Consider the following 72089-nt stretch of genomic DNA (forward strand, 5'->3'; position numbering starts at 1 on the left):
TAATTCTTTCACCTCTGTGGAACAGTGGAGAGCTGAGTTAGTCGAGACAGCCTGATGATGACTGTGGCCTTGTCCTTTGAATCAGACGGGCACAGCTGGTGTGGTGTCCAGCCAGAGTACACAAACACATGCACACAGTACACATAACTAGTCACTCCCTACACAGAATGCATGCACACGCATGAACATATACACACAACTGGAACAGCAATGACAGCAGCACATCGTAAGCTTGCTGGCCATTTCAGTGACTGCTCCCTCATGCCACCCTCAACCAGTATTTTTAGAGGAGCTCCTAGTCGTCTGTACACAGCACCCACCACCAAGCAATTAAGGTGCTTCTCGATGGTCTCCACTGGGGCTCGGATATTACGTTTGCTGCTGTGATCGCGATCCAGTACCTCTAGCTGGGCGGGAAATGGAGACCCAAATGCCTATAGAATTTGTCAGCCGTGGTGGACTAGAAAGGCCTTGGCAGCAGAGAGCCAAGTGTTCCGCAGTTTTGTCTGCTTGCCCACACATTCAGCATAGCGTGCTCTCCACTGTTTGATGAAATCGGCTCCATGGAAGGTAAGGGCAGCCTGTCGGTAGCCTTGTGAAGGCCGTAGCGGATTTTAGCGAACATCTCCACTCCGAGACACCGGAACTATAAACTCTGGGTGAAGGTCTAATTTTCCAAGGTTAATTCTTTATTCATCGTGTTGGTTCCAGTCAGAAACCAGTCTTCTTGGAACTGAGCCGTGGGTTCAGACGAGTAACCATATTCTGGCAGTTGTTTAGCAGAAATTGCAAATACCTGGGGGGTATTCCACAGGCAGTACTAGATCGTCCGCGAAGGCTTTACCCAGCAGTCAGTGGTCGTTATCCATGCCAGCTGAGGCGGAAACCATCTGCGACCTAGCAGCTCTCGCTCGATGCTCGCCATATAGAATATACAAGTGGCTACAACAGCCACCCTTAGTGCCGACCTTTCTTCACGGCGATGGGGCCGATGGAGGACCCGAAGTGCGCGACGACCGTATTTTCCTTACAGAGACGCAGAATGTCGGCCAGCAGAAGCTCCAGAGGCCCCAGGTCCGAGTCCAACAGGGAGGTAAAAACATGGGTAAAAGCACGGCATGGGGTATGCTGTCGTGTACGCTTGCTCGACATCGAGTATCTCCACATGGGTGTACTAAATGCCTTCGAGCCGACGGTCTGGACGAAATTCGTTCATGTGTGTGGACTCTGCCTCAAGCCATGGACGCCGCATTGCCTGAACTCATTCGTTTTAAACACATTTCAGCTAAACATAAGAACAAAACCTAAGAGTTGTATTATTATAGGTGAGTATTTAAAATGTAACTGAATATTCTAAAAGTTTATGTCGATTGTATGCGCCTTTTTGTTTAAATATGTTGTCACGTGGTTGTGACGTACTTCCGTGCGTTTCAACAGAGAACTAGCCCTCCTACCTTGCTGTTGCAACGCGTGTGTCACCAGGTGCGGAATTTTCACAAATGCTTCGTAATATGAAGTGTAAGGGGTAGAGATATCAAATTTTTGGGTTGTCCTTCTTTGCCCTGATCGTGATGCTGTAAGCAAGGTACACGGTAGAAGAAGCCCGAACACGCATTACGTAGTTTTTAATTTACGAACATGCTAGTTGCAGCAAGCCGTTTCTGTTTCGATTCATTGTTGTCAGGTTTTTTGCATGACGTCATATGCTGGCAGTTGCAAGTGACCTGTTGACGTAGGTGCACACTATTGTAACCTCAACGGGTAGGCGCGTCGTCTGCTTTTCCTGAAAGCCATGTGCTACTCGTAAACAAGGACAGACAGACAACACGCAAGCAACATGACACGATGTCGCCGAGGGCGTGGGACTCGGAATTCCAAGAAAGATTGTAATTTTATGTTTGGCCCAAAGCAGATTATGAGAACGATGCGGAAGATGCCACAGTTCGAAACACAGGCAATTTTCTTTTCGACGCGCTGGCCAACGATTCCGAAGAAGGAGGCATACAAAGCCTGAGGCAGTTCTGAATGAGCCAGCAGGTGCAGAGCGCAGAGGCCCTAACTAGAGAGAGAGAGAGCCCTAACAGGTAGGTTGTGTGGTTAAGGTAAACTTCGCTACTGCTCTTAGAGAATTATTTTCATTGTTCGCAACATTAGGGTGTCCCAGCAATCATGTCAGATCTTTTTTTTTCCGCTATATGTCAACTACCGCCAATGCAACATCATGACATACGGCTACTGACATACGGCAACATCATGACATCAACACTATTGACCCGTATATACTCGCATAGGTGCGATCTAAGCATTTTGTGCATGTGAGTTGTGTACTTTTATAGTACACTACAGCACACACCATGCCGTTATTTGCAAACACCATGTTGCCTCTCCCTAAATCATCTGTACATTCTCGCGCATGTAGTGCCGCGGCCATTTGCTGTTCGCTTAGTTGTAGTGGCATAATTTTGCCACTATAGCACACATCACGTCACACACACACTTCTTGGCTCTTCGACCGTATCCTTTCTTTCCACTGTTCTCGCGCTTATCGCCACATGTTATCTTACACACAAATACGCGTTCAGTGCCTATGTACAAAAAGCGGTTTGATTAAATCATCTTCGGCTGTGGGTGCAAAAGAGGATTTGAGTAGCAGTTTTGCGAGACACGATGGGAAGAATACGAAACCGTGCATACGATCGTAGATGTTGGGCCACTGCTAGGCCATTCGCACCGAGCTGGCGTCAGACTCCGAAGAAATCTCGAAAGTGCATACCCACAGGCAAGGAAACACGGAATGCATTACAGGCAATCCAATCTTTGTAATTTGGGGTCTGAATTAACATACATGGACTAAAATGTGTACTACTTTGCGCTGTTGAAGGACAGACCAGCCCTTGTCGACGCACTGGAAATCCACTGGATACTGCTTGACACTATGCATGGACGCTGGGCTGTGCCATGCATCCGAGCACCCTAGGTGCAGTGCAATATTAAGGCGAAAGCCTTTCATGCCTCATACTGTCGTTAGCAGCGGTGGCTGCAGATCTGTCGGCGTTTCAGCGTCAATACTTAAAAAAACTGCGTCGAGGCTGGGAATCTAACCAGGGCCTTTAGCAGTTGAAGCGGAGACGCTACCACTTCGCCACGAAGGCTCAAGGTTTGAGCTTGAATAAATGCGCATCTAGTGAATGCTTAGGTTTCATAAATAAAATAAAAGGAATAAAAATAAAGAAAAAAAAACAAAAATAAGAAAAGAAACAAAAATAAAAAAATTAATAATAAAATAAATTATGAAAAATAAAATAAAAAAGACAATAAGAATAAGGAAAGAAACAAAAATAAAAATGAAATATGAAAAAGAAATAAATAAACAAAAACTTCGTCAGGAAACGCTTTCGCCCTGCAGCACTTTTGAGAGCCAAAGTTCCCTCTGAATTTTTTGGTCTCTGGTTTGTGGGTGCTTGACGTCCCAAAGCGGCTCAGGCTATGAGGGACGCCATAGTAAAGGGCCTGGAAATTTCGACCACCTGGTGTTCTTTAACAAGCACTGACATATCACATAGTACACGGGCAAAGTGTCATGCTTGCATTTATATATCCTACATTTAACCCAATGGTTCCCACTTACACTTTAAAGCTGTAGGCTGGTTGCTGTTTTGCTGGGAAAAAATACTACAGTTCGAATGAACGCTGCATCATTTCAAATGAGTTTTCAAATTTTAGCCAGGTTGCTACAATCGTGGCACTCCTGCCAGCAAAGCTAAAAGTATTGATAATGTAGCGTCTAACACAACTTCGCCACACACTCTCTTCCTCTGTTCATGTGGTTATAGTATTGCTTACGCCAAATCTGCCACCTCAGTAGCTGGCACCTACCAATAATTTTGAAAAACTGATGTTAGAGTAGATTCACTGTTGTGTCAAACTAGCAAGGTTCTTCTGAGTTCTACCCATCAGTGCCACACCATAGCCCAGACCATAGTTTTCTTTTGCGGTCATCAAAGGTACACTGCATACCACAATTTGCCCGCCAGATTTGGCGTTGCCTCGGCAAGAGAAACCGTAAGGTTCTGCCGAGCTGTGTGGTGGGTGAAATCGGTAACACATTGTCTGCGCAACAACACTGCGTCTTCCACTATGCAGAGAAGTACCCATGTCTGTCATAAACAGATCTGTGGCATAGAAACGTAATTGACTGTACAATGATTTATTTCACATCAAAATGCAGAGCAGCCAAAAGAACTGCAGCTCAGTATAAAAAAAAAGTTTGACACATTTGCAATATCACATGTTCAGGCACCACACAGGACTAGTCTTACGTTTATCGTACAGTCGAGTCTTGAACAAAAGTATACGGCCCCCACATTGTAGTTAAGCCGTATGGTGGAGCATTCCTAGCACCACTGAACACCAAAGGCCCTTGACACGTAAGCACAAAGGTTCTTCTCGCCTCACAAAAATTTACAGATTAATGGCCGCTTGAATCCTCCACTACCGGGCTAAAAGCAAACCCTGTAGCGTGGAGACATTTCATGGGGGTGTACATGCGGAATGGTGCTTTAAATAATACGGCTGCCTGAATTTCATGCTGCAGAACAGGTTGTGTATGTTTCTTAAAATACAAGACCATTCTGTAACGACCATATATGAGAACATGCATTTGAACATGCAACAGTGCAAAAGGCAAACCAGATATTTTTACAATAAGCACCTTGCTTGAAGACAGTGACCTTGTGCCAAGCCAATTTGCCTGGTGCACACCATGCTGGCACAAAATGGGCAATGTAGGGTAAGCAGATGGGGCTCATACACGTGAGCCACTGTACTACTGTCTGATACAACTCAAAGACAAAGCGGCTTTTCCCCGTCAAAGGACTGACTTCCATCCAATGGTGGCCAATTCTCATGACCTTGCAGCGTGACAATGCAGAGAGAGGAAGGGGATAGTCCCTTTCCTGCACTGTCACGCTAGCACAGTCTTAAGAACCGATCGACGCCATTGGCTGGAAAGGGGTCCTTTGATGGGGAAAAGCTGCTTCCTTGAGTTGTATACTATAGCAGCACAACACACACTTTTACCTAATATGCACAGATCTGGCAAGTTTGGGCATATTGTAAGCAGGTGTGGGAATGGTCGTTGAAGCATCAGCTGCTCGACACTGATGGCCTCCTCAGGGATTCTCAGCAGCAGTATTAGCAATGATTCTTTCTGGAGAGTCTCCACTACGTAAATGGACAGCTCAAAATGAATGAGTCATAACATGAACTTCAAGCTCAGTAGCAACTTACTAAAATATTTACATGCATAAACTTGGCAACTGGCAAAAGCAGCCTGAAATTAAACAAACACATTCACAATTAACGACATAAAATGTATTCTCCTTTTCGGAAAATGCAGTTTTACTCTGCATTCTGTTTCCTTGTATGTGTCTCATGTTAGCAATCTAAATATTAATCTAAACGTCAATCAGTGCATTGTAGCAACTATAGTGCTCATGTGACGGTTATCACACCTCGGCTGCTGACCCGAAAGACGCGGGTTCGATCCCGGCCGCGGCGGCTAGAATTTCTTTGGAGGAGAAATTCTAGAGGCCCGTGTACTGTGCGATGTCAGTGCACGTTAAAGATCCCCAGGTGGTCGAAATTTCCGATGCCCTCCACTACGGTGTCTCTCATAGCCTGAGTCGCTTTGGGACGTTAAACCCCATAAACCAAACCAAACGATTATCACGTAACTGGAGTCTTGAATTCTTTCTTGCCGTTGAAGCCAGTATTTATGACATATGCAAATAATTCAACACAGTAAAAGGCTACAGCAAATGACTGTAGTTGCATTCACCACAATAGAGGTAAGCTCATACAAAAAGTCTTCGACAACTTTTCTGATATGGCAGAATGGATTTGAAAATTACCAGGGAAAACTGTTCTGTACAAGTGAAGGAACAGCTCTTGGGGTGCCAGCTCCACATGAAGTACCCAGCGGAATAAACAAGATCAAGGTAAAACTACAATGCATGCAACAAAATGGCACTCAGCTCCTAAAGGGTCGAAAGCATCCCACATTGCTGCCAGCTCCATAAGTTCCTTGAAAGCAAGCTTCTGAGTTTACAAGCCCGTCGGTGGAACAATTTATGACCAGCCTCTGAATTCATAAAAAAATACATCTGACAATGGCTTCTACTACAGCCAACTAGGAACATGATTCCCAATCCTACACTTCCTTAGGCATGCCCTGCATTGCTGCCATGTCGAGTACAAAAGTCCACTTGTGTAGAGAGTAACCAAATTACATACAATACCTAACTTGCAATAGTGATTCAGCACCTGAAAGAAGATGAAACCTCAGTGAGTGCAGGTGAAGGTTTCTGGAAATAACCTTTCTGGGAGAGATTACAGACAACACAACCACTGAGGAAACAGCACTACAAGAAACATAAGCAAAGTAATGCATGCTAGTCCTGAAGCAAATCTAAGATCAGGGTTCTTGGCTACCTAGACACATACGGTAAATTACTCTAAAAGCAGGCAAGTGAAACAAAACTGCCAAGTTGAACTCAGTAGACAAAGCTGGTTTGACAACAACCAGCACACATATTTGTCGTCTAAAGGAGAATTCTACAGGCAGGTGAAAGAAACACCAAGGGGAGCCTCCAACTCTGTTGCTATGGCAAATCTAGCTATGGAACACACCGAGGAACAAGTTCTCAACTCACTTCAGCCACAGCCAAAGGCTTTCCTCAGGCATGTCGATGACAGTTTCTCAATCATCAAGAGATTCGAAATTCAACACTTCCTCTCATTTAAATTCCTAAGCAGCGGGTATTCAGTTCACACTAGAAGCGGGAAAAGGAAACTTCGTTTCGTTTTTGGATGCCCTCGTAACCCGAAAACACAGCTCCCTTTAGTTCTCCGTCCACTGCAAACCAACCCATTCAGGCCTATATCTGCACTTCACTTCAAACCATCAGACAATACATAAGACATCATTTGGGAACACATGATTACGAAGAGTTGAAACAAACTGCAGTATAGAACCCAACAAAACAAAACATGACATTCAAGGACCTCCGCATAAACGGGTACCCAAGAAATTTTATTCAGAGAACCATTCGCCTCCAAAAACCCAACATGTGCCAAGAAATCAACCAATACCAATTAACCCCACCACAAAATACGTCACTTTTCCTTATGTCTGAATGTGCCAGCGAAACTATCACCTGTATTCTGAAAAAGGTGGGCACCGAGTAGCGCACATGCCTACGAACACGGTGGCGCTTTCCCCACCTGCTCCCACAGACTGGCCATGGAAAGAGCTCGAGCACTGCTTACAAGATTCTTTGCGCCGACTGCGACGCAAGTTATGTAGACAAAAAAAAACAACCCTAAATAAAGAATTCGACAACAAAAAAACGAAGTATGCAACTTCGCAAGAGAATGCAGCCCAGTAGCCGGACATTCCGAATATGCCGACCCTAGAATAAGGTTTCAAGAAACCATCGCAGTTGAAGCCAAAAAAGAAATGAACGAAAAAAGGCTCTTATTCGAACTTACGCATATTCAAACTACCCAAAACAATATCAACGGCACAAAGGGCAACCTATCCTCCTGTGAAAGCGCTGACTTTGCTCTGCAGCTCACCGAAAAAGAAAATATGCTGGCAGCTATCCCCACACTGATTGGCACTATTACAGCCGTAGACCGTAGCAGAGCCTGTGTCAAAGCATCCTCGCCCTCTCCCACACCCGTCACAACACCGCAGTACTTATTTTCTGCCCGCCATGTACTTAATGACACAAGCCCAAAGCCCCTCCGGCACATCCTAGCCAGAAGAAGGAGCCGAGCTGGCGCCAAAATGTCGGCATTTTGAAATAAAAAAGTTTCGGTTGGCGATGTGTCACAGTTTACCACAAGTTATCAAGCCCAACCAGACAGGCAACTCTATCAAAACATTTAGTTTTACGATGTTGAACAACAATAAATTCACAGCAGTCAACAACCGATGCCACTATGCGCACCGGAATACTTTAATGCTCAACCATCCCCTCAGTGCCGAAAAAGCAGCACTTCCTTAGGCAGCTGACAAGGAGAAATCCTAACCAGTGTAAATGCCTTGCCTGTAGTGCATGTTACCAAGCGAACACAGATGTCTTCTGAAAAACGGCACTCGCACAATGAGAGCACGCATACATAATGAGTTGTAGATCATCAGGCTCGATCACACACCGATTACCCACAGGCCACCAGCATCGTTCCTCCCTATAAAGCACGCCAATGCTATCAGTCTACACTTCAGCCAATCGGCGAATGCTACCATACGATTTCACCGTTGGGCCCACATAAACAACACAGACATAGTGTCAGAGAGGACACTGCACTGCTTGGTGAAAAGCCTGCGAAAATCATTACACAGTGTGCACCTTCGATGGTTGAATCTAATATAAGCAAGCCGTGCTGCAGACTAAATCGGCTGCACTCATCATGTGCTGCTATGTGATGACATTGCCCAACACGCAGAAACCCAACGCAGTAGTCCAGCTGGTCAAGGTACTGTCCCTGTGATCTGTGCAGTTGCTTTGATTCCTGGTTGTGGTGGCCACAATGCAATGGAGGCCAAATGAATTCATTGCCCATGTGCTGCGCACTGACAGTGCATGTTTAAGAGCCCCAAACAATTGCAATCATTCTACAGCCCTCTAGTGCGGCGTCTGTGATAGCCCACCTACAGCTGTGGGAAGTTAAGCACCACATGCCATGTCATACACTTGCATCGTATAATGTCAACCCATGTTAAAGAAGCCCAAGTAATGAAAATTATTCCAGCTTTCTCCACTACAGCGCACCACAGAGCTAACATGCACTTCAGTACATCCAAGCAACAACACACAGGAACTAGCACCGAAAGCCGTCAAATATGCACAGACACCAAGACAATTGTGCAGGGACTCTTGCTCACACAATCCAGATCTTCAGTTTGCTCCACCACACAGAAGCACACCATTGCTGCTGACTGCGATGAATTGTGCTGACCAGGCCACTAGAGCCATCTTCATGTGGGCTTGCACAGGTTGTCCCTTGCTGACTGGCTCAAAGCGGCTTGACAGGGATGGTGTAGCTGATGGCAGCGTACTCGCCTGGCACTGCCACAGCTGCCACTCTCCACGAGCTCGTCAACGATGCTGGGGAGCTGGCTGACGTAGCCTGCATTCCATAGAAGCAAACAGAAAAGAACCCATGAAAAAAATATAATCATAAGAAACACTGCAAATAACTGGCAATTGAGGATCTCTATACCCCCCCCCCCCAAAAAAAAAAATCAGGGCTTGGAGCCCTGAACTTGACCACTGCAGGTGCCACATTCTTTCGGGTAACCTCCGCTAATTTAAGGCGGCGGTACCACGCTAGCGGCGGTCAGCAGCCGTTTTTTATCATGTTTCTGTGAGTGGTGTGGCTCATCCGTTTGTGCTAGAAAAATTATATTTAGCGCATTGTAAAGATAATCGTATCTTCCTTGCGGTGGTATGTGTCGCTAAAAGCTATTCACGTTAGTCTGATAGCAGTCAGCAAAAGAGCGAGGGGCATAAAACAATATTTTGCTCGACTTGCCTGCGTTTGACCGGATTTTTACGAAAACTGCTGCTCCGAAAAGAAAACTGCTTCTGCAGCTTTTAGATGAAGTGTGACTCGAGACCTTTACAAGCGAGTTATTGAGCTATATTGGGCATTTATTTAGAACTGGTGCTATAAATAAGTGTGAAGTTTGAACAAATGGCACATTAATAACTCCTAGTCCAATTCATAAATCACAAACATATTTAGCAGGGTTGTAGATAGTACCCATTTTGTTAATTCTTGAAAATTTCATTGAGCTACATGTCAATTTTTTAGTTTTCATTGTTCCAATTTGGTCATAACCCAGAAACTGCGCTTGTTTCAAGCGAATTTTAGAAGCAAGTATATGTAGTATAGGGAACAAATTCGGCACACGAAATATTTAGGAAATATTCCAGACCCTCTCAACGCGGAATTTCGCTATGACAAACAGAACGGTAGTACTGCGTCATTAAATTGCGCCATTTTTTGTGTGCCGTAACCTCCGCAAAATACATCCAGCGCGAAAGATCACTGTTCCAGGCTTTTTTCACAGGAACTGCAGTCGCTGGTCTTAATACTACCAGTGATGTAAATTTGGGTATGATAAACGACTCACGTTAGCTCGCGCTCGCCCCTTTGTTGGTCGACTGGGCTGCTGCATTTGAATCTCACGAGCGTTTTGACTCAACAATGGAGTTCCGCCGGTCAACCACAGTGGCGCTGTCAAACATTTTGAAGCAAGTGAGAGGGGGAGCTTGCGGAGCGGGAGAGCGTAGTGTGTGTGTGTGTGTGTGAGAGAGAGAGAGAGCGCTCGCCCTCTACCGAAGTGCGCGCCTCATGTGTCAGGTCGCCGGCAACGCGAGGCTGCTGGAACTTTTCGCGGTCCTCCGCACTGGCTATATCGCCTCGCGTAATGGAAATACAAGCAGGTGGGAAGGTATTCCCTCCTCTTCCCCTCTATCTCTAGCCTTTGTTTTCCCCCTCACTGTCATCTCGCTTTCCATTTCCTTCCCCCAGCCCCAGCTCAGGTGCTTCTAAACATGATAGCAGGTGCCGGGGCTGGCAAGAATCCTTTTACCTTCCTTTTCATTTTCAATAAAAGCCACTTACTACTACTACTCAGGACAGTTCCGTGAACACGAGGGGCTGAGAGCTTCCGGTGAAATTTCTTGGAAACCTGTGTGAAGTCCTTTGGCTGCGTGGTCTGTAGATGACATTGATGAAAATATTTCGTCTAATAGCTATTTTTCAGCCGGTTTCGAAGCCCTCTCACCAACGCCATCAAGGACTTCAGGATAACCCAGCAAGGTTATGTGGGAAGCAGGTTTTACATGGCAAATTGTTTTTGACTTGGTTTACAAAGCGGGGAACATAAAATGACGTTAGTGTCGATCCGTATTCACAAATTAGAAGAAAGACTATAAATATTTTCAAAATGGTGCTTGTCTACCTGATAAACATTTACGGCCAGATTTTCATTAGCGTGGTTATAAAAAAAACCTAATTGGAAGGGGCCGGAACTCTACATTTCACCAGATCTGACGAACGCTTCAGCCTCTTGCTCAGGACGGTTCCTCATGCTTGTTTATAAAAAAGCATACAGCAGCAGCATGCTTGCATTGTCTTCGCATTCCGGCCTTGAAATAGCATTTGCCACAGCGGTTGCTTTTGTTTGCATGATCATGAAACGTGAAAAAAATTTGCCATCATTTACACAGACATCTATTTTCCTCAATATTTCATAAAATTCTAAGATATTACGGGACTAGGCATTGCTCTGGCTGAATGTAACTTCTAACTCAAAATATTTGCTTGCACATGAATGGCTCTGCAAATAGTGTTCTCGCATGCGCGGCAATCTCTTCAGCTTCACATATCTGTTTAGAAGCACTTTATTTTATGCTCACATCAAGATTGTGTTTATTATTAGCACAAAACTTAACAGAACCCCATTGTATTGGCCTCGAATTTCAAGTTGATTCACTTAGGACACACACTTCCCCATTGAGGTAACACCGTTTTCATTGTCAATCTGCTCCACTGAGTGCACGTGATCAATTAGCAATTGTCGCTCCTTCAAGTTGGCCGAAAAAAAATGTTTTCACTATTTTGTGAGCTAGACATCTTAGGCTCTACATTTTTCTCACCTGAAAAAGGAAAAAAAACGCGACTGCGCATACAGATTTGCAGGCAGGCCAACAAGTGCAAAGAAAACTGGCTTCCTTCAAGACAGGACGAAGCGCCATCCTGTCTTGTTACCTTCGCTTCGTCCTGTTACCTTCCTATGCGTCTCGTCTGTTTTTTGCGCCTAAAATTCCTTCAAGACCTAGCCCACAACCCTAGCAGCTACTCAGTAGACCTACCAGGACAATTATTAGGCACCGGCCGGAAAGGCGCTTTTCACTGGCGCCTGGAGCGCGCTCCTGCCATGCTGCAGCCTTTACCCCGGCCTAATCCTGCCATGCTGCAGCCTTTACCCCGGCCTAAGTCATTCAGCGCAAGCGTTTCCCTTCTTCTTTCCTGTGAGGGCCGGCGAGGCGTCTCGAATCGAGGTAGAAAGGCGGGGAAGGAGCCCTCGGAGCCAACAACACCGGCTCAGAACGAAAAGTTGTCAATTTTGCCCACCGGGCCACAACTTTTGGACGTCACGCTGCTTACAATAGGGAGGGGTTTCACAGTTCTGCGAAGCTGATGTTTTGCGAAGGCGATTGAAATGCGGCCGTCCGAATCCAAGCTTCTACTGCAGCCAAGGCCAGGCTAGAAAAAGGAGACAGTCCTGTGTGCCTCTGCTGCGGGAAGTGGGTAGAAGTTGTCAGGGCGCACCCACCATGGGTGCGCGGGTTTGTTATAAAAATCTTTAGCGCGGCACCCAACCCTTGCTCTCACCGTCGTGGTGAAGCGGTGCGTTGCGCGTTTCTTTCCCGGAACGACGCTTGTTCGGTCAACAACTGCGGGGGGGGGGGGGGGGGGGGGGAATGTGCACTGCCAGTAGCCTTTAGGCGCTCGCAGTTACATGCGTGGTCCTGACAGTCCCCAGACTCAAGCGACAAGACGCGGTCAGGTTCGCCAGCATAGCCTTGTAAGTGCAGCGGGGAAGGCGTGTCCACAGATGACTCACCCCTTTCATTTCTGGCTATTGAAGCCAGCACTGCCCGTTACTGCTCTGGAGACCACCTGCACCCACAATTACAAATGCATTTTCGCAGAAAATATTCAAGGGCGTTCAGGCAACCCTGCAAACGCGTTTCTGAAGAGCGGCAAATTGGGCTACTTGGAGTTGATACATAGGGGTTGAGTGGACTTGATCTATAGTGGTTCAACAGCACTGCCAGACACTGACAGGGAAAAAGATGAGACACACAGAAGGAGCCTCCTTGTACGTCGTCTTTTTCTCTGTGAGTGTACGGTATCGCTGTTGAACCACTAACATAAAACGTGCTCCGCCTGGCGGCCGCTAGGAGGGTAGGCTAATGGAAAACTTGGCATAATGCAGTACAGTAAGCCGTTAGTACAGGCTCGAGTATCCGAACTGCTGACATGATAGTACCAACACAGCAGCTTTTTCTTTTTTTTCTCTGCGCTGTTAGCCTCCCCGGTATGCCTGCTCATGGATGCAGCTGCGGACTTATACAAAAGACGAAAATAGCTGCACACACACAAATACGCGAGGCCTTGCGAGCCTTGCGCGAGTGCGTTTGTTGAGTCAATGTTGAGAAAGAAAACAAAGCAGTGTGCAGGTGCGTTATTGTTCATTTCCCCTATCCCCCTAGCTGACAGGGTCCCATTATCTAAAAGCGACCGTCCACCCGGAAAGACGTTTAGTCCATTTTTTTTTTCTGCAGCAGTGAAGAGAAATGAGGGCTGAGAGCCTACCTGTTGCGCCGCCGGGGGGGGGGGGGGGGGGGGGGGGGGGTCTGTGTGCGCTCAGGAAATCCAGAAATCTGAGTTTACCGTAGGAACTTCTTCCAGCATACTTGTATATACGTGACGATAAAAAGTAATTTAACAACAGTTTTAAACCCTAATTTCTGAAAATGAAGTGGCATCATGTTTGAGTACTAATTGCTAAATTTTGATAGTTTTAAAATGCAATTTAGTAACTTTTCAAAAATGGTTCACCGTGTATGATCATACACGGCAAAGCTATTTTTGAAACCGTACCATTTTCCGTGTTTGAACGTGTTTGTGCGCGTGCGTGGGCGGATTTATACCCCTGTCACACGGGCAACTTTAGTGATACTTTCACGAAGTGCACTCCCCATTAACGAATGGTACTTTCATTGCGCTGTCACATGGCAAAAAGAGGTGCTATTTGGAAATCATGATAGTGACGATGGGTGTTGCAGGTAGTGACGATCGGTGCTGCAGCACATTGTGAAAATTAGTTTGTTTTCGCAAATACTTAGAGAATATTTCATAGCAGATGTAACTGCTTTCGCGTCTGATCGCATGCTGTTATCTAAGAAAGCATCACGAGCTGAGATTAGCAATATCTCTGCTACACGGGCGTTTCGAATACCGTCCAACCGAGTGTCATTCGAGTTGAATGTCGCCTTGTGCAGCTGCACGAACTATTCAACGAGATTCGGCTGACATACATTCAAGTCAACGGAGCTCCGCGAAGGCATTAGAGATTTTGGAATGCCTTCGAATCACGAACACGGCCCGCACTGACGTCGCCATCCGTTCGCCCCCTAATAACACAGGGCGACTGCACACAAGTACTCCTGTTTACAGCGCTGTATACAAACAGCTATGTTTGTTCGCGTGAGGTAAAACGAGAGCTACGCTTTTGTTTTATTAATCCTATTTGTGTACCGGTTGTTCCTTTGCTTGTTTATGCAGCGCGACAACTTTGTAGAAACCGCCGATGTGCTCGCGCGCCTCGGAAACATTCGGTAGCCGGATTGCTGACATCGCGTAGGACCGACGCTTCTAATTCTCCCTGCTTTCTCCGATGTGATATTCAAATTTGAATCGCTTTATCCTGAAGTACGTTCGATGGTTAAATAAAACGTCCTTATTCCTAATCCACAAGCGACGCCGGTGACTGCTGCTGGCTGCCCAAGAGCGCGGCAGTTTGGGTCCGACCAGAGCTTTCCTTTCATTGTATATGCATCTGCCAGTCTTGGCCTTGGAGGAAAGCTATACAAATGGATTGCGCATTATTTGAAAGAACGGCAAATTTTTATGACCACTCCAAACGGTCCAATACGCTTTCACGCAGTAGAGAGGGGCGTACCACAGGGAGCGGTGCTCAGTTCAATATTGCCCTTATACACATAAGAAGAAACCTTCCGCGAGGGGTCCGTATAACAATTTATGCTGATGATATCTGCATCTGGACCGCATCACGCTCGCGCTATATCACACAGCAACGTCTACAGAGAGCGCTATTGCACATTTCGATGTACCTGGCTTCCAGAGGTCTTCGTCTCTCGCCAGAAAAGAGTGTTGCAATGGCTTTTACAAGAAAAACGATGACCCGATATCCGCTGCTCCTAGGCGGACGATCGCTACCATATGTACGATCTCAGCGATTCCTGGGTGTTGTAATCGACTATAATCTGTCATGGACACCTCGGATAAAAAAATTCCGCGAGAGGATCACTGCAGCATCGCAAGTGTTTAGGTTCATGGCGGGAACAAGGTGGGGTAGCAACTGCCGATCAATGCTTCTGCTTGAAAAAGCCTATGTTGAAGGAACCTTGCGCTACTGTCTACCAGTGTTTCAAAGATTATCTCCATCAAGCAATAAGTCTCTCGTTGCCGCAAGGAACAACTGCCTGCGAATATGCCTTGGCCTCCCAAAGGGTTCCTCTGCATCAGGAACAGTAGCGGAGGCAGGATGTCTCCCACTAGAGGTGATTACCGCCCAGGAAACTATGCGTACCCATCTCCGTCATGTTCTTCAAGGGAAGAAGCACTTCCTGCACCGTGTCCACCTAACTCACAGCAACCCTAGCTTTGGCCAGGCAGTGCAGCTCCTGCCCATCCCTACTATTAATCAGCCACAGAAACTACTACCTCTGGCCTTTCCTCCATGGACACTCTCTCCTCTAAAGGTGAAGTTTGTTCCAGGTGTGAATGCAAAGAGCCGCATGCCACAGGCAGCGCTTCTGCAAACTACTCTCGCCTACTTATCGGAGGAATATAGGCAGCACACCCATATCTTCACCGATGGTTCAACTACTAAAGAAACCTCTTCATGTGGCCTTTATGTGCCCTCAACAGGCCATGCCCTTTCTTACCGGCTGCAGCGGAGGACATCCTCTACGACAGCTGAGCTTCACGGCATTAAGGAAGCTGTTTCTTACATCCTGCGCCGAACCGCCGGCCGTTGGGTTATCTTCACCGATTCGAAAGCATCTCTCCAGATCCTGGCCAACCTGCTGAAGAAAACGAATCACCAGCCAGTTTCCCTGGACATCGGATATCTACATCATTTAGCTATTGCCGGAGGCCACTGCATAACATTTCAGTGGGTGCCTGCTCACTGTGGCATTCAGGCTAATGAAAAAGCAGATGAAGCGGCCCGTAAGGGCCATCAACATCGGAGATACATTAGAACTTTTTTTACGAAATCTGATGCGTCCCAGGTGGCCAAAAGTTTTGCTTCCGAAGAAATGTATCGGCTTTGGAGTTTGCCGACATATCAGTACCAATTTCTTCACTCAATCGACCCACATCTTAGATCAAGACTCTCACCCAGAATTCCTCGACATCTGGAAGCACTTTATCATCGACTTCGTCTTAATGCAGCATATACAAACGGCTTACGATACCGTTTTAGACAAATGGACAGTCCGCACTGTGACAACTGTGCCGCGATAGAAACCGTGGAGCATATCTTGCTTGAGTGCCCTGCATATGCTAACGAGCGTGCGTACTATGAACATTGCATGCAGAAGCTCTGCTCAGTGCCCCTTACAATGGACACAGTTTTAGGTCCCTTAGCCTGCCTTAGGCAACAGAGACTTGCAATGACTTTTCTATTCACATATTTAAAAGACATTGGACATCTCGATAAGCTTTAAATTCACTTGCACGTCACCTTCATGCATTCTTCATGCAGTGAACTTCGTCAACCCATTTGACGGACTATGCACTCCATCACTCCATAGGTTACATCAATACTCGCCATTGCATCCTTAGTACCCATTTCATGGCCGCATTTTATCTTCGTTTTTTTTTTACCTCTTCCACTCTGCTCTCCTTCTGTCTTTATCTCCCAAATTCCCCTCCCTACAAAGAGTAGCATGCCAGCGATTTTTAAACGCCGGCTAAATTCTCTGCTCTTCATTAAAGAGTCTCTCTCTCTCTCTCTGCACTGTGAAAATAGTCGATATTAGGTCACCATTGTGAAAACTACATTTGTTGGCCATTTGCATTCCCCAAAGCTCGTGAATTCGCGTTCGACGGTTGCGGAAATTGCACACACGAAACCTGCGGAATCGTTAGGCCTATCGCGGAAAGGAGTCGTCGGCACTGGAAGAGCGAGAGTAGCTCTATTCAGGTATGTACATTACATTTTGTTGCTCATGACCAAAAAAAAGTTCGCACTAAGAGCCAGAATAAAAAATAAAACTTTATTTACAGCGGAGCATGGCTGCTGAGACTACACACTCGCCTTGCCGGACCAAGTGTAGTGTGTTTTCCAAACTCACTGCTGGGAAAGTGCGTTTTGGTACGAAGCTTTCTGGCACGGGGTTTTTGTCACACGAGGTTTATGTAGCACGGGACATACACTGCAAGGGTGTTTGTCACGCAGGGCTAACAAGGCAGAGCTTTGGAAACGGGTGTTCTGCACTCGAATCAATCATGCTACATCAGCAAGAGGTATGCTGCAATTTACAATTAGCGGCTTGGAAGACGTACTTCTAGTACGAGTGCAAAGCGTGTCATAAGCATGATGGAGATGCGCGATTGTTGTCAGTGCACCACCTCGTACCTGCCCCCAGAATAGGCCACGCCACCTCAGTGAAGGCGCTTTAGCTCTGCAGGGTACGTAACCGGCTTTTGGATTCTTGCAGATTCACTAAGAAGGTTTTTGTCTGATGTTTTATCATCCTCCTTTATAAAAAACGCAGCCAGCCCTGCCTGAAAGAGGAAAGCAGAAGTACAGTTGTGATTAGAATTACATTAGCACCAGTGACGTTTTTCTCTCGCAACGACAAAAGCAGCGCACGAGTTCACACAATCGTAACAGGATGGAGAGAACCGCGTAGGACATTTCGAAAAACCTGACATTTATTCTTTATCGTAAGCGTCGCTCACAACGTTTCCCGAACGGAATGTACAAGCTGGGCAGCGCTCGCGTCATGTGCGGCGAGGTAGCTTAGTTTGCGGCTTTTCCTCTACTACAGTTGTGGAATTGCATGAAAATTGGTTACTGTTCCTAAAAACGCTTCCGGCAACCTTCGCAGCTGCAGGACAACCAGCTCTGTCAAAGCGCGCTGCATGCCCATGCACAGTGCGTGGACATCCAGCCTCCGGCATAATCGTCAGATATTCCGGGAGGCGAGGACCCGGTGCAGCTGTGCTGGCCAGCTGAGTCGGACAGCTAACGAATACTTGGGAACAAAGATGGTTAACATGTTGAGTCGAGGAAGCGATACCCAGCAAACGTGTGAGGTCATAAAAATGCTACGCGTTCACATAACGAATAGTATGGCAGAATGGACCATTGTACGGAAAAAGAAAATGAACTGAAAAGGACAGGGGACGCTGGTAGAATGAACAGCAAGGAGTAGGCGGTGTTATGCCCTGCCTGATGCGTGGTATACTGAAACCTCCAAGTAAGGCAGCGAAGCACCCATGTACGTTTTTCTTTTTTGCGGTGCGTGGCTAGATGGGCTCAGCATGGTTGCAAATTTTTGTAAGCCTGCAGACCCAGTTATCAGTGCAGCGATTCGTTATGATTGTACAATACCCAACATGATAAGTATGAGCCAATGAAGTCAATGAAGTTAGCTTTTATACCCGGCGTCAAACGTTTTGTGAAGCCTATAGTTAACCGGTTCCGATGCGCTTGAGTTGCGCAGTTTCCATAGCTGTTCTAAAAGATGTTTTTTTTCTTTTCAGCGAGAGAGCTACCGGGCGCTCCATATTAGAAGGAGCACATGGAACGCTGTGAGTAGCGAGAGAGGAGGCGGCCAGAGATGATTATCCTAGGGCGAAGACACGTTATTGCACCCCTGCCTCGCTCTATGGCTTATCGGTTGAGAAGCGCTGTCCTGAAAAGTCGCCAAATATTTGAATCGGCTCCTGCACAATGCAGACCACTGGGAGGCCAGATCTGCGAATTTCCGCTACCTATCGCCGAAATTCATTGTGCATTGTGCAAGGATCGATTCGCCCCAGACCTCAGCGTGAGCACAAAATGTTTTCTTATGCTAGAGCAAACATAACGAAACAGAGCAGCAGAAGCGATTTCAGTTGAAAAGTGACGTGAAAGCAAAAGTCCACTGATTTTGCGGACATCAGCTAGAGGACTACCACGGTGCGTATAGCTCTGACTTCCCGCATTCCCCGGAATGGAAAAAAATGAGCCTTTTACTATACAAATTTACTGCACAAACAGTGTCAGTACAAAAAAGATGTGGGGGGGGGGGTAGTGCAATATCCACATTCGATCGCTTATTTTCTAGACAGATGCTGCCGCACGCTTACATCCGTGTTCACAAGACAGCAGGGAATCAGAACTGTTGGAATTATGACAATTTCGTGCTGATCACTAACAATACCAGAAAAGCAGGAACGTTGCCTCGTGTGGCAACAAAATGCAGTTCCAATGAATGGATGGAAATGCTATGCTAAGGCCACAGTAGGGAGAAACTCGACGCGATTGTAATGAGTACTTATAGCTCTTGCCAGCTATGTCCCGCAGTCTCCAGTCGAAGTTTCGCAGCCAGTGTTTCCTTTTCGTTTTTCGAACCTTGGTGGTGGTAGTGGTTTATCTGACAATAAAAAGTGAACGAAAAGAATGTTGCCGGCTGCGGCCGGAAGCGCTTTCGGGATCTTTGTTATCATGCATGGATACGCGGGCGGCAAAAAAAAATTCAGCATTACTTGGAACGCATCTCTACATCACAGACTGAAGCACAAAAGAGTTTACCTCTCCCAGGCTATTATCGGGAACGGGTGGGAGATGAAGGGGGCTAACACATTGTGATATTGCTTTCTTTTCCTCTCCGCAGCTACTGACCCAACAACATTAGTACTTGAACGCAATATGTTTGTACCATTCTGATAGGCCTTATTCTGCCCATTTTCTCTTATTTACTGTTACCATATCAGCTTTCTCTTAGAATTCTACATAGCACTGGCAGTGTGTGAGTAAACAATAAAAACACTCGCCATGCTTTGAAATCTCGGGTTGATGTTTCACTGCAGGTATTTTTCCTAGAATTGCGAAATAAACGTTTGAATGGCGAACGAGAATCAATAGCACACAAGTCTTACGCGACACCCGCAGCTGCGTAGCGTCACGCGCCTTTGACGGCAGAAAAGGCTGTGACAACACACATGGCAACCGCCCTTTGAAACCAAGAGGTCATCTACTATTCCGCTGCATACATATCGACATCATCCATATTGTTTTACGAAGGCCATAGATCATAGATGTCTTGTGGCGCTTTGTTATAGATGCCAGTGGAACCTACGAAGCTTTATTTTGTAATATTGCCTGTTGTGGCTGCCGCTGATCAAAATATTGTTCAGGGTCGTGAGAAAAGAATAACTATAAACAACGTGTACAACTCTGAAAAAAATGGAAACAAAATATGATTTCTGTAAATGTCAAAGATATAGAGACTTTCCACATTCGAAATAGTACCTCCTAAAAAAGAATCGCCAGGCACCATGGCAGGGCCGCAAAGGGGTGCGTAGGGGCGAAAGAAGCAGTAAGAGTGTGCCAAACACGTTCGAGCGCGGTCGTCATTGTCGGGGCGTTTATCCCCCCTCCGTGATTAACCGCCTCCTTCTGCCACAATGCGAGGGAGAGGAGGTCAAGGTAACGCAGAGAGGAGGACCAGACCGTCTCGGAGGAGCGCTTTTTCGCTTGGAGCCGCCCTGGTGGTTGAACTAACGTCTTGTCCAATCCTTTTCATCGCGCTTTAACCTGAGTGGTAATGAAAAGTATATACTCCGTTTCATACATCATGTGCAACGCTGTGAAGGCTACGGAAGTAGTTCGCAGAAAAAAATAAAGAGAAATGTATCACTCCGCGCTGTTTTGTGGCCGTGCGGTCTAACGCGTCGCTCCGGGGAGTCGACAGGCAGTGGGGGTGCGTGGGTTCAAATCCCGGGTGGTAGACCTTTGTTTTTTCGCGCATTTTTTTTTCATCGCAAGTTGAATTTCGCGTAACTTGAATGAGAAAACTCGTTTTGTTCAGAATCGCTTGAATATTATGGCGTGTTCTGAAATGAATTGCATGCATCTGTTCATTTGATGCATACCGAGTTAATGTGAGCTGTCCGAAATTCGTTGTCAGTGAGCTCGCACCGGCTTTTGGTCACTAGTAGCGGTTTTCTTCCCGATTCTGCAGCATTGCGACTACACTTTTTAGATGCAAGCTAGAGGTTTGTGCGAAAGATGACGTTCATTCGTCGGGTTTAATTAATTAGCACAGTGCTGAGTGCTCCGCCGTGGCCCGATTAACAAGTGGCCGTCAGTAACTTTCAGGTAAAATTATTTTTACACACACCACCTCGATATGGCCTGTTTTCCCGTGCAGTCAGGTAAAAAGAGTTCCAAGCTGTGGGAGCGTCAAGTAAGAATGCTGAAAAAGTTGTACAACGCGTTTGCGAGAAATGGTTTATTCTTGAAACAGCCAGTGGTGCTTTTTCAAGAGCCACGCTATGATATGGAGCATTGCCCATGACGACAATGCTATTGGCCGGAATGTTTGGCAAAAACTTGTCGGTGAACCACTTCTCAAAGTAGTTGCCATCAATCTCAGAGTGGTAGTCAGCGTGGTTTCCCTTTTTTGCTCTGAAGAAGTCAGCAGTGTCTTCCACGAATCTTGTTGCACTGCTCCCACTATGTACAAGAATCAAACAGGCCCATTTTCCCGAAGGCGCAGACAATCCTGTTGCTAAACCTTTCAGGAAGGCATCCTGAGATGACTTTACAGTCTGGTCCTGCCAGACGTATTCTTTTGTGTGCCCTGCGTTGACCCAGGTTTCATCTAGGTAGACGATGCACCTGTAAATGCAAAACAACCGAGTACATGAGTCAATGCTTGTAAGTAAACAAACACGCTGCAGCATGTAAGTAGGCAATGCACTGCAACAAACGCACTGCTGACCCCTGTCTCACAAACAGCCGCTCAAAGACTCTCGAGAAAAAGAATTATCTCAGCTTAATTGCTCCCTTGTTCGGGCTTATATTTCACGCCCAGGCGGCATTTGGTAGCTTGCTTATATTCACTGTATGTTTGTATGGGGTACTTGACTAATTCGGCAACGTTTGAAATCTCTTCACTCGCGGCGACTGCGAACAAAAATTGCCAACGTACGCAGCAGTAGCGCCAGTAACTCGCACCACCGGAGCAACTGGCAGTGCACAGTGGGTGTCCATTCGTTCCTACTGCGACGACGAGATGGCACTACCCATTGCAGTGCTACATTTTTGGCAGTTTTGCTGTTTTTGCTTGCCGCACCAATTGGAATTTAGCGATTTAATCTGACCCATGCAGACACGTGCCCCACCGAAACGTAGTGCATAACTGGTAGTGAAACATCACCACTACGCAAAAGGTCGGCAACAGCAACGTGGTTAAGACAATTTCTTCTAAACGTGTTATCCTGAAGCAACACTCACTGTTCCGACTACGACGTTGCAAAGCTAACATCAAGCTCTATGTGAAGCCAATCTAAACGTGCTCCGTAAGAAAATAAGCAAGGAACGACCCGTACCTGCCCTGTCCTCGGAATTCCTTGATCGCCCGCAGGTATCTGCGACGCCAGGCAATGATGTCACTTCGCTCGGTCAGTGCAAGATTCCGTTTCCTTTGATGAAATGTGAATCCGATGTCCTTCATCAACCTCCACAATGTGGTTTTCTTGAAGTTCGGCAGGTCGTCGTCCTCATTCCCACCCTTTAGCACACTGCCCAGTGTTGGGACTTCCCTCTTCGCGTACATACTGTGCAGTTTCAGACGGATGGCATGGACTGTGAAGCTGTCATTCTTGACTATTCGCGAGCTTGAAATCTTCACGTCGCGAGGTCTTTTCTTCGGAGACGTCACAGACCCGCACAGACGCTCCGCCTTGATTTTGGCAACGCTACGGGGAGATACTTCGGTGTCCTCGCTCACAGCACTCAGTACTTCCCGAACAGACTTCTCCGGAAAACGGATCCTGGTGCGGCCGAACACATTCGCAATTACTAGCTTGGCGTGCAAGAACCTTCGGGAAAATGCGTACAAGAGAGCTGGCCGCGGCCGCTCAGCTGGACGCCATTTTCTAAAAAGTGAAAGGGAGGCGGACGGAAAGAGTAAACACGGCGGCCAGCGGGGACAGCGAAAACGTGAAATGGAAAAAGACGACAAACGCAAAATACTAAATCACAGATCTCGACTGATTCGCTCGCAATAACATCGTTTTTTGTCACGCTGATGACAAATGTATTATCTACGAAGCCTATCGGCAATGCATTTCTTAATTTTCGCTCACCACAAGCAACGCACTATTTTCTGTCACGGATGCAGGCTGCGCAAAAAAGAGCGCTAGCTTTGACAGCGCTGCACCTGATGTATGAAACGGAGTGTAGTGTCGCCCTATAATGTTTCACGAACGACTCTTGCGTCTTTTTGCTTCGACCGAGGTAAAAGCCTGACGAAAAGAAATGCGAACAGTGGAGCGCCGAGGCTTCGTTCTGTTCACGTTTCTTTCCATCGGCCCTGTACGTGAGAGTCGGATTTTTGCGTTGCGGTCTTTGCTTTGCTTGCGTACGTAGCGCTGACAACATGGCGTTGCCCTGCCCGCTCTCTTTACAGCGATAACAGCTTCGTCGCTTATCCCTCGATGCGATATCCCCATTTAAAATGTTGTATTCGCCTTCATTTTTCCCATTCTTGCTCTCGCATAAAGTTTCAAGTGATAAATATATTTTGTTTTTCAGATAGAACGGCTATTTCCCAGCTGTTAAGCCTTGACGAAAACGCGTTTGTCGTCGTCTTGGCAAGGCTATACTGCCTAACAATGCAACGACGCAGCTGGACTGGCTTGGTTTTGACTCGTCTTGTATAAGAGTGGCTACAGCAGCGTCTGTATCTGTTTGTAGGCGGCGCTAGGGAACAACGCGCGGCATGCGTCGCGTACGTGTAACTATAAGGGTTACAAAGGGGATGCGCTTTGACTACGTAGAGTTCTCACGTTTGCGCACATGAAGTCTGTACGTACGTGAAACTAAAACTGCCTAATATCGTGCGCGCATCTGCGTACGGGTACTTGGTTTGGTTTATGGTTAATGGGGTTCAACGTCCAGAAGCGACTCAGGCTATGAGGGACGCCGTAGTTAAGGGCTCCGGAAATTTCGACCACCTGGGATTCTTCAAGTTGCCCTGGCATTGCACAGTACACAAGCCTCTAGTTTTTCGCCTCCATCGTAATTCGACCGCCGCGGCCGGGATCGAACCCGTGTCTTTCGGGTCAGCAGCCGAACGCCATAATCACCGCGGCGTCTTCCTGTGTGTGTGTGCGGGGAACCAAAAAAAGAGTTTGCTTTGTGCATCTTCCCGAACGTCCGTTTTCGGGCTCTCATAGGGCGAGATGTGATTTCTGACGTAGAACTAGAAAGTTTTTCCGTGTGAGATGCGTCAAGTCGTCCCCTACTTTGTACGCTCACCGTGTTAGCGGCTGACTTATTTCACCCAATTCTTGTACAATTCTACGTTCTACAGGTTGGTATTGTCGAGGTATCGAGGTCCTTCCGTGCCCCCACCGTTGTCTCCCATTGGCGCCGGCGCGGCAGCGACGGCAGTGCCATTCACCTCCGGTTGCGGTGGCCAGCAACCTCGTCAAGGCGGCAAGGAGCCACCCACTCAGTCTTTATCCCACCTTGGAACACAGCTGTACCGGCGAGGGGATCGGCCCCAGTGGCTCAGTGGTTATGGTACTTGGCTACTAACCCGAATGACGCGGGCGCGATCCCGGCCTCGTCGTTCGAATTTCGATGGCGGGGAAATTCTATAGCGGCGGCAGGCGCTAGCAGTGAGACCGGTAAAGAAGACTTTCTGCGCTGCTATTAGCTCTCGTCAGTTGCTCTTCCGGTCTCACCGGGTGCCACAAGAAAATATCTGGTGGGCCCCGTTCAGCGGCATGCGAGCGTATATTTTCGGCGCCATGCATCGAGTGCGAACGTAGGGCTATAATTGCTGGCCTGTAGTCATTGTTTTGATGGCATAATCTGGGACTCTGATTCCCTGCAGTATCTTGGGGTTACCTTTATGAGGTCTGGATTAATGGGTCTTACTGGGAGTCACAAACTTTCTCCGTGAGCCGCCAAACGCAGGCATGAATGGCTCGGGAGATCTTGAGTTTTGTTCGGGCACAAGTTTGCAACATATTGGTTGCAAAGCTTGTCTATGCGTTGCAAGAGATGCACTCTGCAAGGAAGAAGCTACAAGCACTGCACAGACTTTTCGAGACCTTTATTGTATAGCGCTCTCCGTGGGAGCCGATGCGTGGAGGCAATTCGTGTCTTTCTCTCGGGTCTGGAGGTGTTGGCCTTGTTCACTTGTTTGTGCAGGAGCTCGTTTCACAGTTTTTCTTCTTCAAAGCTGCAAGCCAACTCTTCCTGCTAGCGATGCTCAGAAGGCGACTGAGTTTTCGTCAACCTTATCTGTTTGCTTCGACTGGTCATGGCCGTGAGGCAGCTTTGTGGGGCATCCTGCGGGCGGTTGCTGATACCTTTGATTTCCTGAGTGTTCGCTACCCGTTGCAATATTTATTTCACCAGTCAAGAAGGCAGATGACAAAAGTACTAACTGAATCTCTGTTCTATGTGCTCGTGTATTTGAAGCCTACCTTGGCTTTATGGATTCCTTTGCATTGAAGCAAGTTCAGCGAATGCATATTCAATCAGTTGCAAAAGCCTTTTTTTTCTTAAACGCCATACTTCGACTCTATCCGTCAAGCCCTCGCTTCGCCCCAAGGCGACGTTTGTGCCGTGGTCGAGGAAATGCCGCCTCTGCAGTCAACAAGAGACGAACGATCGTTGCTTTGCGTGGTGGTGTTATGGATTGTTATTCCGGGACAAACTTCAGGGGACAATCTAGAGGGAGATTGAGATATCCCCTTACACTATAAGGTTCTTGGCTGTCCTGAGAGACTCCAGAATTAAGTGTGATCTGTTAATGCTGATTAGACTTAAGAACCGTCTCGTTCATCTACGTCTTTGTTCGTTGAACAATGCGCCCTGGTGCGGGGAGTTTATGCGGCGCAGGACCGGCCGCCTGAATGGTTGGTGGTCCTTGACACAAGTGTATGTCTCCCACAGTTATGATGTGCAGATGGAGTGCAGTGTACGAAGACATGTGAATGTGCGTCTGCATTTCGGAATAGTATGTGCGTTTTTAAGCATTTGCTAGCTCGGCGGGAATGGTTTCTGTTGCAATAAAAAAAAAAGGCAATGGTTTCCGTGGCACTAACGAAAGAAAAGTGTCAGCGTTGTGTAATGGTTGGCGCGGTGAGATTGGGAGTTGAAGGTGAGCGGGTCGAATCGTCTGGCGTCTTGGAAATTATGTTTTTTTCTTTTTTGCTTCTGCTTTACTTTATTTATTTGGGCTCTTACTAGGCACTACTGATCCCAATATTTGCGTTGGTTTTTGCAACGGGCAGTGCCACATCACAGAGTCAAGAACAGTCGTCAAAAAAAAGAAACATTCACACAAGGACACAGAAAACACACAAGAACCACGGTGGCAAATTTGTTTCAGAAAGCCACTCGGAATGCATCAGGGAAATCTACCAGAAAGTCATGAGAAAGGCATATGAGCCTAATATAGAAAGTCATTTGAGTTTCTAAAAACAGCCATTAGATGTCTTGTTAAGGGTGTGCCTCCACAGCCGCTGAAAAAAGTGACCAACACAGTGCTGGTCGAGTTCAACGACCGACGTCACGCTCGAATCGCAAATGTGGCAGACAAATGCATCGCAAGAGCTAGTATGTTTCGTCCGCATGTGGGACGCCATACTGAAAACCGTGTCGGCCGGCCAAAAATCGCGGCAGCGAGAAAAAATTTTTTAACCGAAATAAAATATTCGTAATAAACTATTGACGATCTCATGAAGTAGAACCGCGAAAATTCAACCCTCGGGCTCAAGGGAGCTCAAGCCTTGCAGGGTTGCAGGGGGCAAGCCTCCTACCCAGAAACCCGGTGCCGCAGTTTTGGGAAGTTGCCAGGACTAACCAGCGAACTGTAGATGAGCAGGGTCCTACCTTATCAATGTGAGTGCTATGGACGTAGGAAAAAATTACCGACGATTACGTTACTTCCTAATGCGAAATTTGAGCGCAGCAAATAAGCTGTTTCACCTTTTCGATAGATTGAGGCAAAGAAATCGAGCAACACATGTATGCGCTATCACAGAATTTTTTTTTTATTTTTCACACGTATTCGCAATTTCGGCTCGGGTGGTGCACATATACAGATCCGCCGCCACCGATCTGGCTCTCTGATTGCCACCGCACAGGGGTTGCATTGGAGGAGGAGCGAAGAAAGGAATTAAGTTCGAGCCGGCGCTTTGACAACCGGAGACTAGCAGGAAGAGGGGGGAGGGGGGCGGCGTGTACACCCAGCGGCAAACGATGGGGGCAGAAGCGCGCGCAGCAAGCGGACAACACGATAAAGGGAGGAGGGAAGAGATAGCAGCGACTGACTGATGCCGCTGACGCCGATAGCGCTGGGGGGATGAAAGGGGGGCGGAGCTGGTTACGAGGCCGACGCCGACGACGACGCGAAACCCAGGAACGGAAGCCAAATAGCTGCGCTCTAAAAGCAAGTATCGGAGGTTGTGTACTCAGCCGGCGGACACCTGCCCCGATACCTCAGGGCCCATACGACCCGTGGTGTTAATGGGGCGAGTGTGGGCTAGTCCTAAACTAGCTTTTCTTTTTCAAGCCCATTTACAGTGACAGCAGTCTGCGCCCTTCCGATCACAACATTGATTTCAACAATGTTTTGAAGCATCGAAGACAGCGTGTCTACTATGTGTATCGAAATCACTTCCAGAATTGTGTTTTGCATCGAAATGTGTCTTGCGAATGTGTCTTGCATTTTCAGGCTATTGGGTGTCGGTATTGAACGTACTTTTTTTGAAGTACCGTGTCCATCCTTGGTCAATGTGGACTTCAATGTCGAATGACGCGGCGCTCTGGTTGCTTATCCAACTCGCGCGTCTGTGGCTGTTTTTTGAGCGCACGCTCCCGCCGTCTCGTCGTTCGTTGCTTCGTTTCGCTTCGTAACATGGCGTGGTCGCTGTATATTGAGATAAATATATTGAGATAAAAGACGATATGAGATAAATAAAGAGGCGCACTTACAGCTGTGCTTGTTGCCACGTGTCATCAAAAATGTGTGTTTTGTTTTGTGTAGTAAATACTTAAGCAGGCGGGAAATCCAACGCGCCCTGATTTTTATTTCTCGCTCCGGGCATCCACGAAAATAGTAGTCCGAGATTCTGGCATTCTACTCTAAACAGAAGACGTCCTCCTATGTGAGCTCGAAAGCGCCATGAAGTTATACATTCGGGATGCATGCCAACGTCTTCAGGCAGCCATTCATGCCCCCGCCGCTCTTATCAGTGGTCGCAGTGTGTCGGGAACAGCAGGACGCGACACGTGATCGCTGGCATGGAATGCATTCGCTCGTCTAACAATCGTAGCCACGGGAACCACGCGCTTGACTTCACTCGCATCGCACTCTAGGCGGCGCTGTTTGTAGGGCGACTCAGGTTCCTGTGTCCACAGTCGTGTCTTATGACTGCGCTATCTAATGATAGCGACCGGCGAGAAACGCAATGCTGCTGCTTTCAATGCAACATTGGCTAAATAACACCATTTTACGTCAAACATCAATAGGCCTGATGCCCTTTGAGCTGTAAATCCATTTTTATTGGTGAGTGGTGAATGCATGAACTTGACTTTTTGATTTGGTTATTGGCTGCAGGCTAATTTCACGGGAAGAGCTAATAAGCAACTGTTTGTCCAATGCTTATCTTAAATATCATGACTACACTTGATGATGCTCCAATTTTTGCTGCACCTGTGTTGATGTATCGCAAGAAGGCTGGAATTGTGATATTGTGTGCTTGTTACAACCAGAACACCACAATTACCCAGGAAATCTAACGATGCAATATTAATTTATTTGTTATGTGCATTGCAAGAAAGGAGGGTACTTATGCATCATGAAGTCCACACATGGGAAGTAAAGTTACCAGCGATTTAATTTTTAGTAGGTAAGAAATCAGGCTGATTGTGTTTCGATGTATTTGATCTGCCCACCCACTCAACGCAACCCTCGAACCACATTCCTACCCCTTCTGCACCCTCCAAAAGCTCCACTCGCCACTCATATAACCACCTCCGCCCATTTTCACTCTGCAGAAGGATTCTCTCGTGTGTGTGAAGCCTCGGCTTAGAGTAAGCATTGATAAGAGCAAAAGCATCAAAGTAACCATGGGGGGAAAATCCAACAGCTTTCTAATTGTCGCATCACATGTCGGGTCATGCCACATTTTTTTATCCTTTTTTTCTCGTGTTGGCCACAGTGACAAAAGACAGTGACTCCAGTCAAATTTTGCAAATAATCTTTGATCAATCTATTGCTACCAGCTTAATTCCGGACGACTGGAAGCTAAGTCGAGTAGTACCAGTTTTTAAAGCAGGCAACCGTCATGATCCGTCCAACTACCGTCCAATTTCTTTAACCTGCATTGCATGCAAACTATTAGAGCATATTATATATTCACAAACCGCATCTCACCTTGATTCTAACTCTTTCTTTTTTTCCAATCAGCACGGCTTCCGATCCGGTTACTCATGCGAAACCCAACTATTCGAATTCACTACCGACCTTAACCTAAACTTAGATTCTTCATTCCAGACAGACGTCATTTACCTTGATTTTTCAAAAGCATTTGATCGTGTACCCCACCAACGCCTTTTAGCTAAACTTTCATGCTTATGCCTCGATCCCCTGATATTAAAATGGATTCGCTGCTTCCTAACTGATCGCTCTCAATTCACTGCTATCGATAATGACAATTCTCCCACAACAAAAGTTTTCTCTGGTGTGCCTCAGGGCTCGGTGCTCGGCCCACTTTTATTTTTAATCTTCATCAATGATCTTCCTTCCGACATTTCATCGACAATTCGTCTTTTCGCAGATGACTGCGTCCTGTACCGCCGTATAACTACTAACAATGATCAGGAATTGCTCCAAAGCGACCTAAACAGGATTGAAAGCTGGTGTTCCACATGGCTAATGACGCTCAACGTAACGAAATGCAAATACATGCAGGTATCACGCAAGCGCACTAATATCGACTACGCTTATTCACTCAGTTCAACCATCCTTACTAAAGCCGAATCATACCGGTATCTTGGCATCCATATCACGAGCAACCTCACTTGGTCCGAGCACATCACGAAGATTGCTGCTGATGCATCTAAAACACTCGGCTTTATCAGACGCAACCTCAGTTTCTCCCCTTCTTCCATTCGCAGCCTAGCCTACAAAACTTTCGTCCGTAGCAAACTTGAATTTGCATCCCCAATATGGAACCCACATCAAGCCTACTTAATAGCCAGCCTAGAAGCCGTCCAAAACCGTGCAGCCCGCTTTATTTCCTCCAACTATGACACCCGCTCTAGCATTACCAAAATAAAATTATCTGCCGACATCGAGCCTCTCGCGCATAGGCGTATAATTGCCCGTTTATCATTATTCCATAAATTGTACTATTGTTTTCCCTCACTTCGACACTCCCTTCTGCTCCCTCCCCTCCGAACATCACGCCGTCTTTTCAACTCCATGAGCATCCTAAGACTTCATGGCTCCTCAAACGCATTTAACAAATCATTTCTGCCTCTTGCCATTAATGAATGGAATTCACTACCCGAATTAATTGTCACTGAACGCGATGCTCTGAAATTCCGCCAAATGCTGTCATTGCACTTGAAATCCCAATGTGGGTAACTGTTGCCTTTGCGTTTTATTTTTATGTTATGATTGTTTGATATACTACTGCACCTGTCTGCCTGATTTATAAACGTGTTTTTCTTTTTTTTTCTCTTCCCCAAGCAACGATTGTTTCACTGTATACTTTTTCTTCACTGTATACTTTTTTTCAGTTTTTTTTTTCACTGTTTTACTGTACTTTTTTGTATATGTATTTTTTTTGACCTAATAATGTCATTACTTGCTTCGATGTTCGCCCCCCCCCTTATGTAATACCCCGCCAGGGGTCTTTAAGGGCCATTAAATGATGATGATGATGATGTCTGCAAACATTTACATAATTTTACAGAAAGTACAAGTAAATACAACCACAAGCTGCCGGTGGCTTCCAAACCCAAGGCCTCCGTAAGTCCCGTACACACTAATCGCAACCACCAGTAATACACTAAAAGGAAAAAGCACGTTCCCCTATGGTTTCCTTAGTTTGTATGACTTTTGGCTTCCATATCTGCGATATGACGAGCCCCTTGTTCCCCTAAGCATTTCTGCTCACTGGCACTTTTAGGCTCTCGATTCTGATAGTATTGGTGCCTGTCTTCACAGGTGTAGCATGAGATGGCCCTCACGCAGGTGCCCCCTAGTGATGGTTCATTCGTTGTATATTCTCACTTTTTCAAGGTGATTTGCAGTGCAAATGTGTGCCTAAAGGGAAACGGCCCAAACGAAATAGCAGTTCATGGTAATCATTGCTGTGCTTGTTCCATTTCCTTCCCTTCTGAAGTGAATTATGAGTAAATAAAGCCTGTACTTGACTTTAAACAACTTCTTTAAACAGGTAACCTTAGGAGCCGATGGCGGCAACAGCAAAAGATGTCTTTATTGGTGAAACCGTTTGATTTATTAAGAAACAACATTTTTTTGGGCCCCTAGATAAAACACGTGATGTAAAAAGAAAACTCTGTGATCGCAGTTTCCAAGCCTACGGAGAGTATGCGCGAGCCTCAGAAGTCAGCATTTAATTTTTTTTCTATAATCGCCATTTGTTTCTGAGAAGGGCCGCTGACGACGATACCAGTAGTAAACGTACAGTAAGGTACCTTAATTTCAGGACTACAGTCCGCGGACTATACATGTTTAAAAGGTTAAATTTTGCGTCACCGGTGCGGACTATGGTCTGGAAATTACGGTACTTTGTGCTCGCCCACCGAGCTCAATTAGAGAAGCTTCTTTATTTCCTTTTTAGTCCATTATACGAGGGGGTACCCAAAAGAAACCGGACTAAATTTTTTGGTTGGCAAGGCTTCTGTGGAACCGCGTTTTGCCACTAGGAGCGCATAGAACGAACATTCCAGAGTCAGTAAGCCTAGTGCCGTCGTCGAAGGAGGTCAGACTAGTTTAGGCAGAGTTTTAGAGTGACGACTGTTTTGTGTGAATGTCGTTTTTGCAATGACTGATTTTCGTGAACAGCGTGCGCCGGTGAAATTCTGATTTTTGCTCGGAAAAAGTTGAATTGGAAACTCTTGAAATATTAAGAAAGACGTACAAGGGCGATGCTATGGGGACAACTCAAGAGTTCTTGAATCGAATCCTGAATCAAAGCAAAAACAATCATGCCAATGTAAAACTTCAAATTCACCTCGCCTCAAGAAAGCTCGTCATGTGAAACCAAACTTCAAAACAATGCTGATTTGTTTTTCGACGTAAGAGGAGAATTTGTTCCGCAGGGTCAGACAGTTAGCCAGGCTTTCTACTTGGATGTTTTGAAAAGATTGGGCAACAGTGTGTGGTGGAAGCGGCCAGATTTGTGGCGGTCGGGTGTCTGGTTTTTCCATCATGGCAATGCCCCTGCTCACACAGCCCTGTCTCTGCGACAGTTCTGGGCCAAAAATGGCATGACCCCTATTACTCAACCCTCATACTCTCTCGACCTTGCCCCGTGCTACTTTCTTAGTTTCCTAGAATTAAAAAATAGGTGAATGGAAAGCGTTTCGCCGATGTTGCTGAGGTGAAGAAAAAAAACGACGAAGGCACTGTCAAGCATCACAAAAGATGAATTTAAACAATGTTTTGAAAAATGGAATGAAAGATTCGACAAGCGTATCATTGCAAGTGGGGAATACTTTGAAGGAGTTTGAAGGTCTGTGCTTAAAATGTGAACAAATAAGTTCAAACAAAAATAAGCACGGTTTCTTTTGGGTACGTCCTCGTATCCTCTTCTTGGATAAAATCTCCGCTATTAAATAACCTTCGCAAACAACGTTCGCCAATCGGGTCCATGGTTCACTCCACGGGATGATACTGACCCCCCTCCGTCAATATTGCTCCTTGCTCTAGGCGTTGACCAGAAATATCGTAGCCAGACGCATTTTGTCACTGTCACATCTAACGCGACTCCTTTGAAGTGAGCCAAGCGTTCTCCAGCAAGCGCTACAGTTTAAACGGAATTCGTCAAAAGTTTCCCCTTATCTTGCGCGACCGCTTATGGTTCCTGTACGACCGCTAAGTGCGAGCTGAAGAAACAAATGGTCGACGGTTGAGTCCGCCGCTTGGTTCTTGATCTATATCCGACTATACTTTAAGATCATCCAGGTCTGCAGCCGATGTTTCAATTCTCTTGTTCACGTTTCATTCATCGGTGATAGGACGTTACAGAACCCCAAGTAGCCGAAATATATCTTTAACCCTGCACTTCGAAGCGTTTCTCTCTTCTTTCATTCTCTCCTTGATTGCAGCCCTCACATAGCGGTTGAGGTGGCCACCGAACGCTTTGTGCTTAGTCCCAGCTTCTAAGCTGGGAAAGGAAAGACGCACAACTGCCTCAGGTTGTAGGTGGACGGCACTGCCTACTCGCAGGGTAATTCTGGTGTCCACTGATTGGATTGGATTGGAGGAACTTTATTTATCTCAAAGATCAATGGGGTGGGATTAATGGCCCCCTAACGGAGGGCGACCTTTCTCACCCAGTCGGCAAGTTTGGCTTGCGGGTTCCTGTCACGCTCCCTCAAGAGCCTAAGCCAGGCATCCCGGGAGGGAGCCGGCAGAAGGTCTTTTGGAGGTGGATTTTCCTTACAGTGACATAGGATGCATTCGTCTGTTGCTATGTTGCCGCAATGCAAGCAGTTTGGATCGATGGGTTGTGTGGTAATTTTGGACAGAAGATGGGAGTCGTGACTGTACTAGCTTGAGCTCTGCGTAAGTTTTTGGCCAGTTGTCTGGTAAGGCCCAGGTGAGGTGCAGGGTAAAGTTTCCGCGCCTCACGGAACTGATTGGTGATTTCGGGGTAAGTGAAAGATTGGTTGATGTGGGACTCCGAGACACTCCCCGATCCCTCCTGGTTTGCTAGAGTTCGGGCATATCGGTTCTTTTCCCCGTTTCCTGCATTTCCCTCGTGAGCAGGGACCCAAATATTTTCTACAAGGCTTATCCTTTGGCTGTATTTGATCAGTCCGTCGGCTGCAGAGCAAATCAGGCCTTTGTTATAATTTTTGATCGCAATCCTAGAGTCGCTAATTATTGTGCCTGCACTGTCGTCCCTGAGAGCTAATGCAATGGCTATCTTTTTGGCCTCTGTTGCTGAAGTTACTACTGATCCACTCATCCAGTTACGCTCCCTAATCAGACGCTTCGCACAGACGGACACCGCTGAAAACCGAGGAGTGTGGCTAGATGTCCTATCGCACTAAAAGTTTAGCGCCTGGAGGGGAAAGAGAGGCGTCGGTTATTAACACTTGCAAAAGCGCTCTTCACTCCTTGGATACGAAAATGGACCGGTCTAGAATTTTTCCTGCCTAGTGCAGCTTTCCAGTTTGTTTCGGTTGTCTTGACCGTGCTTGACGCTGACAGTGCGTTAAAGCGCCCTTGGTAATCGGAATTGATCCTGAGCTCTGCACTACGGCGCGCTTATCTCTTCGCTCATTCCTTCCTTCACTGCGGTTGAGGTGTCCACCGAACGCTTTGTGCTGAGCCCTGACCACTGCTCATACGCCGTGGATCTTCGCGACAAGATCAAGGGATCAAAAGTCAAATATTTTGTACTTCGAAACGCTTTGTACGGTCTGCACTCAAGATATCTTTTTGTTGATAACTGCTGAATAATCTACTTTCATACGACGTTGTAAACCATACTAGTAAAATTAGCGGATGAGTTTTTGGGCACTTAATAAGCTAATTAATGAGGAGCACTGAAAGCACGTAAACAAAAATTGTTTGCGCTTCCCTGCTTGACGATTCACTTCTAGGTTCCATCAAACTGTTGAATTATTACATTCTTATGTCTAGAATTACAGCACAAGAACGACCTTTTTTGTTCAACAATGACTGACCACACTCAACAAGGGGCACTCTTTTCAAAACCGACTATGAATCTCCTATGACCGGCTACAAATGCAAACTTAGAGCCCTCCATCCCATTGGAACAGAAGCGCTGAATTTCTCGAATAAATGTAACCCATTCAACACGCGGAAATTTATTCTTTGTTCTTCCTACATTGCTCCAGCGCTGCGATTAGCAATGTTGAGCACTGAACAGACAAATGCTATCATGCCGCAGCAGCGGAGACGTGTTTACGTGCACAAAAACAACTGCACTTTATAATAGGCGCCTTCACGGCCTTAAAGGTTCTAATGGGAATGAAGGCATGCTGAAAACACTAGCGGGGAGTTCGACCTCTGTGTCGAAGTTAGGAGAGTCGTAAGTTTGATTCTGCGTTCTTTCGCAGATGTCTACTCTATTCGCAGGAGATAAGCTTTCCGATTGCCCGTGGCTCCCATAGCACCCGCAGCCACGGAAATCACATTCTAAATAAGAAAAAAAAATAGTTATCATGGTCCCTCTGTTTTAGAGGTGAGCTGCTAATTAGAGTATTGAACAACATGATACAACTTCGGAGTGCCAGTGGTGAAGGCGCGAGTGGGGTGTTTTGAACTGTCCTAAACAGGCACTTTAGATATGCGGCTGTCTTTTAATTATTAATTTATTTTCAGTACCTCAGATGGCCCCGTGCCGGGGTTTTACATGAAGGGTGGGCATTGACGACGAGAGATTAGTTTTCAATGAAACGTTTGAAGCGTAGCTTGGTAGCTTAGTAGATGTGTGAATTGCCTGTGATGGAATTAAGGTTCCCTACTTGTGCTCTATGCATAAAGTGTCTAACGTTCTTGCGATTTTTCCTCCGAAACTCCAAACTTATATGGCATGCACGAGTAATCGTCTAGAATGTTTGTGTACTTCGCATCGATTAACACATGGTACTGTACTACTACATGCCCCTGATCCACCTTAATCCCCTACTATACCAATTTAAAGGGCAACAGCAGCGTTTTTTCTACCTCCTCTGATCTTACTGAAACTTTTTCAGTCCGTTGTACGCAGTTTTCTGGTAATTTGTGCCGAATTTCGCGGCGGGGAGAAAAAATTTCCAAGTTTCTTGCTTCGTGGCCTCAATCGTGGAGATTTGCGGGCAATCTTGTGTGTGACATCCCTGGATGCATATGCTGGACAGAATTTCATGCTGGTTTTTAGTCATTTCAGTCAACTAGTGATCCATGCTGTCACCTAGATTCGCCAGTTTGGCCAATCAACGCGAATACGACAGGGTCAGTGGCAGTATCCGTGACGTTCATTGGTGGTTAGTCGTGACACAATCGTTTGGTGGAAACCCAGTTTCGGTTTCGGATTCCTGGTGTTTCTTGGATTCCTGGTGTTCCTGGTTAACACTCCTACCTGGCAGTTTGAGAAACGATTTTCTCCACCGGAATGAGGGCACTATATGGAATGGGCTGTGATTATCAACTCAAATTATTAAAAAAAATGGAGTTGACTTTTAATCTATTTTGTAGGGTTAGCCGACTTGAATGGAATTTACAAGTTCGGCTGTGCCCTGTGATTATTATTGTATCTGTTAATGATGTCACGACCCTCGATTGCAATCATGAAACGCAGGGAGTCCTCATACCACTGCTTGCGCGGTGGTGCAGCGGTTAAGCGATGCGCCAGTGCCCGGCAGGCGGGTGCTTCAAACAGAGCTGCAGGCGGAGCTGGAGAGACTCAGGTTTCTCTTCCCAGGCTCCCGCACGGCTCATGCACAGGCCACATGAGCATTAGCCAATTGCATCGAATTTATTTCAATTTACTTCACAGCCACGTACCACGGGTGGCAGGCAACTGACAAGCCAGTAGGTAGTGCCCGTGGCATAGTGGCCAGGTGTGGATTACGTCACAAGGTCACGTGACCTCTCACGACGAGCCAGAGAATATCGAGACAGAGAAGCCGTAACTTCTTTGCGAGATGAGAACGTAAATCCAGTTGCATTAAGAGTGCCGAATGTTAAAAGATTTTTAGACCTTACCCGTCGTATTCTGTTGTTTGCCCAGCAGCTTCAGTGCGCACATGTCACAGTCAGTCAACCACCTTTCTTAGAGACCGAATGATGACATCATTGAAGCGCTGTGTGTGGATGGACAAGTGGTTAACGATGATAAGATGCACTAAATGAAAATAAAATACATCACGTAAAACGGATTACACACGGTCTGAAGCGAATGATCACCTGCACAAGCGTGCGCTCAAAAGTGGCATTGCACCCATCGGGGAAATGTCTATGGATTGCATGGCCTTAGCTTCCCAAATGGAGTCGGGCTGTGTGGACGCTGTAGTGAAGGGCTCCGGAAATTGCTATCACCGTAACATGCACTGACATCGCACAATACACGGGTCTCTGGAATATCGCCTCCACCGAAATTCAAACACCGCGCCTGGGATCGAACCTGCGTGTTTCGGGTCCACAGCTGAGCGCCATATCCACTTCGCAACTGCGGCGGCCTCAACTGGAAACCCCCGCGGCTAAGGCAATCGGCCCAATATTGGAGATATATTGGCAAAGACCGGTCCCGAATAGGACTCGAGTGACAACATCAATTTTCAATAGCGGCCCGATTACGTTGCATCTGGGAATGTACTTTTCACTTGGGAATGCACTTGGGAAGAATGTAACGTCGTATAGTACAGGGAACGTCAGAAGGGCGTGTAGGACCCGAAAGGGAAGGTCCGCAACCTGCGGTTCTAGCACAAGTAAAAGGAGGTTGATGTGCGTCCAATACGCACGGCCTATTCTCGGTCTTCAGAGCTTCTTGCCCGTTCCGAGTCAGGCTAACAGGGATTGCACTTGCGCATGTGCATCCAGAGTTTCCTGTATCTGTCAGTTGGGGTTCTGAAATGAAAGATGTTCAATATCTACCGTGTCTGAAGGAGCAGCTGATGCTGCATGGCGAAGAGCGTTGCCGTCGCCTACTATGTTGCGATGACGAGAAGCCCAGAAGAGTGTTATTCAGTCTCTTCCAATAGGTATAGCCAATTCAGTTGACTTAATTTGATTACATAAGCCGAGGCAACGCTGGAAGGCATGAAAAAAGCACTTCGCGTTTCGTTTATTTCCTTGCATTGTGTCTGAATATCCTTTAGTTTTCATGTGTATTTGAGTGTTGAAACTTGGTGCGGTACGCGGTGGTGCGCAGGCGAGTCGTGCCGAGAAGGGCAAGGATCTCAGCAAAGGCAGATGACTTGAACTGCATGTCGAGGTCCCTGATGATTGTGGATAGACATTCAATAAGGGCCACCCAGGTAGAAAGGAAAAGCAGATGCGACGGTGGAGGCAGCAATACCGTGGAGTGGTGTAGCTTCTGGCCTGCGGATGTACCTACGCAGGCAAGTAACAGTGTCCTTGCAGGGCGCAAGTGGTCCGAGTAGATAGATGTGCACCATATCAAGGCGTGCGCCGAGTGTAAGAAAAGTTGTTTTTTTATTCTGATCTCGAAGCTACCTTTTCGCTGTATTTTTCACTCAAATTTATTTAGTTATGCTTAATTTTAAAATATTTTATTTTACCCTCACCTTTCTCTTTACTCAATTTTCATTCCAATCCCCCCAAAATTCTTCCATTTTTATTTATGAGGCGCTTGAGACAAACCTGGATAAATTTTTATCCTGTTTGGATCTGCATTCAACCCCGGCCAACACTCCACCATGGGTATACGCCATGGCTGCAAATGCAACATGAACAACAACCCGAAGCCCCAGCCTTGCTTCCACGCACCTCGTGACGCTTCCTCTTCATCGCGCGCTCCCATCGTCCAAAGGTGGCGCTGCTACAGAAAATTCTGGGCCGCTGCTTGGCTGCTGTGGTCAGGACGAGGAGACGACCGGAGAGCGCATCCTGACTCACCTCGAGGAGCTGCGCATCTTGCACCGGCTGCTGGCGGAAGCCCGGGGCATGCAAATGCCCATCTCACGGCTTGGGGCAGTGTGGCACGACGCGGCGGGCCTCGTGTTCGGCCACCTGTCGGTGCTGCTCTCTCTGCTGCAGTCCGTGGAGCTCCCAGACCACCGGGTGAGCGACGGCTGCCTGGCCTACCCGTACACCGCCCTCCACAACTTCGAGTTTGGGAGACCCTTAGACAAAGGAAAGTTCGGAAACGTATACCTGGCGCGAGAGAAGAAAAGTAAATACGTCATGGCATTGAAGATTACGTACAAGTTCCACTTGAAGAGCAAGAATGGCGAGCACCAGCTTCGAAGAGAGATCAAAATTCGGTCACACATCAGTCATCCTCAAATCCTGAGGCTGTATGGTTACTTCCACGATGAGACTTGGGTTTATCTTATTTTAGATTGCGCACCCAAAAGAGACCTATGCAAGGAGCTCACCAAAGCAAGGATGCTTCACAGCAAAAAATTCGCGACTTACATCCACCAAGTTTGCAAGGCACTCCAGTACTGCCACTGCAAGAAAGTCATAGACGGTGACATAAAACCAGAGAATATCCTGATAGCTTACAACGGTGTGCTCAAGATAGCAGACTATGGCTGGTCCGTCCATGCTCCGTCCTCATGGCGTGAAACCTTCTGCGGTACAAAGTATTACTTGCCACCCGAAATGGTTGAAGACGGCGTCTACGATGAGAAAGTTGATCTCTGGCCTCTAGGTGTTCTAATGCATGAATTCCTTGTCGGAAAGCCTCCTTTTGAGTCGAGCTCCGCAGAAACTACCTATGACAGGATTCGATGTGTGGACCTGCAGTTCCCTGCTCATGTCTTGGATGATCCCAAGGATCTCATTTTTAGGCGTCTACGGAAGGAACCGAAAGAAAGGGTCAGCCTTGAGGAAGTGATGTCACACCCAAGGATCACAAAGAATGTAGAGTGTTGTGCCTCACAGATGAATCTTTCTAGTGGACTTGTACATGAGTGCTTGCCTACGAGACTCCTCCAAGGTGTATCCATCTGGGAAGTAGGCATGTGGCGATGAGGAGGCAAGGCATTTGAAAGGAACATTCTAAGACAAAAAGAAGGATACTGTGAAGACGAATCTGTATGAGACAAAGTGACTTCTGGCTTCGTTCCAATTGTGGACACTCGTCGATGATAAATATCGAAAGTAATATGTTTGTATTATACGTTTGTAATTGATACGTTTGTAATTTTAAACATAATCTGTATTCAATTGTTCACTAAACTTTCAGCACGATTTTGCAACTATGCTTTGGGAGCGTGCACTGGAATATACTTCGATATTTAAAATGACCCCAAAGGTCAAAACACTTGGAGACCTTCTTTACCCCATTCTTAATGAACAAAGTGTGGTAGCATATAGACTGCCTGTCATGCTCTATACACGAAGTGTGCAATGTTATTGCATTTTTCCAGCGAAAACTACAAACATATCGCTTGCATGAGTGCGTTGCATTGGATTATCATATTGGATTATACTAAGCCAGCCACACAAATCCAGCTTAATTCACTTACTAAACAGATTTAAACAGCAAGTACGGAGTTCTAACCCCTATGAATTTTTTAAAACTTTTATGGTACTTTCTCCGCACTGTTTGGTCCTTTGTGCCGAATTTATTTCTAAATACAACTTGTAAGCACTACATTACTCCTGATCAGAAAACAAACTTGAGCAATTGATGCACTGTGTTTGTGAGGGAACTGCATGCGTCAGATTGTAGCTTCGGCAAGTGTGCCTCGCTGAAATGTGCAGGCTCAGTGACAGCAGTGTTTGGCCGTTTTAGACATGGGCTTCAGGACTACAGTGGTGCCGAACATAGCGGTAGTGCGGAAAACGTTCTTTCAGCTGCACCCCAATTTCCACGGCTGGTGAGTGAGCTGTGGAGAATTCGTCCTCGGACGGGAAGTAGGCTGCCTGAGGCGTACATTTGGGGGGAGTAATTTCTGAGGGCGTGGCACTGACTGTCTTCGCAGGTTTTGCCAAAGAAGATATGCTCAGGGTTAGCAATCTGGGACCGTCCTTCATTTCTTTTAAGGGAAAATCAGCGCTACAAACGAGGATAGGTGCTTGTCGTGTCGTCGGTAACACTGCTCTTGTTCGTTGCGCCGCTTTTCCTTACGAAGTTGTTTGCTTCTGTGTGCCACTAATGTCTGCCTGCTGTACATGCGATAAGTGGTTGCGCCAGAATTGTAATCTTACATTATTTTATTATCAGTTCTTGTCGCACCACAGCAGCATTTTGTGACGCTTTTTGAGTCCCATCGGACCGTGATGAGAGCCCTCAGTGTTGATGTTTTCGTGAACGTACAGGCTTGTTGCAGTGATCGCACTAGACACAAATACATTTTAAAAGAGGGGTACGGTGTGGTTGATGCTGATCTTAGTAGAGGCAGGGACATGGCATTGTTTTATTAGTGGCGATGTTTTTCGTTCTACTTTAAATGTCGCATTCATTGTTTGACTGTTTCTATGAAAATGCTTCTACGAGTAGAAAAACACCTGGAAGATCTGGTGAAAAAGCTGTTCTCCAAATTGTGCATGAAATTAGACATAGTTTGATGCACATATGTAATAAACTTTGTGGCATGCGATCTAACGTAATTTTGTTGAATGCTTCGTGAGAACGACAATAAAACACCCTGCTGTGGTCTGCGGTAGGCAACAACAACAATTCGCGAGCAATGACACCCCATGTACCCAGATGTACACCTTCTCTGGTGATCCGAGGAGCATCGACTAATTGCACTGGGGATATTGTGGGCACTTTGCGAGCAAGACCGAGGACATCGAGTGTGCAGTCCTAGTTTTAAATTCCCTGCACATTTCTTCCGGCACCTTGTTCAACTTCATTGCCGTCGAAAGGAGCTCGCAGCACTGACTACTGTTCGCAACTGCGGATGAAGCTTTGGGAAGGCTCCACATCTGGCCTTGACGACAACCTGGCAATGGCTCTTTGGAAGGAATTATTTCATGCGCGATAAAAGAGAGACCTTCCACCGTAGATTACGGTCATACGAACAGCTAACACGAACACGACGTTGCCACGCTTCAAAAATAGCTGAGGTCTTCGAATTTCTGTGAAGTTATAACCTGACAGATATTGCAAGGCTCCAGCCACTGGAGGGCTTCAGTTGACATCTCAGTTCGACGAGCAAGCCAAGAAAGGCTACATTAGCCTAGTCAATAGAGGTCACTTTGGAACGACGCCACGAAAAACTATTAAAATCACATCCGAACCACGTTGAAAGTGCGAACCCGTGCTGGCGCTGCCTCCTTGCTGGTCAGTAGACTTAAGCTTGCACGCGAGAGGTGCTGGGTTCGATCCCGAGTGCCGCCGGGTACTCACCGGTGTTCAAATGGATCCAAGATTTCCCCCCTGTCGCTTGCTCGGCTTTCCTGGAGAGATGTGGTTGGGAACAGCGTCCTGGACCAGACCGCTGCGTAGACAGCTCAGTGACTCGGTTCGCCGTCAAACAACTTAAATGCGCCATGTGCGGTCCAGCTCACTTCTGGCCCTTCTTATTGTGAGAGCAATACTCCGCTCATGAACGGCCTTTCGCGTAGCAGCGGCGAGTAGTCACGTTTGACCTTTAGAATGACCTCTGACGTCATACCAGGGTGAGAGAGGGGCTACCAAGTCGAGTCGCCGCGCTGCGGCGGCCGGTAGCCACGCATGGCATTTAAAATGACCTATGACGTCATGGCATGCGTAGTGGCATAATAGTGTGACGTCATATAAGGTTGAGAGAGGCTCCAAGTCGAGTCTTCGCGCAGCGGCAGCCGGTAGCCACGCGTGACATTTAGAATGACCTCTGACGTCATGCCATGACTAGTGACGTCATAGCGTGACGTCATAGCAGGGTGAAAGATTGGCTACCAAGTCGAGTCGTTGCACAGGGGCGGCCGGTAGCCACGCGTGACCTGTAGACGCGGAGCACTGCGTTCCTTCCTTAGACGCGCCGCTCCGCGTTCCTTCCGTTAGAGGCGCTGCGCTCGCTTTAGCAACCTACCAGGCTTCACCAAAGCTAAGCCCCCACGAATTTTTTTGTTAGCCTTAAAGGGAGACTGAAGCACTTTTTGTGAAAATCGGGCTGGCAGCGGCGTCCTATAGTTTTTCATGCTGTATACTGGAATATCGTACACAAATAGGGCAAAAACAAGTGCGAATTGCCTTTTTTAGCAGAAATATGCGGCCTGTGCCGCGGGGCACGCCCTGCGGCGCGCCGCCGCCCATGATTGGTCAAGAGATGTCGTGACGACACTTTGAGGTCTGGAGACGTTGCCGATGCGGATCCGGCGCTGCGTTGACTGCAGATCGCAGCTTTCCGGGTTGTAAAAGGAATACAGCGACTATTTTTTACTGAGCTCGAAAGAAAAGGATACTACAGTTTGTTCATTCCACGTATCACCTGAAAGCAAAAAAGACACAAGCAAAAAATTCTACGCCTAGCACAAGCATACGCCGGCGTGAAAGACACGTATGCAGACCATGCATAAAAAGGTGCAGCACAACCTCGGCTCGTAATCTCGGAAAGGAGGGGGTGCGAACAATACTCAAGTCAATTACCACCACCTGACGCCTCCTGGCTCGCCCGAAAGAGCGTCATCCTAAAGAAAAGGCCCACAGCGCTCTGTACAAAAAATCCTGTTCTCAGTACCCGGCATTGTAGCTGGGGCAAGAAAGTATTTCTAGGAAACCATGAAGCAGCACAAAGTTGATGTCAAAATTAGCGAAGCGCAGTGGCCGAGCACTGCGAGGCATGTGACCACAAAGTAGTGAGGCAATAATTATGCGCTGGAAACCAAGCCAAATACGCGCACAAGGCTGCTGCTTCACTCGTGGCGCGTTCAGCAGATGCCAGAAAATATTAATCGCTGCCTCGAAAACGTTGGCCCTTCTTAGATTTGTAGTTTAGGTTCAGTGAAGTAGTGGCCAACTATATGTGTGTTTAAAAGCCAAGCTAGCTGCAACTCGCCCGCTGCCACAACTTGATGAAGAAACCGAGTTAAGGTTGCGAAACATGGTGTCTTTTTTTTTGCAAAAACTTGGTTGGCATTCATTTCTCTCTTAAATTTGCATCCGAAATCAGAACGTCGAACGCTGTCGAACGCTTTCATTTGAATGCCTTAGCTACGATTAAACGAGATGCCGCATATGAAGAGCTTCGATGCTTGCTTGCTTTGCTTTATTGTGATATGCTTTGCTTGTTTGCTTGCTAGGACACGTCGAACCGAGAATAAAATCACTAACCGAGCCTTGCTGAGCATGCCTCAGGTGGTCTGGCCGCGCCTAAGCTGAGGAGAGCGACACATGCTTGAGCATCTATAAGGTTTCTGCAGGGGCTAAGTGAGCATGTTTCTACATTTAGAAGAGGCGCTTCTTCGGAATGGTGACACGCCTCTCATGCGCGAGAAAATCGAAGGAACTGTGTCATGGTTCAGCCGTGCCTTTTCGACAGAAATCTCCAGAGATCACATTAGGGACAAGCTCTGCATGTAGCCGCTCTTACGAAAGTGCTTCGAGCAGAGTACGCTTGCTTTGGTCGGCTTGAATTCTTCGTCACAGCAGCGAGCGCTTGCGTTGCGAGCTTATGATCTTGTGGAAAACAGTGGAAGACGACACAATCGCGGGCGTAGTTTTTCGTGGACACGAACGCAGAGTAGTACCTCGTGCTGAATCTGATTCTCAAGGTCGGCTGACACGCTTTGTACGTGACAACGCACGCAGTACGAGGAACCACGCATGCAGCACGAGAAACAACGCGCTGAAAGCTCGCTCGGGTGCGCCGAAATATCCCCGGCTCCTCAACGTGACGTCACGTTGGCCGACATGGATGAGGTTTCCCTATCCGCGGTTCTCCTCTCCGGCGCTCGCGCGCGGCGCGTGAGATTTAAACATCGCGCTTTTAATTGGTGATTGCGCCATTGTGTTAGCCAAAATCGAAAAAATAATTTCACAGACGTGATCATCAATGACACTACTTCAAAACCCTAAAAAATTAGCTGATTCGAAAACCGCCTCAGTATCCGTTTAATTGCTTATGAGCCAATGAAGTGTGCGTTTGTGTTTGTGCGTCTCTGTTCGAGAGGGCGTGTATATGTGCGTGTGTGTATGTGCGTGTGCGCGACGACTTGTGTGTGCGCGTATGTGTGTGTGTGCGGGCGTGCCTGTGTGTTTGTGTGGGTGTGCGCGCGTGTGTGTGTTCGTGCGCGTGCCTGAGTGGGTGTGCGCGGGAAGCCGTGTATGTATGTGTGTGCGCGCGTGCTTGTGTGTTTTTATGTGTGTGCCCGTGAGTGTGTGTGAATGCGTGTGACTGTGTGCGTGCGTGCGCATGCCAAAGTGTGTGTGTGCGCACGTGTGTGAATGTCCCTGGGTGTGCGCGCATGCCTGAGTGTGCGTGTGTGTGTGGGCGCATGCGTGCGTGCATGACTGCCTTTTTGTGTGTACCGTCGCACACCTGAGTGTGTGTGTGGTGCGTGCGTGTGTATATGAATGTGTGCGTATGCGCGTGCCTCTGTGTGATCATGCGTGTGCGCGTGCCTCACAACTTGCATGTGTGTGCGCGTTTGTGCGCGTGCATGCGCGTACTGTGTGCGTTTTTGTGTGTGTGCGTGCGCGTACCTGCATGCGTTTCTCTGTGTGTGCGCCTGTGCCTGCGTGAGCGCACTTATGTGTTTTCTGTGTGTGTGCGTGCGGCCTTGCATGGGTGTTTGTGAGTGTGTATATGCGTGTCTGTGCGTGCACATGTGTGAATGTTTTTCTGAGATTGTGTGTACGTGTGATTGCCTGAGTGTGTGTGTGTATGTGCGCTCGTGCATGTGAATGTCTAAGTCAATGTGTATGTGTGCGTGCCTGTGTGAGCTCGTGCGTTTCTGTGTAAATGTGTGTGCGTGCGCGGGCCTGAGTGTTTGTGTGTATGAATGTATGTGTTTGTGTGTGTGTGCGCATATTGATGTGTGTATACGCACGCGTGCCTGTGTGTGTGTGCGTATTTCCATGGGTGCTTGAGTGCGCGTGCGTGTGTGTGTGCGCGTGTCTGTGTGTGCTTGTGCCTGTGTCTCTGCGTGCGCGCCCATGCGTGCGTGTCTGTGTGAATGTGCGTGTATGTACAAGCGCGCGTGTGTGTGCGTGAGCGTGCCAGTGCGCTTTTGTGTGTGTGCGCGCGCCCGTTCGTGAGTGCGTGTGTGTGTGTACGCGCGCGTGCCTGTGTGCGTCTGTGGATGTATGTTTGTGTGCGCGTACCTGTGTGTGTCTCGCTACCTGAGGGCGCTTCTTCTGTGTGCATGGGCTTGCCTGTGCGCGTTTGTGTGTGCTTCTATGTGTGTGTGTGTGCTCGTGCGCCCGTGCGTGTGTTCGTGCGTGTGCATGCCTGTGTGCGTCTGTGTGTGTGTATGTGTGCAGGTACCTGTGTGTGTCTGTATCTGGGTGCGCGCGCGTGTGTGCACGTGGGCATGCCTGTGTGCGTGTATGTGTGCGTGCCCATGCGTTTCTGCCTGTCTCCACGCCCGTGCGTACGTCTGTGTGCGCATGCCCATACGTGCCTATGTGTTTGAGTGTGTGCGTGCGTGTGCGTGCCCCGTGTGTGTTCCTGTGTGTATGCGCGACCGTGCGGTCGTGCGCGTACCTATCTGTTTTTCTGTGTGCGCGCGCGCCCGTCCGTGAGGGCGTGCTTGCGCGTGTGTGTGTGTGTTGGTGTGCGGGGGGTGGGCAAGCGGTATCAAGAAAGGCTTAAGGGTGAGTGACTGGGTAGATGGGTGCGTACGCTCGCGTCTGCGAGACAAGGAGTTGAAATATGCTGGCCTTCAACCTTTTGGCGCCCTTTTCTTCGCGCCTCGGGACGAGTGACCTTGGCGAGTGAAGCCGCGCAGGCCATTTGCAGCGTCTATCAAGCGAAAGGAGAGAACTACGTTCGACAGCTTAAAAGTCGGTGCTTATTGGGCGGGTGCATGCGCCGATATGGTGGCTCGCTGAAGCTTCCGTTCTTATTGGCTGGGCATGCTTCATATGTCAACAAGTTTACGCGTGCGCTTTGCACCTTACAGCAGCGCATATCCACTTGCTCCTGCCGGTGTAATTCTCTTTTATTGGGATCTTCCTTTTTCTTATTCGCCCCTGCGTGACAACACATCGCAGGTTAAGCCAACAAGGGAAGGAACGCTTTTTGGTGACGTAACGGGCAATTACTGCGGAGGCGAATAGCGGCTGCGTCATGTTTTAGATTGCCAAGTATTCCTCTCTACTCAGCTTTTTTTTTCTGTTTTTGCTTATGTGATGCGCGCAGCCATTGTGGAATATGGCCTTCCTACCTAAATGTCGATCAGCGACATTGATCTTTCAGGAGGAGAGATAAGGAACTACACGAAAACTTATCTGGTCTCCATCCATGTTACTTATTGCAAAGGTCACGCGTCCTGTCACGGCGTGATGGCGGCGTCCACATGTCGAGATTGAGAAACGGCTGGCATCTCCATCTCTCATGTCGCAAACAATGCGCCGGGATATCTCGAGACCACCTACCACTGATCTAGGCCATCGTGTAGTATGACATCAGCGGCTGCTCATCCGCGACCGCGCTGTTAAATGCACGACCACGGGATACTGGAGGAAACATTGCATATCGCCGCGCCACTTCGCCCGTGGTCGACGGTAGTGTTTATACCGAATGCCTGACGCGGGCGTTTTGGCGGCAGTCAGTCTTCCTTTCCATCGGACTCAGATAGGCTTCCTCATAGGAGTCGTGCCGTTACAGCAGTTGTTTTTAATTTGAGTTGCGTGTTATCGCGTAAGTGTACCGTTAGTTATACGAGGCTTAACTGTGGTAGGGACCTGTGAAGGATCCGCTGTCCAGCCCATTGTGGAGCATACCAGGCGCAGGCATTCAGTACCACAGCGCACGCGCAGAGAACTCGTAGGCTCCTGCGCGCAGTGCGGTGGGATGCTCTGTTTCGCTGTCGGTTAGTCGGCTTGCGGCAAACCTGTAGCGCCGCCAACGGTTGTCCGAGTGCACAAAAGGTGCTACAGTGTCGTACTGAGTTTCATGGGGGACATGGAGCACAATGACACGAGGTTTTCATTCTGTATACGGTGCACTAGGAGGTCCTTTTGTGACTCCGTCGACTTTTCTTCGGCGGCGGAAGACACTTTCATTCCTGGAAGACTCGGACCTAACGTTTCCTTTCGCCAGTGCCACGGTTCAAACTCACAATAGTGGTGAAGACATCGAACCAGCATGGGGCATTGTTTCTCTTATTGTTGCACTTTTGGCTCTTGTTCTTGCTTTCCTTGTGCGATAAGAGTACACCCGCATTTCTAGTACAAAATCTACATGTGAATTAGTGCGTAACCTCTAATTTTCTGTTCTATTCAATGAAAGAAAAAGGAACCCGTATGAGATTTACAGCGCAAGGAGGATTTCGATGCCTGGCGGATAGATTTTCCATCGAGGGAGGGTGACGTCACCAGATGTCCTTTTCCAAGCATTACACCTCAGAAGAGCCGAGCACCAGGCAGGGGGAAATGTTGTATCCATTGGAGAAACCGGTGAAACTGTGCAGTTTTCAGCAGTCTGCGAACGGAAGTGGACTTTACAATTGGTAGAGAGGTGCTGGAAGTGGTAAAGATGCGCATCACAGGAAAGAAATAACTAAAGTAATAAGAATGGGGTGGAGAGCATTCGGCAGGTTCTCTCAGAACATGAATGGAAGTTTGCCAATATCTCTCAAGAGAAAAATATATAACAGCTGTGTCTTACCGGTACTCACCGACGGTGGAGAAACGTGGAGAATTACGAAAAGCATTCAAGTTCAATTAAGGACTACGCAGCGTGTTGGCAACCTTAAGAGACAGGAAGGGGGCAGAGTGCGACAAGGAACGAACGCTGGACGAAACCGTCTTGCCAAAGACATGCAATCGAAAGGCAAGAAAAACGGTATTCAGGCGTCCGTGGACATGTCTGCGCTTGCGTCATGGTGATGCTGTGAAAATGTCGCCCGCAAAGGCTGTAAACGCCTTCGTGAGACCAAAAAGAGCAAGAAGTTTTACAGATAAACCCTTTCGCTTGTTTGCTGCAGAAAAAAGGAACGCCTTACAACAGTGTCTCGCGCTTCCTTCTGTGCCTACTTAAAAGAAAGGTGTGCAATATAAAAAAAAACTGTGATTGCTGTCTGCCCAGTGTTTTGATAACAGCAGTGAAGTTCGTTTACCGCTTTCGCAGGCACCAAGCAGAACCGGACTTTGGTGACCGGTGGTCGTCACGGCGTCTGGCTGTTTCAGTACGGAAGCCTGCGTCACCAGTCGTGTAGTAGCGAGTGAGTGTACGCCAAATTATCCTCTCGGGTTCTTTTTCTCATCGAGCTGAATGTAAAACGCCGTGCTGGGCCAATAATCTGGCTGGCTGTTGTTTGCCATCACCGGTGGCTGCAGCGGCACCCATTTGCCACTGTTATGGGGTGATGAGTTGCGTAAGTTACATTTCAGTACATGTCCCCTCAAATATAAAGGTGCAAAAGGAGTACTGGAAGTATTTTTGTATTTATTTAAGAGGACTTCGTCACTGGAGCTTAGTTACGTGACCACTTTACTGCGGCGTCTGATGCGCATGTTGGCTGTTTTTTTTTCTTGTTCTGTTTCTCGGCAAAGGGCAAAAGCGTTGCCAATCCTTTCGCAGCTGCCGGCAGCGCATCTTGCAACGCCCTCACTTCTGCTGCCGCCCACTGTGGCAACCCAACTGAGTACCGCATCTGGCGTTCCGGCCAATCAGGTGCCGTCGAAAGGGACGTTTTTTACAGTAACTGAAATTTGGGAAACGTGCGCAGGTGGCCAGACCAGATTAGGAATTTTCTAGGAATAGGGTGCATAACGTTAACTGAGGGATATGGGAGAGTTGTCTGTGCTGCAGTGGATGTACTTGGGTTGAAAATGACGACGTATCCACTCAATGTATGGGGCGAAGTCGGAGGCTGCAAAATTGCTGTCATCCTGACACCTCCTATGCCTCTGCAGAATGACAACGCAAAACGATTCCTGCGATGAAATTAGGGAACAAATTTCAGGGTGTTCGACCTGCCTAATTGTTGCGAATGGCAGGCGGGATTAAAATGTGTTGTTATCGCGCACTTCACGCTGTTGTTCTATGTAGCAAACCTCAATGTATAAGATACCACTAGATGACCGCTGCTAATGATAAAATATTTTCGTTTATTGTGCTCTCAGTATTTGTAAGCTCCAAACCGCGTCTACTAACTTCCTTAATAGTCATCACCTGAAGGGTTTGAACTTGTATAATGAGCCGTCGAAAAGATTTCGCCCTGGCAGTATTATCTCGCGTACTGGGCGTTTGTTTTTGAAAACAAAACATTATATATGATGACCTGGAAACAATGAACTGGAAACATAGCTTGAAAGCTAGGCCACCTTGATTATGCAGCGTATAGCGATGAACCCGGGGCTTAAACTCTGGCTCCATGAAGGGGTTCTGTAATAAGATATGTTGTCAGGTTAGTTGGTCCTGTGTTTTTGAAAAAGACACGGCGCTAAAAGTGCAGGCACAAAAAGACAGAGGCGAAGGACAGCCGCCCGTCCTTCGTCTCCTCGTCTTTTTGTGCCTGTCCTTTTAGCGCCGTGTCTTTTTCAAACACGAAGAAGAAGACGCACATCATGGCAAAGACGAAGATGACCCTGCGCTTCCGCCGTATTGCTATCGCCACGTATGTCTGTGGTCGCCCTTCCTGACCTCGTACTGTTTTGGCCGCTCCTTCCGTCTTCCCAGCTCCTTTCACTAAACCCCCGTCTTACACAAAGGGTTCTCGAGTGATTGGAGCAAAGTGGGCGATGAAATAAATAGGGAGAGAGAGAAAGCGGCTCACGGATTCCTTTACACATTGTTTTATACGAAAGGGAAAAATAATTTCTAAGGTGGATGTTTGCTGTCACAGACCTGATGTCAAAGACCTGAAACAAACGATACCTAGGCTCTGTCAGTGTGTTTGTTGTTGTTGTGTAGCCATGGAGCTGAGTGGCCAGCTCCGGACTACGTAGCGGAGAAAAAAAACCCTGCAGAGACACTTACGATTGCTGACGTGTGAGGAGATGTAAGCGCTATCGTACAATTAGTCATGTGAGGTTTCCAAGGTCAGCTGAACTTTCGGCAAGATTTATGCAACCATGTTTTCGGAGTCTGGAATGCTATGTATTTTGAAAATTCAAGTGGCCAAACTGCCAAAAAACTTTCAGTCGTTATAACTGCGGTCTTCAAGAAGAAAATACGATAGTATTTCGGAAGCCAGTTGTGGTTTATACAATAAGGGGCTAATGTTCTTGTATTTTACTCGTCAGAACTACAAATTTATAAGGAATGCACGAGTAATCACCTTCTAGATTGATCGGATACCTTTCACTGGATAATCATATTTGCTTACACTGATCCAGCCCAATCTCCGCCGCGGTGGCTCAGTGGCTATGGTGCTCGGCTGCTGACCCAAAAGACGCGGGTTCGATCCCGGCCGCGGCGGCTGGAATTTCTTTGGAGGAGAAATTCTAGAGGCCCGTGTATTGTGCGATGTCAGTGCACGTTAAAGAACCCCAGGTGGTCGAAATTTCCGGAGCCCTCCACTACGGCGTCTCTCATGGCCTTAGTCGCTTTGGGACGTTAAACCCCATAAACCAACCATAAACCAACTGATCCAGCCCACTAATTCATATTGATCCACCCTATACGAGGGGGTACCCAAAAGAAACCGGACTTATTTTTGTTTGAACTTATTTGTTCACATTTTAGGCACAGACCTTCAATCTCCTTCAAAGTATTCCCCGCTTGCAATGATACGCTTGTCGAATCTTTCATTCCATTTTTCAAAACATTGTTTAAATTCATCTTTTCTGATGCTTGACAGCGCCTCCGTGGTTTTTTTCTTCACCTCAGCAACATCAGCGAAACGCTTTCCCTTCACCTATTTTTTCATTCTAGGAAACAAAGACAGTAGCACGGGGCAAGGTCGGAAGAGTATGAGGGTTGAGGAATACGGGTCATGTCATTTTTGGTCCAAAATTGTCGTAGAGACAGGGCTGTGTGAGCAGGGGCATTGCCATGATGGAAAAGCCAGTCACCCGACCGCCACAAATCTGGCCGCTTCCACCGCACACTGTTGCCCAATCTTTTCAAAACATCCAAGTAGAAAGCCTGGCTAACTGTCTGACCCTGCGGAACAAATTCTCAATGGACGACTCCTCTCACGTCGAAAAAACAAATCAGCATTGTTTTGAGGTTTGGTTTCACCTGACGAGCTTTCTTGAGGCGAGGTGAACGTGAAGTTTTTCATTGGCATGATTGTTGCTTTGATTCAGGATTCGATTCAGGAACACTTGAGTTGTCCCCATAGCATCGTCCTTGTACGTCTTTCTTAATATTTCAAGGGTTTCCATTCAACTTTTTCCGAGCAAAAATCAGAATTTCACCAGCGCACGCTGTTCACGAAAATCAGCCATTGCAAAAACGACATTCACACAAAACAGTCGTCACTCTAAAACTCTGCCTAAACTAGTCTGACCTCCTTCAACGACGGCACTCGGCTTACTGACTCTGGAATGTTCGTTCTATGCGCTCCTAGTGGCAAAACGCGGTACCAAAGAAGCTTTGCCTACCAAAAAATTTAGTCCGGTTTCTTTTGGGTACCCCCTCGTAAATGGCCTTCCTGAGCAACTGGGGCGTTTTTCTCCCTCCTTTCCATTTGCAGAAACTTTCACGGTACGTTCTCCGAGTTTTCTGCCCCTTTGAGACAAATTTCTCAACGGGGCGGGGATTTGTTCCTGCACCAGCTAATTTAAAACTCCCTTTTCGTGGCCTCAAACGGGCAGGTTCTTACTGCCAACACTGCGTGTGTGACGTCTGTGGTAGAACGGCCGTCGATATTCGCTGAGCACAGGGGCTGAATTTCGAACTGGCTTCTAGTTTTTTCGCACAAACAGTGACCAAAGCTCTCACGTACAGTCGCCAGTTTGGGCAAGCAACGCACACATAATAGGTTTTGCGACAGTATCCGTGACATCCTGGGCGGTCTGTCGTGACGTCATTCAGAAGTGCAAGATGCCGGGCTAGTTGGTAATTCATGATAAAAAACAGCGCAAGGAAAGGGACGAAAACACGAAGGAAGAAAACACAGACACGGGCGCTGACTAACAACTGAAATTTTATTTCGATGCAGGACACATATATAAAGTACAAAGAGGGGGGTGTGTCCAAGGCGATCCTGCACAATCACCGAAACAGTGTAGTCACGTCCAAGGGTAAAAACAATAAAAAGGTGAAAAGGCCGAAAGAAAGACAAAAAGCGATAAAACCACGGTGTAAGAGGCCGGGACGGAAAGTGAAAGCGATGAAAACGATGAAAACAGATATGCACATAGCCAAAGGGCAAAAAAACAGCGTTAAACTAACGGGGAAAAACGGGACTAAAATTGCGGCACAAAGTGATTAACAAAAATGACAGAGAGGGGCATTTAAGAACAGGATTAAAGATTTACCCTGCCTCTAAGAAAATCCAATTCTTTTTGCGACAAGCACAGGGAGGGTGTACTGACGCATTGTTTCTTTCCGTTGTGGATTTCGAATGCTTCTACGATTTACCTGGATATCCTATCCCGTCCTCTAAGAAGAATTGTGCAGCGATTGAAATCTGGGTAGCAGGCTTCGTCCGGATCATCATCCTTACGTTTGCATTTTTTGCAGTGCTTGGCAAGGTGCCCAGAAATTGCAATACTGTCTACATTGTTCCTGTGCTCTTGAAGCCTAATGTTGAGGCACCTGCCTGTTTGGCCAATGTATCTTTTCCAACAATATACGGGCAGAGAGTAGACGACGCCGGTTTTGCAGTGGACGAGTTGTTCCGAATGAGTCTGCCCACACCCACGGGCGATCAGAGGTTTGTTCACCTTCGGGCATAGAGCGGAAAGCTTGTTTGGCGCTGAAAAGACGACGTCAACCCCTGAACGTTTCGCGACCTTTTTGAGGCGGTGGCTGACCTCATGAATGTAGGGCATTACGACCACTCTTCTGTTTTCCCTGTTGGACGCCTCCTGCGCGTCATGTCGTCCTTGTTTCTTGGCGACGGACCCGGCCACGGACACCAGAACGTTCAGGGGATATCCGGCGGTTGACAGGCGCTCGACCTGGTTGCTAAAACTATCCTGGAAATGATGTTCACAGGACTTCTGAAGCGCATTTTGAAAGCAAAGTCTTACTATCCCTCTCTTAACGAGTTTTGTATGGGGCAGACATAAAAGGCAGAAGAGGTTTTTTACCCCTGGGCTGATAGGACCAGCAGGTATGCTGGTTAGAGAAATGCAGTCGGAAGTCCAGAAATCTGATTGAGCATTCATGCGGTGTTGCATGCGTCAAAGCCAGAGGAATACATTGGCCAAACATCGAAAGAATTTCGGATACCATAGGGTTAAATGCTTCGTGGCTGCAATTCAAAAGGACGAGATAGTCGTCCACGTAACGAAAAATTTTTACTACGGACGTATCAGCGATCCTGTCGTTCAACATCCTATCGTATCTAGCAAGGAAGAGTTCGCTTAGGATAGGTGCTACGCAAGAGCCTATGCAGACACCTTGTTTTTGTATATATGCATGTTCACCTGACGTAACATAGGAAGAATTCAGATAAAATTTCACAAGTCGTAGAAAATCGCCGATGGAAAGGCCTACTTCGTTCTGAAAATTCACGGCTCCGAAGGTGTCGATAGCTTCTTCAATGCAAGACAGCAGTTCTCTGTGCGGTAAAGAATAATATAAATCTTTGATGTCGACCGAGAAGGCGTTTAGGTTGCGGTGATGTTTAATACTTTAAAAATCTATAACCTTTTTTGAGCCATCGATCACAAATGGGTCATCAACGGTTAGCAATTTTAACTTGCCTCTAAGAAGAGTCGCGAGAAATTTCTGCCATGACTCTTTTTCAGATGCGATTACACGGAAAGGCATTCCAGGCTTGTGGGTTTTAGCGGAAAAAAACACAGATCCACTGAGACGACTCGCGGTATTAAGTTTACAAGCCAAATTGTCCAGTTTTAGGGACTTACATAAAGCCACGGCTTGCTTTTTCACCTTGGATAGATTGGCGTGGTTCCTATTGAATGCAGTCTCGAGGGCGCTGGTGGCTCTTGATCTAAATTCACCTGCGGATAGTACAGTAAAGCCACCTTCTTTGTCAGAAGGGACCAGAAGTAGTTCATTGTTTCGGAGATAGTTGATGGTCTGACGCACTGGAAACTTTTTGGAGAATGGCTGGTACTTGCGGAGTACATCGACGCCTTCCGAGATGCATCTGGTCTTGTCACTATTGTTGTGACTGTACTTCGGACCACGTGGGCCCGATCAGGCATCTACCGTGAACATTCATCGAGGCCGACAACCCCGCGACGGCGGTGGGAAGTGGGATGCTTGGAATGCCCCTCCGAGCCTCAGCGGATTAGTGTAGCAGGAATTTCAAGGGCCATTGTCAGCAGTAACCCCAGCGAAATTCCTTGAGCGGATTAGTGTAGCAGGAATGCCGGAGGTATTGTCCGAGCGACCACAGCGGAGATGACCACTATAGCGGCGAAAGCCGGGGACGCGCCGGAGGTATTGTCCGAGCGACCACAGAGGAGGCGACGTGCCGGCGCCGGTCACGCTGGCGGATAATTGAAGAATTCTCTGTCCCCGACTCGCGTTCTGGGCAATCGGCGGGGAAGCAAGTTCATTCACCTGCTGGAAGACTTCGGGAGATTCCTTTCCCGCAGGGCTGGATGAGTCAGCATCTTCCCCTCTCATCGACCCAGCTGCGAGAGAGTGGAAAAACCCGCACCTGCCCAGCCGTGGGTGGTAACAAGAACGTCCCCTTCGGTCCATCCAATTGGACAGTGCTCGTCGACCATTATTCCCCAGCCAGGGATCTGGGGAAACCGAACGATATTTAACTCGGCCGTGAGTGTGGCCGAGAGAAGCCTGCTAGCTCCAGTCGACTACGGTTGACGAAGACGTTCCCCTTCCACTGAGAGCCATTCTCAGTCCCGCTCTATGTAAATAATGTAAATACAGTTTTTCCTTCACTTCCCCTACTCCCCGTCTCCGGCCCACGTTCCTTCCTCCTTCGGCACTGCGGCGGTGATCCTGGACACGATGCCTGGTGGGACATGCTACTAGCCCGGCAAAATATATCAACTGGTTGGCAGCGGCGGGATCTTCCACGCTTGGTCCTGGCTTCAGCAGTGGTGAGCGCTTGACTTTCTTTAAGAATCTGCCAGGCTTGATAACTCTGGAAATTTATCACTACCTGTAGATTGTTTTTCTGCACGTGCTCGCTTAAGCATTTCACGTAGCAGCTTATGTTATGAAAGTCCTCGTTCGGAAGTTACCATGGATTTGAGCAAGCTAAAGAAGCCAGAGTTGATGTTGCTGTGTGAAAGGCTGGGTATTCAGGCCAGGAAAAGTCACAGAAAGCCGCAGTTGATTGAGGCTATTAAGAAATGTGGTGCTAAGGAGGAGGGTGACAAAATTTGGGAGACCTGGGAAGTCATTCAGGAGGGAATCAGGAACGCTAAGGAGGAGGCCGACAGAGTTGAAAGGGAACGCAAGGAGAAGGCCGTTAGGGTTGAAAAAGAACGCCTTTACCGCAAGGAAGCCGCTAAGGAGGAGGCCGACAGGGTTGAAAAGGAACGCAAGGAGAAGGCCGTCAGGGTTGAAAAAGAACGCCTTTACCGCAAGGAAGCCGCTAAGGAGGAGGCTGACAGGATAGAAGAAGAACGCCTTTACCGCAAGGAAGCCGCTAAGGAGGATGCTGACAGGATAGAAAAAGAACGCCTTTACCGCAAGGAAGCCGCTAAGGAGGAGGCTGACAGGATAGAAAAAGAACGCCTTCGTCTCAAGGAAGCCGATGAAAGGCAACTTGCTTTAATGCGTTTGGAGTTGCAACAAATTTTAGAGGCGAAGCGCGCCGGCAGGAATTCGACATTAAATCAGGAGGTTTCGGCGCGAAAAGAAATTAAAGTCGGCAATGAAAACTGCGTGTCTTTGCCCATTGCCCGCGTCGCGATTGAGAGCCCGCTCGAGGTGCGTCTGACCGAGGCAGCCATCTCCCAAAACCTGCCTAAGCAGCATCCCTCGATTTGCTCAAATCGCTTGGATGTGCTGCCCAAAGAAAAAGGCCTTTGTTTTGGAGATAACGCTGCACAGGTCCTTACCATTTCGAAGGCTCGTGAATTCGCAGCGCCAGCAGAGCACGTAGTTGAAGAGGGCAAACCTGACAACGAATGTGGAGCTCCAAACCAGAGCGCGGCGTTAGCTGAAAAGCGCGATGCCGCGCAGATTGCCCTTGCAATCCAGAAAGGCGTAGGCGCAGAGCAAAAATGTAGTCCTCCAGAAAGCAGTCGTGCGCTGAAAGCGGCAACTGCAAGTTCTATTGTAAGCGAGGAATGCGCCTCAGCGCTGCCTCGAAACAAAGATCAGTTCAGCGATAAGGGAACGACAGCCGCTCGCGACCGAACACCCGAAAACGAGTTATGCGTCAATGAAAACTGCGTGTCTTTGCCAATTGCCTGCTTCGCGATCGAGAGCCCGCTCGAGGTGCGTCTGACCGAGGCAGCCGTCTCCCAAAACCTGCCTAAGCAGCATCCCTCGATTTTCTCAAATCGCTTGGATATGCTGCCCAAAGAAAGAGGCCTTTGTTTTGGAGATAACGCTGCGCAGGTCCTTACCATTTCGAAGGCTCGTGAGGTCGCAGCGCCAGCAGAGCACGTGGTTGAAGAGGGCAAACCTGAACCTGTAAGCCTGATAAATTCTCACGGTGATGAGCTAGAGCAGGCTTTATTGCAAACAGACGATGAAACGAACGCCGGCGACTTAAGCCGTGACGGCTCCGCGCTACCTAATGACGAGCCAGCCCAGGACTTACTCACTTCTAGCACAGGGATAAAGAGCACCGATAGTAGTGCAAGCTATAGTGAGTCTTCCGAAGCAGGCGCAAGTGATGAGCTGGGGCTAGGTGAGGAATTGAATGCCAATCTTGTGTTACCCCACTCGGATGGCTTTCTCGAACTCCTTCGTGTTGACCGAGAAACGTTCACCGCTGAGCAAGAGAAAGACCAGACTCTACGAAACTTGAGTCACCAAAGTCACATAGGTGTGTCACGGAAGAACATACCTTTCCAGCTCCGTTCTGGCCTGCTGTACCGCCAGTATAAGGATAGGAAAGGTATCCAACACGACCAACTTACTGCCCGTGTTGCGATCGAGAGCCCGCTCGGGCTACGTCTGACCAAGGCAGCGGTCTCCCAAAACCTGCCTATGCAGTATCCCTCGATTTTAGCAAATCGCTTGGATATGCTGCCCAAAGAAAAGGGCCTTAGTTTTGGAGATAACGCTGCGCAGGTCCTCACCAGTTCGAAGGCTCCAGAATTCGCAGCGCCAGCAGAGCACGCGGGTGAAGAGGGCAAACGTGGCCCTGTAAGCCTTATAAACTCTCACGGTAGTGAGCCAGAGCAGGCTGGATCACAAATTGGAAATGAGGCGAACGCCAGCGACTTTACCTGCAATGGTTCAGCGATTGCTAGTGACGCGCCACGCAAACCACCTGCGAAGGTTTCCACGGAGCGGCAGCGCACAGAGGTGGCCAAACGGGAAGAGTTAATTAAGGGGAAAGTGCGGCTCTTGTTGACTGCTCGACTGAAATCCGAACCGCGTGGCCGCCCCAATTTGGCACCTCGGTGCTCAAGAGTTCGCACCCGCCCCGTGGGAACACAAGCCATGAGAACGCAACGAGCGAACCCAATCCGAGAGAGACGGATACGCTGGCACGGCATTCGCACTCGTTCGTTCCCTTCTCGCATTCTGCTTTCTGAGCGTCAGCCAAACTTCAGAACAGCGAGACTTGGACGAGGAACAGTTAAGGGTCCCAAGCTGAAATTCCTAGCCTTGTGTCCTGTTGCACCTGCTAGAGCAGCTATCAGACCGCGGCCGCGCAGGGGGCGGCTGAAGAATAGGAAGCAGTAAATTCATCTGATCGCAACGCCGGTTGCAGACGGATTCGAGGAATAATCCCGTCTTGAGTTGAATTCTTGTTTCTTTTGTTCATTTAACTCTCCTGTACAGAAATGCAAGCTGAAATTCCTAGCATTATGTAATGTCTCATCTGCTAAAGCAGCTGTCGGACCACGGCCGCGCAAGGGGCGGATATGACGCATAATCTCATATTGAGTTTAATGCTTGTTTTTTGTCTTTTGTTCATTACACTCTCCTATGCGAAATGAGAGCGAAATTTTGGAGATTGGCATTGCCGGACTCAGTTTACATGCGTTGCAGTAAAGTGCGAGGTAATGGAAACGCTGATGGCCTCTGCCGAAGCTTTCCCGTGTAATGCCCTTTCCTGACTCCCCGGACGTTAATCCGCTATGCAAATTTGTATTTTGTTTTTTGCTTTAGCGGGAATCATTTTTTTTTCTCTGTTTTGTATGTGTTCAGCAGCTCCACCTTCCTTTTGTGCTCTCACGGGAGGTGGCTTTCTGTGACAAAAACCGTGCTACGGCACCCCCCCAAAATTCTAGGAAATTTTTCCCTTTTGGCTAAACAAGCTCTCTGTATTCTGGTTTGGTCAAACTTGGAAACTTTCGGAGGAGGACGTAAATTTCACGCGACAGCTCATTTTCTCTAAACAGACTTTGTCGACCGAAAACAGCTTGGCAGTTCTTAAAGTCGGTTTGGCGCTTTCTGCTTGTTGGGCTGTGTACCTTGCTGGTTGAGACCGTTACAGTTGTCAACGAAGCAAGAAGAACCTTTGGGCCCAGCTGTGACCAAAAGCCGAACGGACACAACTCCAGGTCTCTGCGCGCAGCAGCGTTGGCTGCAACCACTACGAGACCTCTTCGGGCGGCGGACGTGCTGTTGTGACTGTACTTCGGACCACGTGGGCCCGATCAGGCATCTACCGTGAACATTCATCGAGGCCGACAACCCCGCGACGGCGGTGGGAAGTGGGATGCTTGGAATGCCCCTCCGAGCCTCAGCGGATTAGTGTAGCAGGAATTTCAAGGGCCATTGTCAGCAGTAACCCCAGCGAAATTCCTTGAGCGGATTAGTGTAGCAGGAATGCCGGAGGTATTGTCCGAGCGACCACAGCGGAGATGACCACTATAGCGGCGAAAGCCGGGGACGCGCCGGAGGTATTGTCCGAGCGACCACAGAGGAGGCGACGTGCCGGCGCCGGTCACGCTGGCGGATAATTGAAGAATTCTGTGTCCCCGACTCGCGTTCTGGGCAATCGGCGGGGAAGCAAGTTCATTCACCTGCTGGAAGACTTCGGGAGATTCCTTTCCCACAGGGCTGGATGAGTCAGCATCTTCCCCTCTCATCGACCCAGCTGCGAGAGAGTGGAAAAACCCGCACCTGCCCAGCCGTGGGTGGTAACAAGAACGTCCCCTTCGGTCCATCCGATTGGACAGTGCTCGTGGACCATTATTCCCCAGCCAGGGATCTGGGGAAACCGAACGATATTTAACTCGGCCGTGAGTGTGGCCGAGAGAAGCCTGCTAGCTCCAGTCGACTACGGTTGACGAAGACGTTCCCCTTCCACTGAGAGCCATTCTCAGTCCCGCTCTATGTAAATAATGTAAATACAGTTTTTCCTTCACTTCCCCTACTCCCCGTCTCCGGCCCACGTTCCTTCCTCCTTCGGCACTGCGGCGGTGATCCTGGACACGATGCCTGGTGGGACACGCTACTAGCACGGCAAAATATATCACTATCGGGTGCTTTCTGTCCAACCATCCGCACGAGCCCGAGAAGTTCTGCGGCGGACTTTTTTGGTTCTATGGCAAATTTTGGGCCTAGGCTGAGGAGGCTTCTCACGGAGTTCGGTAAGTGAACGTCACCCACCGTGTCCACAGGATTGCGAGGCCTTGATGTCTTCTTTGATAGCCACGTCCGTAGCGTGAGCAAGAATCGCTGCCAGATGAACTGAGCAGTGCTATGAAGAATGCGGAGACATTCTTTCCACTTGAGGATTTGGAGGCGCTCAATCGTAGGAATAAGGCGTCCTTGTAGAGGCGGCCTTGTCGTTGCCACTCTAACCTCAGGAGCTTCAACACTCGAATGCCCTGGCCGGTCGAAGGTGCGAAACCACCAAACAACGCAAGGACTTCAGATGGCAGTATTATGTGGCGGATACAAAAGGAAAAGGTCCGGGACTGGCAGATCGCGTTGGCGATGAGGGAGAGGAGAAAGTTTGGTTCACAGGTGAAACAATTAACAGAGCCTGAAGAACAAGAGATGAAGTTCAGAAGTGCAAGATGCCGGGCTAGTTGGTAATCCATGATAAAAAACAGCGCAAGGAACGGGACGAAAACACGAAGGAAGAAGACACGGACACGGGCGCTGACTAACAACGGAAATTTTATTTCGATGCAGGACACATATATAAAGTACAAAGAGGGGGGTGTGTCCAATGCGATCCGGCACAATCACCGAAACAGTGTAGTCACGTCCAAGGGTAAAAACGATAAAAACGTGAAAAGGCCGAAAGAAAGACAAAAAGCGATAAAACCACGGTGTAAGAGGCCGGGACGGAAAGTGAAAGCCATGAAAACGATGAAAACAGATATGCACATTTTGGCACAGATATGGCACATTTTGACAATTTGGCTTGTAAGCTTAATACCGCGAGTCGTCTCAGTGGATCTGTGTTTTTTTTCGCTAAAACCCACAAGCCTGGAATACCTTTCCGTGTAATCGCATCTGAAAAAGAGTCATGGCAGAAATTTCTCGCGACTTTTCTTAGAGACAAGTTAAAATTGCTAACCGTTGATGACCCATTTGTGATCGATGGCTCAAAAAAGGTTATAGATTTTTTAACTATTAAACATGACCGCAACCTAAATGCCTTCTCGTTCGACATCAAAGATTTATATTGCCGCCGCGGTGGCTCAGCGGTTATGGTGCTCGGCTGCTGACCCGAAAGACGCGGGTTCGATCCCGGCCGCGGCGGCTAGAATTTCTTTGGAGGAGAAATTCTAGAGGCCCGAGTACTGTGCGATGTCAGTGCACGTTAAAGAACACCAGGTGGTCGAAATTTCCGGAGCCCTTCAATACGGCGTCTCTCATAGCCTTTGTCGCTTGGCGACGTTAAACCCCATAAACCAAACTAAAGACTTATATTATTCTTTACCGCACAGAGAACTGCTGTCTTGCATTGAAGAAGCTATCGACACCTTCGGAGCCGTGAATTTTCAGAACGAAGTAGGCCTTTCCATCGGTGATTTTCTACGACTTGTGAAATTTTATCTGAATTCTTCCTATGTTACGTCAGGTGAACATGCATATATACAAAAACAAGGTGTCTGCATAGGCTCTTGCGTAGCACCTATCCTAAGCGAACACTTCCTTGCTAGATACGATAGGATATTGAATGACAGGATCGCTGATACGTGCGTAGTAAAAATTTTTCGTTACGTGGATGACTATCTCGTCCTTTTGAATTGCAGCCACGAAGCATTTAACCCTATGGTATCCGAAATTCTTTCGATGTTTGGCCAATGTATTCCTCTGGCTTTGACGCATGAAACACCGCATGAATGCTCAATCAGATTTCTGGACTTGCGACTGCATTTCTCTAACAAGCATACCTGCTGGTCCTATCAGCCCAGGGGTAAAAAACCTCTTCTGCCTTTTATGTCTGCAGCCCATACAAAACTCGTTAAGAGAGGGATAGTAAGACTTTCCTTACAAAATGCGCTTCAGAAGTCCTGTGAACATCATTTCCAGGATAGTTTTAGCAACCAGGTCGAGCGCCTGTCAACCGCCGGATATCCTTTGAACGTTCTGGTGTCCGTGGCCGGGTCCGTCGCCAAGAAACAAGGACGACATGACGCGCAGGAGGCGTCCAACAGGGAGAACAGAAGAGTGGTCGTAATGCCCTACATTCATGAGGTCAGCCACCGCCTCAAAAAGGTCGCGAAACGTTCAGGGGTTGACGTCGTCTTTTCAGCGCCAAACAAGCTTTCGGCCCTATGCCCGAAGGTGAACAAACCTCTGATCGCCCGTGGGTGTGGGCAGACTCATTCGGAACAACTCGTCCCCTGCAAAACCGGCGTCGTCTACTCTCTGCCCGTATCCTGTGGGAAGAGATATATTGGCCAAACAGGCAGGTGCCTCAACATTAGGCTGCAAGAGCACAGGAACAATGTAGACAGTATTGCAATTTCTGGGCACCTTGCCAAGCACTGGAAAAAGTGCAAACGTAAGGATGATGATCCGGACGAAACCTGTTACCCAGATTTCAATCTCTGCACAATTCTTGCTAGAGGACGGGATAGGATATCCAGGGAAATCGTAGAAGCATTGGAAATCCACAACGCAAAGGAACAATGTGTGAGTACACCCTCCCTGTGCTTGTCGCAAAAAGAATTGGATTTTCTTAGAGGCAGGGTAAATCTTTAATCCTGTTCTTAAATGCCCCTCTCTGTCATTTTTGTTAATCACCTTGTGCCGCGATTTTAGTCCCGTTTTTCACCGTTAGTTTAAGTCTGTTTTTTTGCCTTTTGGCTATGTGCCTATCTGTTTTCATCGTTTTCATCGCTTTCACTTTCCGTCCCGGCCTCTTACACCGTGGTTTTATCGCTTTTTGTCTTTCTTTCGGCCTTTTCACCTTTTTATCGTTTTTACCCTTGGACGTGACTACACTGTTTCGGTGATTGTGCAGGATCGCCTTGGACACACCCCCCTCTTTGTACTTTATATATGTGTCCTGCATCGAAATAAAATTTCAGTTGTTAGTCAGCGCCCGTGTCTCTGTCTTCTTCCTTCGTGTTTTCGTCCCGTTCCTTGCGCTGTTTTTTATCATCGTGACGTCATTGTTTGCTCATAACCCAGTTTCGGTATCGGCTTCTTGGTTTTAACTTTTTGAAAGACTTCTACTTGGTATTCTGAAAAACTTTTTTGCACTGAAGGAAGGCGTGTCTATGGAATGTGATGTGATTGTGAAACCAAAATGTTAAAAAAGCTACGGAGTATACCTTTAATCCATTTTCTCAGGCGGGACTACTTCCAAACTTGGGACTCCTCAGATTTTCAAACTTCGCGGTGCCCTATGATTGGTCCACTGTTCTGATGACATCACGACCCTCTCAGTTGCGTTTCTAAATCTCCGGAAATCCTCATGCCACTACTAACGCAGTGGTGCAGTGGTTAAGCGTGGCTGCACAGCCATCGGTGCGTCTTGAAAGACCCAGGTCGCTCTTCCCGGGCTCTCGTGGGGTCATGCACAGCGCCACAGTGGACTGGTGGCAACTGATCTGAATTTATTTAAATGAATATCCACTTACCACGAGCACGGGGGGGGGGGGGAAGGTAGCGCACAACACGATAGGCAGGTTGCCAGGTGCTATGGGGGCTAGGTGGTCATGACGTCACAAAGTAACGTAACCTCTCTCGACCAATCAGATAATTTTGTGTCAGACAAGCCGGTACTTTTTGTGAGGCCACAGCCTAAGTGCTATCGTAACAGGAGTGTCTAACGTTGAATGATGTTTCAAGCTTATCGATGGTATGTGGTTGCTTGCCCATAGCAGCTTCACTCGACACGTCTTTGTTGCGCAAAGTCACAGAGGCTCTTGACATGTCCGAGTGAGTCGTGCGCTTTTATGCGGGAAACACTGATGGCACGCTGCGTCTGGATGGAGAAGTAGTTAGCGATGGTAAGGTATACAAAATAAAAAGGAATTAGATCACATAAAAGGCATAACGCTCAATCAAAACCGGATGATCATGTGTGGTGGTGTGCGCTGAAATCTGGTATGAGTACCTCCCAGGAAAATGTAGTTTTCTAGTGTTTTATAGTGCTGGGCACTTCAGAAGGCCGTGCAGCACGCAAAATGCAAGCTCCATACTTTGAAACCTGCGGTTCTGCCATGCCTAGAAGGAGGTGCATGGCATGTTCTCAGCCGGTTCTCAGTCTTCAAAAAATCACTTGCTTGATGTCAGCGTTTCCTTGCAATTATTTGTCCGCGTATGAGCTCTTCCCGTTGTGCCCTTGCCTCCCGAGTTGTCTGTATCTCTGCTTTCAAGGTTCTCAAATGAAACATGTTCAGTACCTGCCGTGTCGCAAAGAGCAGCTGATGCTGCTTTGAGAACATGTATCTCGTCACCAACTAAGTAACGATGACGAGAAATCCAACAGAGTGTTATTCAGTCCTCGTGCATACGCATAGGGAATGCGTTTCATTTAATTCGATTACGTCAACAACGGCAATGGAGGAAGCCATGATACAACCACTTCGCTTTTCGTAAGTTTTCTTGTTTTGTATTAAGGTGATTGTGCGGCATAGATGGAGTTCTGTGACGAACTGAAGCGCAAGGGAGCAAAAAACGAGGACAGAGACAAGTAGGCACACAAGCGCTGACTTCCAATTGAGTTTTATTAGGTGAGAGAACTGCTTATATGCTGCTTTTCAACAAAAAAAATCAGTCAATAAAGGCCGTTCCACGGCCTATCACATCGTCAAGAAATGCAACTCTGCATTTCTCAGGGTGACGGAAGGCGCACTAATACAATTATCATGCAGCCTAGATAACTCGGGAGCCTCCACAATTTCCCGCACTACCTGGTCCGAGTGTCTGCTGACCACGGAACAGCCGGCAAGAGCCGGCTCTCCCTTTATTTCGATACCGGAATCAGTCTTCATGTTTACAACCGCGACGATGCAGCGCCAGAATCCCTGTGCCTGTCTTGTGGGTTCTGAAGTCGTGTTCCTTCAGGCACTCATTCGGGCACCTTGCCGTTTGGCCGACGCAAACCTTGCCTGAAGAAAGACGAATGGAGCACACCACACCCCCTACACACTCAACGAAGGGGTTCTGATGCGCCGTGTTACACTGCCGGCGCCCATCATCCCCCTCTGTACGCGCGCGCACAGCGTACGTAGGTTCATAGGGGCCAAGAACACGATGTTCACTTTGCTACGGCGTTCAATTTTCTTAAAGGCCTATTTGACAGAAATTTTACAAGCCGTAAAAAGGTTGTTTTTTCAGAGTACACCCCCGTGGTATGCTACCCACAGTTCAGACAGGTTCGGAGCGTCAGCTCGTGGCGGCTCGTGCAAAGCGCTGGTACCGGTAGCGCGTGCAGCACTTAGTACAATAAATACTGGTTATATATGAAAACCACACATCTCAAAATGGATGAAATGCCCTAGAAAAAGTTTAAACACGTTTTATTTGGTTTAGTAGACTAGAAAACTCCTCGCTCAACCTCAGAGAAGATGATCGCGCGGCAATGCTAGTGAGCGTTGTTTGCCTGGCAGTATTCGAATATAGTTTGTGCAAAACTCGGACATCTCGAAGGACGGAGGTATATTCAAATGGAGGCCAAGTAGAAAAAGTTCTTGTAATATCAATTCGGCCTTTTTGAGCGGGCACGCGCGTGCCAACAGCAGATGCGCGCGCTGCTGTCCGTGCAATATGGTGGTTATCTTGATAAAAAATGACCGGCCTTCTACTTTTCCTTGTCATTTTTCTCCCCCGCCGGAAGGTATTCCTGCCTGTGCAGGAGCTGTGAGCGCGAGGTAAATCAATAAAAACAACTTGGTGTCTAAAAAGGGAGCTCTAGAGAATTAAGCGCTGTGTTAAGCGAAAGAATATGCCAGAAGCACAATTTTTGTTGCAAAATAAATATCTATTTTTCTCTTCAAGGACAGTGGCATCAATGCGGTGCCGATGGTGGGGTGGTTTATCTCTGCGCGCCTCGGTCAAGCAAGCAACTGTGCGCAAAATACATGCCGGTTCAAGTGAACAAAGACTTATGCGCTGCGTTCATTACTCTATATACCTAGAATCACTTAAAGCCCGTGTACTGCATGGACGGCAAAGTTTTTCAAATCTTTTCAAACCACACAGCTGGGCAGAACGGCGTGGTTGCCGGACCTCAGTCGACCGTATACGCCTACCACGCCGATTGCCGGTCGGCAGCGTATCTGCATCGATTGAGTAATAATGCAGAAAATATTGTCAAAATTACATGCTGTCTTCCTTTGAAAATATTATCATTCAAATAACTTACGTTCAGTTCTCTGAGACCTTGGAGACACGCCTCGGATTATAATGCTGAAGCTTCCTGTAATCGGCCTCAAGTATGAACGGCGTGACGCAGTAAGAAATTCGACGTTTTCAGTAACACTCGTGTGGCCCTCCAGGATTCTCAGCCCGGGCTGCGAACTTTCGGGGCAGCAGATACACTCGATGCACGACGGCATTTCTGCACTTGGGGCAGAGCTGTACCTGCAATAAACGCGCGCATGTTGATTCCTTTTCAGACGACGCAGACTTCTCCTTAGACTTCTGCCCATTGTAAACAACGTGACATAAAAAGGGCGTTGCTCGAGGGGCAAAGCAGTCCACTTTAGCTTCTGAGCCAGCTAAGCTAGCTTGTGACGGGCGGTCCTCCGTCCTCTTTATTCTCCCGATTAGAGACGCCTCGAAGCCATTCTTTTTCCAATTATAGCCCTCTCGGTTCGTGACATGATTTGCCGATCGGGCCAGAAAAACGTACGTGCTCTGATGCATGATGTAGACCGGGGAGGTCTATGGAGGAAGCCCAACCCACAAAAGGGGTTAGCGCAAGGCAGGAGCGCCAGTCACCCACCATTCTCTTTTTTGAAGAGAGGATAGTTCACGTTAAAACCTGAGCTCCAAAGAGTTGACACCAGCTTTCGAGATGGGTGTGAAGGGCAGTGGCCGAGAGGTATGCATGGTGCTTTCCGCATTCCTCGTATTCCTTTCCGCGGCCACGCACCGCGTCGACATGATGCCAGTAGTTAATTTTCCTCGGAGACCATCGGGCTTTGCGATGAAAACAGCCAGAAACACGCCAGAAAAAGGGCTTACAAGGGGCGCTCAGTCACTTCAAAACGCCTGAAACTGGCGAGCCGGTGTCTCAATGGTGCGTCATTTCCGGTCAGGCTTGTTAGTTATCCAGCACACCGCTAGGGGACTGCGTCGTTTGCTAAAGTGGTTTTTGAACGCTTCTAAATAAAATACAAGACACCTCACAGCCCTAATATTAAATATAACTGTAGTTCATAACATGCACACTATATTGAGCGCAAAATTAACCGAAGTAAACTTTAGGTCAAGTAGGCCTTTAAGTCGGTGCGACACGTTTTGTATGCAGCGACCACTCTCCCTCTCTCACGAGGCTGCATTACGTCGTCTCTGCTGATAGGATTCGCCTCTTGGTTTTCCTCCTTCAAAAGGCGTTCAATAACAGACGCAAATAATGCCGGAGGGTAATATGCATGTGAAGACGAGCCACCTGGTCTAGTATACTTACTTGCATGGAATGAGCGCAAGATTTCTAGATGACTTTCCCCACGAACAGGCTGGCAATCGCTCTCTTAGTCAACTTGGAAAGGACCGAATGAAATGGCAGCAGCTGCTTGCAGGTATTTTCAGCCAGTTCGGCTTTCGGAGAACATAATCCGTATGACAAAAAGCCAAAAGAAATCCTTCTAAGGGGACCTCAGTTGACACTTGCAATGGCACCAGGCATTACTTGAAGGTCTCAACGTCACTCATGCCCAAGGTCTCTGCTTCTGTTCCCGTCCTGTGCTCGAAAAGAACTGGGTAATCATACATAAAATGAAACACTTTGACAACAAGGGAACCTGACAGAACAGATAGCAAGCTTCTGTCCTTCCGGGTTAGAAACAGGCGGCTGAAGACCAGGGCGATGCAGGAACCAATGTACATCCCGCTCTTCTGTGTTGTGTGCCTTAAAATTCTTTCGTTTGCGTGTTTACTTATGTTTCGAACTTTTTTCGTCCGAGCATTCTCGCTAAGGGCTACTATTATAACCCATCGGAAATTTCCGTCAATATTGCTTTAGCAGAGTTTGGTGCGCCATTGTGGCCCTTCGTGTCCAGGCGGCACGCGCCGGCGTACACCTGCGGCTCAGATAGGCTGCAAGACGCGGACTCCTGATGTTCCTCATGTGCTGATTGCGCTGAACTCATTCCACTGGTGTAGCGAGGGTGGTGAGTGCAGTCAAGGGGTGGCGGTGGAAGCGTTCCACTCGGCTATTCGTCTCGGGGTGGTACGCGGTGGTGCGCAGGCGAGTCGCGTCGAGGAGGTGAAGGAGCTCAGCAAAGAGAGACGACTCGGACTGTCCGCCGAGGCCCAGGATGATTGTAGAATGACATCCAATAAATGGTGATGGTGGTTTTCACCACCATCACCCATCCAAAATGGGCCACCAAGGTAGAAATGAAAGCAGACACGACAGCAGAGGCAGCAGTACCGGGGACAGGGATTGCTTCTGGCCAACGGGTGTGCAAGGTGAAGCAAGGTGAAAGTGTTTCGCCTAGTTCGATGTTGACCGTGTCACAGCGGACATCTGGTGTAAACAAAGAAATAGTTTTTTTATTCGGTTCTCGAGCCGATCCGGATCCCGAGCCTTTCTGTCACGGAGCTCGTGTCGCTTCGACTTCCTCGCGCGCTCCGAACATCAAGAGATGTTGCTGCTACTGGACTTTACGGGCCGCTTCCTGATTGCTCATCTCACGACGGGGTGATGACCGGTCAGCGCATCCTGACTCACTTCGAGGATCAACGCCTCTGGCACCGGCTGGTGGGGGAAGCTCGAGCCATGCAGATGACCAAGCCAGGCCTGCTGGCAGTGTGACACGATGTAGCGGGTCTGCTGCTCGGCGACGCCTCGGTGCTGCTCTCTCTGGTGCCGTACGCGGTGCTGCCCGACCAACTGAGCATGTGCTCCCTGGCCCACCCGTACACCACCCTCGAGACCTGGTGACAGCACGTCAGGAATGACCGAGGCAGGAGACTGCTGGAGCACATCGTGCTGGTAGAGGCGGGCCTGGGAGATGCGGCCAGCTACGGCAGTCGCATGCGAGGGAGCTACGTGCCACCAAGCATTCGCAGCGCCACCGATATCCGTCTTATACGTGGTGTCGATGCTTGGCCGCCGCACGTCGTCACCTACTACCTCCTACTGCCCATCTCAGTCTTCGCCATCCACGACTATCCACCGGTAAAGGAAAAGCTGAAGCGCTTCCCGTCTACATTTTTCCTGAGCACTGACGTACACAGTCTTGTCCAGAATATCTGGCACCTCGTCCATGGCAACCATGAGCAAGGGATGGAGATCCTGCTGCAGGCGTAACAACAGGTCAATGCTGAACTGCGGCCGCTTCTGGGCGCCCTCTGGGGCCGAGCCGAGCGCCTAATGATTCAGTGCTAGCACCGGCTGGCCCTGCGCTGCCTCGGCCACATGCAGGTGACCTTCACGCCTAAGAAGATAGTCCTGCAGCTGGACGTGCTGCTGGCGAACTCTCCAATCATCGACGCCCTTGAGCTGACCAGCGGGCACGGTCACCCTTCCAGCCTGGTGCCGCTACTGGGTAGCATTATGGCAATCGCCAGAATATCGAATGTGCGCGAAACCTGTGAACAGCTGGAGCCACTTCTGCAAGTGCCGCCGTTTTCCACGGAGGAGGAGCAGTTTGTCAACTTGTGCGATCTGGCCGAGCCGACCCGGATTTGCTACGTGGTGCTGGACTTCCTGCAGGGCGTACGACCCCATGCCGTCCTGCCGCTGACCGGCTTCCTTCAGGAGCTGTTTCGGGAGGGTAGGATGCAGCACTTATGCCTTCGCGAGATGCGCGAGAATTTTTCCACCACGCAGGAACTCATGCAGAGCTTCGTGCGATCGATGCCCCTGCCAGCAGCGCTGCTCAATCCAGCAGCAAGCAGGCGAAAGCAGCCTGCCACACCAGAGCACTACCCGGGGTTCGTGCCAACTCGTGTGCCGCACAAGGGCATCACGCCTCGCCTGGCAACGCAGGTGGCTGCAGTGAGGGCCACTGTGGATGCTGCAGACGCCTCAAAGCTACCCGGTATGCCTTTTGCTCCCGAAAAGACGGCTGAGAGTGAATCGTGTGCGTTAATGTCTACTCCGGTTGCGCGCTACTATACCCCGCAAAGCCGGCCGGAGGAGGATGCAGTATCGATCTTGTGGACGCTTTCCGTCACACTGTGGGAGGGCCATCCTCAACGGACAACCTCCGCGGCAGACCGATCTACAAGCGCACCTGCCTCCCTCCTGAAAAGGCGACTCGTGTACCTGCCACTTTTTACTGCCACGCTCGTTGTTCTTCAAAGGGGCTCCGAAAAAGAGCATGTTGGTACTTGTCCGACGCCCATAGATCTCGACGAGGAGGTGCAGCGAATATCTGCAGATCCATCAGGGCGGAGGCTCAGATTTTCCACATCAGATTCGAACAGTTCGGAAGCTAGCTCTGACCTCGGCATCACTGGTCAGATGCTAGGAGGCACCTCCATGCAGTCTCATCCTGTGGAGCAGGCAAATGGCGAAGTGGAGGCATCTCATTCAGAAGAGACAGAAATGTCCAGTGGCCGATCCAGACAGTTCACGACTTCCACGGACACTGACAGCGACCACTCTGGCGGTGATCTGTAAGACAGCACTACAAGTCCGGTTCGTTCTCCACAGCCGACGCCACAGCAGCCTTATCCCAGTTTGCAGCTCAGAAGTGACGACCGTGATATAGATGGGAACAAGGTACCGGTACCGTTAGCTGGCAGACATCTTCCCCCATGCGCAATCCGCTGCTGCTGCCAGAGTTCCTGGTTCAAGAGGCTGTCAGGTGCCTGCACTCGCCCACTGCAGCCGATTCATCTGTTCCCGGGCTCTCTCAGCGAGGTCCCAAGGAGTCACTATCTCAGCCAGCACCTCCAGCTGCAGCGTCAAGCACCGCAGACACTGGTGACTTCGGATGAAGAGGACCTGGATGGAACTCCACTTATGGACAGCTATGAGGACATAATTCCTGAAAGCAAGCGTCGCCATATTTCCCGCCACATGGAGCCTTATTTGAGCAGAGGCCGTGTGGTTACGGCACCTGAGCAAGAAAAGACAGTACACAGGTCGGCTGCTGCTGCAGTCGTCGCGATTTGCACTTCGGCA

General features: G+C 48.2%; 1 pseudogene; it reads left to right on the forward strand.

The window, feature by feature from the left end:
- The first annotated feature begins 867 nt into the window (after positions 1–867).
- On the forward strand, positions 868–40088 carry LOC149355753 (aurora kinase C pseudogene; annotated as a pseudogene).
- Positions 40089–72089: the final 32001 nt, after the last annotated feature.

This window comes from Amblyomma mixtum, chromosome 3, assembly GCF_055824585.1.
Source record: "Amblyomma mixtum isolate Tamu chromosome 3, ASM5582458v1, whole genome shotgun sequence".
In the NCBI taxonomy this organism is placed as follows: domain Eukaryota; kingdom Metazoa; phylum Arthropoda; class Arachnida; order Ixodida; family Ixodidae; genus Amblyomma; species Amblyomma mixtum.